Source organism: Triticum aestivum, chromosome 5B, assembly GCF_018294505.1.
Source record: "Triticum aestivum cultivar Chinese Spring chromosome 5B, IWGSC CS RefSeq v2.1, whole genome shotgun sequence".
In the NCBI taxonomy this organism is placed as follows: Eukaryota; Viridiplantae; Streptophyta; class Magnoliopsida; order Poales; family Poaceae; genus Triticum; species Triticum aestivum.
The window spans coordinates 365,168,013-365,240,101 of NC_057807.1; the positions used below are offsets into that span (position 1 = coordinate 365,168,013).

The 72,089-nt window shown below is 45.5% G+C and overlaps 2 protein-coding genes and 1 long non-coding RNA gene across 8 annotated transcripts; 2 read left to right on the plus strand and 1 right to left on the minus strand.

Annotated features, from left to right (window-relative positions):
- The first annotated feature begins 30,988 nt into the window (after positions 1-30,988).
- LOC123111881 (chromatin remodeling protein EBS) lies at positions 30,989-34,310 on the plus strand. Its single transcript, XM_044532757.1, has 5 exons — positions 30,989-31,220; positions 31,306-31,648; positions 31,752-31,820; positions 33,157-33,295; positions 33,885-34,310. Exons 1-5 carry the CDS (start codon positions 31,148-31,150, stop codon positions 33,909-33,911), a joined length of 651 nt encoding a protein of 216 aa, XP_044388692.1. The 5' UTR covers positions 30,989-31,147; the 3' UTR covers positions 33,912-34,310.
- Positions 34,311-43,318: 9,008 nt separating this feature from the next.
- On the minus strand, positions 43,319-51,089 carry LOC123111882 (AUGMIN subunit 5). The gene is made up of 10 exons (XM_044532758.1): positions 50,393-51,089; positions 47,984-48,532; positions 47,422-47,563; positions 46,913-47,089; positions 46,304-46,513; positions 45,642-45,827; positions 45,374-45,533; positions 44,757-44,961; positions 43,872-44,004; positions 43,319-43,689 (listed from the first exon to the last, which is right to left on the minus strand). Exons 1-10 carry the CDS (start codon positions 50,839-50,841, stop codon positions 43,537-43,539), a joined length of 2,364 nt encoding a protein of 787 aa, XP_044388693.1. The 5' UTR covers positions 50,842-51,089; the 3' UTR covers positions 43,319-43,536.
- A 143-nt stretch (positions 51,090-51,232) lies between these two features.
- LOC123111883 (uncharacterized) lies at positions 51,233-55,855 on the plus strand. 6 transcript variants are annotated; one of them, XR_006454859.1, is made up of 6 exons: positions 51,239-51,826; positions 52,863-53,077; positions 53,197-53,293; positions 53,462-53,558; positions 54,202-54,692; positions 55,079-55,855. It is a non-coding gene; the product is annotated as an uncharacterized lncRNA (long non-coding RNA). The 6 variants fall into 6 exon arrangements; XR_006454856.1 differs by having other exon boundaries at positions 51,240-51,826; positions 54,180-54,692; positions 55,079-55,854; XR_006454860.1 differs by having other exon boundaries at positions 51,240-51,826; positions 52,863-53,065; positions 54,173-54,692; positions 55,079-55,854.
- Positions 55,856-72,089: the final 16,234 nt, after the last annotated feature.

Genomic DNA, 72,089 nt, shown 5'->3' on the forward strand with positions numbered 1-72,089 from the left:
GCGGAGTCCGGGAAGTGAACACGGTTTCTTGGTTATGCTTGACGTAAGTAGGAGTTCAGGATCACTTCTTGATCACTACTAGCTTCACGATCGTTCCTTTGCTCTCTTCTCGCTCTTATTTGCGTATGTTAGCCACCATATCATGCTTAGTCGCTGTTGCAACCTCACCACTTTACCCCTTCCTTTCCCATTAAGCTTTGCTAGTATTGATACCCATGGTAATGGGATTGCTGAGTCCTCGTGGCTCACAGATTACTACAACAACAGTTGCAGGTACAGGTTCTGCGATGATCATGACGCGAGAGCGATGTTACTTGTTTTGGAGTTCTTCTTCTGCTTCTTCTTCGATCAAGGGATAGGTTCCAGGTCGGCAGCCTGGCTAGCAGGGTGGATGTCGTTTGAGTTTCTGTTTGTGTTTCATCCGTAGTCGGATGGTGATCTTATGTTTTGTGATGTTGTATTCGTGTGGCATTCTATGCCTCTTGTATGTATCTCCGTCTATTATGTAATGTTGATGTAATGATATCCACCTTGCAAAAGCGTTTCAATATGCGGGTCTATCCTTGGTGGGACCTTCAAGTTCCTTTTGGATAGGGTCGCATATTGGACGTGACAAGTTGGTATCAGAGCCTCGACCGACCTTAGGAGCCCCCTTGTTTGATCGTGTAGTTTGGCCGTTGTTGAGTCTAGAAGAAAACTGTTTTCGGAGTCTAGTTATACCGGAGAGTAGGAATTCTTTTACTCCTCATCCCCTTCGTCGCTCTGGTAAGGGATCTTGACGTAGGTGTTTTGGATTACTCCTCTTCCCTTTCAAACTTTCTTTAGGATCACCGCAGTTGGTTTTTCGTTCGTTGTTCCTCAGCTCTTTTCATCCGGTGCTTTTCTCGTCAAGTTAACTCGAGCCTCTACATCATTGAGTTCAATCCTCAGTTGTTTTCTTTCCCACCCCCCCTCCCCTTTCTTCTTCTCAGAACCGGAGTCCGTAATCGAGTATCCGTCCTACTCGTGCGAAGTCTTTGCTTTCTTTCCTCAATGATCTCAACCGATGTTTTCTCTTCAAGTTATTTGTCGATTTTCCCCTTCCAAGTTGCCTTAGTTTTCCCGCCCTTCCACCCTTTTTCTTCCCGGAGTCTGACTCTCTTTCGACCATCAATTTCACTCGTGCGAAGCCTCTTCAGTCTTCCCTCAATTATTTCAACCGGTGAATTCTCGTTTCGTTCGACATTCTTCATCTCTTTTCCGGTGGACTCAATTCAAGTTTTTCGGGTTTATCATATTCTTTTCCTCAGATCAAGTGTTCTCCTTGTTCGTTCGCCTCTCGCCAGTTTATCATTCCAGAGTTCGGAAGACATCTCAGGAGATTCATCTGTGTTCCAATTAATTGAGGTTGTCACCTCATTCAAATATTTCAATTATTCCGGTGCATCATCTATCTGTTCATCATCCCTTTCCAACGGTGTTTTCTCTTTAGTGGGCCCTAACCCACAGGTCTTTTCCCAGGATCTTACCTGACTCTTCTAATTCCCCCGAAGTTATTCTAAATTCTTTTCGGAGTTTGACGTAAGAATGCATTTCATTAGTCAGATGTCTTTCCAAGATTTCGTTCATATTCTTTTAATTGTTAGCTCTCCCTCCCCCTTCGCTTTTCATTCTCCCGGAGTATCTCAGTTATTTTGGTGGTGTTTCTCGTCATCATTTGAAGATCGAAGAAGAGTTTTCCCTCTCAATCTTGTCTGTTCTCCCGAAGATTCGTGGTTCTAGCTTCATATCATCCTCTCGAATTATTTCAGTTTGTCAGATATTCTTTCTTACCATCCGGAGTATGTCAGGAGTTGTTTTCCCATTTCTTTTCACCGAAGGCCATCGTTCCAGAAGAATTCTTCGCCCTCATCATAACAGCTATCGTCCTCTAATTATCCCGGTGCTTCGTTCAAGTGTTCTTTAATCAGCTCATGATCTCTTTGTTCTTTTGCATCTAAATCCCCTCGAGCATATTTGTTCTTCTAAATCTTCCCAGTGATTCATTCTCTTTCGTCAGTCATTTCCGACTTCTTACGGTGGTTCGTTCAAGATTCTTTTCCTTGATTATCATTCAATCCATTCGTTTCTTTCCAATCATACCGGTGGTTCAAGAAGACTCTCTCAAGTTTGGTGCTATCCCTTCTCAAGTTTGCGATATGTCACTTCTCAATCCTTTCCAAGAAGAATAAGTAGTATGTAAAATCCATTGCTTGTCATCAATTTAATTTGATGAAGGATAAGCATACAATAAATCTTATTCTTATTTCATCCAAGTGATTAATCCCTTCCTTCGGAGTTTGTTCTTGATGAATAAATTCTAGTTCCAAGTGTTTTCATCTTTTCTTTTCCAGAGTTCAATTTCCTCAGCTATTTTGTCGGATCCTCCATCTAAATCATCGCAAGGCTCATCTTATTCTTCCATCCTTGAATTCTATGTCATCATCATTTTGTCACCGGAGTTCTTCATGGTGGTTCTTCATGACTTATTTCATTCTTCAAGTTTTCATCAAGATTTAGTTGCTGGAGTTCAAGTATCTTTTCTTCTCATCTCCAAGTGCAATTAATTCTCCGTGTTCTTGTGAAGTGGAGTTTTGCGTTTCTTAGTTTTTTTTCTCAGCTATCCAATCATTTCCATTTGTGGTCGGTTATCACCTCATAATCTTGAGATGTTATCTATAAAACCACAACAAGCTTATTCTTTCGTTGTTGATTTTCTCAACAATGCCATTTAAACCTTCCTTCTAAAGATGCTTTCTATGTCATTCGTGGCACAAGCTGTCATTTTCTTCTCCGTTCTTTCATTCAACTCTTTCAATCTTTTCCTGAGGTTTTGTGTCATGTATTCATCAAGTATCATTCCATCCTCTCAAGTTCTTGTTCTATTCCTTCCATTTTCAGCCGGAGTGCTGCCTAAATCCTTTTAGTCTTATTCGTTTTTTCATCTCGTTCTAACCGGAGTGCTTTCATAGTCTATCTGATTCCGTGAGCTTTCGATTCTCGTCATTCTCGTCGTCCCTCTCTTCTTCTCGAGTGCTCTCGATTCTTTGCTTCTTCTCTTGAGTTCTTTTTTCTCCTCATCCCTTTTCCCTTCCGTCTCGGTCCTAAGATCTCGGGACGAGATCTCTTGTTAGTGGAGGAGTGTTGTAACGCCCCGGATTCAATGCGCCAGGTGTCTGCCAGTTATTCATCGTCGTTGCCATGTCATTTGCTTGCGTGTTGCATTTGGCCATGTCATCATCTGCATTTCATCTTCATGTTTTTCAAAACTTGCATCCGTTCGGGTTCTGCCAGTTCTCTCTGTTGTCCGTTCTGAGCCCGACCACACTCGCACGCGCCCGCGGCACCTCCGAAATATTATTTTATAAGTGGCATTAAAATGTTCTCAGAATGGGTTGCAACTTGTCGTGCGGTCTTATTATAGTGTAGACAGGCCGCCTGCCAAGTTTCGTCGCATTCGGAGTTCGTTTGGTAGCCCAACCGTCATCTGTAGTGGCACCCTTGCCGGTTTATTCGTCGGGTGTTTTCGGTCTCCGAAAACCCGTGCCGGGCTGCTATCTCTTCTCTCCTTATAGCCTAGCCCATCTACACAGCCCACCAACCCCTCTCCTAGTCGCTCTCCAATCCGGAGCCATCCGATGGCGATCCGAGGCTCCGAAACGGCCTCAAACCCCCTAACCCTAGGCCCCTGCCTATTTAAACACCCTCACATGCCAATTTTGGCCTCCTCCACCTCCCCCACATTGTTTTCCGCGCCCTAATCATCAGCCGTCGCCGCCCTCTTCGTGTTCCGCGCCGGCCACCTCCTTAGCGCCACTTGGCGCCATGCCATTGGTCGCGCAGCCGCAGCCGCCGGCCACAGCCAACCGCGCGCGACCACGTCGCCCTTGCCTCCTCCCACCTCCCCACGCGGCCCGCCGGGCCCGAAGCAGGCCCGCCCGAGCCCATCGGGGCCCGGGGCAGCCCGCACCACGCCGCCGTCTCCGATCTGGATCGGGAGCCCGTTCCTCCCGAGCTCCACCCCGCGCATCTCCGCCGCCTCGCTATCCGCCGTGCCGGCGTCCACCGTCGTCGCTGTCCTCGCCGCACCAACCCCGCCGGATCTAGGTCGCGCCGCCGCCAGCCATCTCTCCTCTCTCCTCGTCGCCTCCTTCCGCTAACCTTGCTCTCTCTCTCTCTCTTCTCCCCGCAGGTCGCCGCAACCATGGCCTTCATCGCCGCCCGAGGTTCCCCTGCGCCGCCGCCTCCGGGAATGGACTCCCCGGGGCCAGATCCGTCCGGATCCGGCTGGGACCACCGCCCCATGGCCTCCTCCGCCCTTACCGGCCTTGCCGGATCCCGCCGCCGCCATGGGTTAGCTCGGGAGCGAGCAGAGGAGCCGCTCGCTCCCCGTGCCCGTTGACTGCGCCCCAGTCGCCTGCGTGGGCCCCAGCCCAGCAGCGCCAGGCCCCGGCCCAGCCCCCCAGCCGGCCTGCCTCCTCCGTCCTGGGCCGAAGCCCGCTAGGTGATCCCCGCCTAAATCCCGCCCCGGTCGTCGTATAGTTACTCTGCGCTCACCTGTTTTTTTCCTGAAAATGACAAAGTCCCTATATTTTTGCATAATCATGCCATGTTCATCGCATCGTATCCCTGTATCTGTAGCTCTGTTTTGTGCATGTAATATGTTAAATTGTTCGACTCAATGAGTACTTCATTTCATTCCATTGCATCATATTCATTTGAGCTCATCTTGATGCCTGAATCATCGTTGCAAGAGTGCTTCGTGATTTTGTCTGCTGTCTGTTAACAGAACATGCTCATTTTTCATTTTTGCCATGATTGATGTGTGCATCCTATGAGGTTGATGTCTACATGTGTTTTGATCTATGTTATGTCTTCTTTACAGAGGTGCTTGCCATGTATTTTTGTGATCAATGTGGTGACTAGCACAAGCATGCAAACTAGGCTTTGTGATATTGCTGATTTCAGTCCCTGTTCTGCTGTTATTTTGATGCCATGTAAACATGATGCTATAGAGAGATCCATGCTTATTTTGAGATACTTCAGTAAGGGTGTTTTGAACATATGGTTATTGTCTATCCATTAATGCCCTTGGTTGAAATTATGGAGTAGTCTAGCATGTCATTTTCGTGCTCTACTTTTGCTTCAAAATGTTTCCTGGCAGATTGTTTACATGTTATTCAATTTTGCCAAAGTTGTTGTAGTTGATCCTTGCACCCTATGAACTTGCTATTGCCATGCTTAGCTTCACAAACATGCCTTCTTACTGTTGGTTTCCTTGCCATGCCATGTTTTGCTCTGTAGTGAGTTGCACAAGCTCATTAACATGCCTTCATAATTCTGTTTCTGCCATGTTTGAATCTATAATATAACTTGCTATGTTTACATGGGTGCCATCATATTTTCTGATCCTTTTTGGCTCATGGTCACTAAAGGACATTTGATCTATGCATTTAGTAGATTCATGCCATGCCTTTGTTTGCCATGATAAGTTCCTGTAACATGTTGTTTGATGGCTCTAAACATTGCAACCTGATGTTATTTTCTGCAAAATCTGAAACTGTTCTAACTTGCAATCTTGCCATGTGTGTTTGAGCATGTTCTAGTGATTTCTGGAGATAGATCAGTGTTCATGTTTTGTTATGCTTTACCTGTACATAATGCCCATGCCTTTTGTTTTCTTCTTGAGGTCCTGTAGCATGTTATTTTGATGCTTGCAATATGCCTAGTTGCTGTTTTGGACGGCTTGTCCTTTAAACTTGTTTCATGTGTGTGTGTGTGTTGAACCGTTGCTCCGTTTTGAGTGTGCTCTATATGAAACTTGCTTAGAATTGCATGTAGTTTCATATTATCATGTTGCATCCTTGTTTTGAGGTGTTTGCTTGATGTTTGGATGCATTTTGCATCAATGCCGTGTTTAACTTGTTTTGCTCATATCTTCTAGGCCGTAGCCCCGAACTAAATGAACTTTATATGTAACTTGACTAGAATCTCGTGTAGATCATCTTGATGCATCTTAACTTGATGTTTGACAACTTGAACATAAGGTTTATTCAGATCTGGACCAACTTCGAAATATGCATATGAGGACTTACGGGAATTGTTATATGTTGTTCCCGGCCTCATTTAAACTTGCCTTAGTATGTTGCTCTTGTTTGCATCATCTCTTGCCATGAGTAGCTTCATGTAGTCTTGTCTTGCATCATACTTGTTTGTGCATCATGCCTTGTTCATGTGTGGTGTGTTTACCTTGTTGTGTGCTTCTTTTCAATAGTTCTCGTATCGTTGCGATCGTGAGGATTCGTTCGTCTACGCTTGGTTCGGCTTCATCCGTTCGTCTTCTTCATGGACTCGTTCTTCTTCCTTGCGGGATTTCAGGCAAGATGACCGCTACCCTGGATCTCACTACTATCATTGCTATGCTAGTTGCTTCATTTTATCGCTATGTTGCGCTACCTATCACTTGTTTATCAAGCCATCCCAAATTGCCATGAACCTCTAACCTTTGACACCTTTCCTATGCAAACCGTTGCTTGGCTATGTTACCGCTTTGCTCAGCCCTCTTATAGCATTGCTAGTTGCAGGTGAAGTTGAAGATTCCTCCATGGTGGACAGGATTTTGGTTGGGATATCACAATATCTCTTATATTATTAATGCATCTATATATTTGGTAAAGGGTGGAAGGCTCGGCCTTATGCCTGATGTTTTGTTCCACTCTTGCCACCCTAGTTTTCCATCATACCGGTGTTATGTTCTCGGATTTTGCGTTCGTTATGCGGTCGGGTGATTTATGGGACCCCCTTGATAGTTCGCTTTGAATAAAACTCCTCCAGCAAGGCCCAACCTTGGTTTTACCATTTGCCTCACCACCACCTACATTTCCCTTGGGAGTAATTAACCCAAGGGTCATCTTTATTATAGCCCCCCCCCCCCGGGCCAGTGCTTGTCTAAGTGTTGGTCCGAACCAGAGCCACTTGCAGCGCCACCTCGGGGAAACTCGAGGTCTGGTTTTAGTTGTACGTAGTGTTCATCTGGTGTTGCCCTGAGAACGAGATATGTGCAGCTCCTATCGGGATTGTCGGCGCATCGGGCGGTCTTGCTGGTCTTGTTTTACCATTGTCGAAATGTCTTGTAAACCGGGATTCCGAGTCTGATTGGGTCTTCCTGGGAGAAGGTATATCCTTCGTTGATCGCGAGAGCTTATCATGGGCTAAGTTGGGACACCCCTGCAGGGTATAATCTTTCGAAAGCCGTGTCTGCAGTTATAGGCAGATGGGAATTTGTTAATGTCCGGTTGTAGATAACTTGACACCAGATCCGAATTAAAACGCATCAACTGTGTGTGTAGCCGTGATGGTCTCTTTTCGGCGGAGTCCGGGAAGTGAACACGGTTTCTGGGTTATGCTTGACGTAAGTAGGAGTTCAGGATCACTTCTTGATCATTGCTAGCTTCACGACCGTTCCTTTGCTCTCTTCTCGCTCTTATTTGCGTATGTAAGCCACCATATCATGCTTAGTCGCTGCTGCAACCTCACCACTTTACCCCTACTTTCCCATTAAGCTTTGCTAGTCTTGATACCCATGGTAATGGGATTGCTGAGTCCTCGTGGCTCACAGATTACTACAACAACAGTTGTAGGTACAGGTTATGCGATGATCATGACGCGAGAGCGATGTTACTTGTTTTGGAGTTCTTCTTCTGCTTCTTCTTCGATCAGGGGATAGGTTCCAGGTCGGCAGCCTGGGCTAGCAGGGTGGATGTCGTTTGAGTTTCTGTTTGTGTTTCATCCGTAGTCGGATGGTGATCTTATGTTTTGTGATGTTGTATTCGTGTGGCATTCTATGCCTCTTGTATGTATCTCCGTCTATTATGTAATGTTGATGTAATGATATCCACCTTGCAAAAGCGTTTCAATATGCGGGTCTATCCTTGGTGGGACCTTCGAGTTCCTTTTGGATAGGGTCGCATATTGGGCGTGACAGAAGGGGAATCCGGAATTAACAATCCGGACCAGGCCGCATCACCTGACGTCGAACACCCTGACACAACGGAAGACTCCATCAATGAAGTCACACCTTTAGCCCACGTAATAATGGCAGTAATTGCCCCATGGACAGAACCATTCTTAGCCTACTTAACTAGGCAGGAACTCCCCGAGGACCAAAATGAGGCACGCTGCATAGTGCGGCGATCTAAAGCCTATAAAGTCCAAGAATGAGAGCTTTATAAGAAAAGCACCATCGGAGTCCTTCAAAGGTGTATCTCCGAAGAAGAAGGGCGGAACCTTCTGGCGGAAATTCACGCCGGACTCGGCGGACACCATGCCACAGCCCGAGCACTTGTAAGCAACGCCTTCCATACCGGATTTTATTGGCCGACGGCCCGGGCAGACGCTCAGGACTTAGTGCAGTGATGCGTCGGTTGCCAATTATTCGCTAATCAAAGCCACATGCCGCCTACTGCCCTACAAACCATACCCATTACCTGGCCTTTTGCGGTCTGGGGGCTTGACATGGTTGGACCCCTTAAAGGAGGAACCCACAAGCAAAAATATCTACTGGTCATGGTGGAAAAATTCACCAAATGGATAGAGGCCAAGCCTGTAAAGACGGTCGAATCCGGACCGGTGATAGACTTCATATCCGGGGTTGTACACCGTTACGGCGTCCCCCACAGCATCATAACTGACAACGGCACAAACTTTACAGCCGACGAAGTTAAACTCTGGTGCAAAAACATGGGCATCAAGCTCGACTACGCTTCAGTCTATCACCCACAAACTAACGGTCAAGTCGAGCGAGCCAATGGTCTCATCATGAGCGGCATCAAACCCATACTAGTGCGATCCCTCAAGGAATCTAACACGCACTGGGTAGAGGAGCTTGACTCTGTACTCTGGGGGCTGCGGACCACGCCGAATCGCACTACCAGATTCACACCATTTTTTATGGTATACGGCACAGAGGCAGTCCTGCCCTGCGACATAATTCATGACTCACCTCGCGTGTGCATGTACGAAGAAAGAGAAGCCGAGCTCGATCGGCAGGACAGCTTGGATGCATTGGAGGAGGAGCACGACGTGGCAAAAGCCCATTCCGCATTCTATCAACAGCAGGCTCGAAGATATCAAAGCAGAGAAGTACGGGCCAAAACTTATAACGTTGGCGAACTAGTTCTACGCCTACCAGACAAGAAAAAGGACAAACTAAAGCCCAAATGGGAGGGTCCCTTCATAATCGACCAAGTCCTGACTGGTGGAGCGTACCGTCTGCGAAACGCATCGGACAACCGACTCGAGCCGAACCCATGGAACGCAGCACGCCTACGAAGATTCTACGCATAGCGCCTGACTCTGTGTTCATCTCCTTCCTCTGTCCCTTTTTTTATTATTTATTTCAAATTAGCTGCCTGGTATTTCTCTCCTTCTCCCTCCCTTCTTTCTCCCAAGCCTTTAGGGGCTTGCCTGCGCGTTGTTCGCACATACTTGACGCGCCACCCGCGCTCATTATACCTAGGGGCTTCTTTATCAGAAGTTTATATAAACGGGCCTCATGCCCAAAACATGTGTGACACTTCCGCATGAACCTTTTATACACCATTATATGCATCGATATGACTTAAGTTTTGGCCCAGTTGGGTTGCCTGGCTCCTGTGCTTACCCCTACATTCTCGTTTGTTCGGCTAGGTGGTAAAGGGAGCACCTCTGCAATTATTACTGCCGGGTCAGCCGGATGTGTACCTCAGACTGGGTGAAGCCGAAAGCTAGCGTTCTCAAGGGAATATTCGATCGGTGAACTAAAAGATAATTTTTTTTCATTTGTCTATTTATCTGCCCCCAGATGCTTTTCTGCTTTCTTTTCGCAGTCCGGACATGCACTTTAGGGCATGCCTACCAGGGAAAGGAACCCCTAACGGAACTATTCTCCCTGGAAGATGTTTCTTACTAACCATGTAATATAACATAACTAGTTGGGCACTTGTCTGCTAAAGCACTTATGACCCCTACGCCTGGTCTCCATGCATGCCCCGGTTCTTACATAACCGAGAGGGTATTCGGACACACTCCGGACTATTGGGTCCAGAGGTTGAAGCGAAAAGGTCCGCAATGACAAACGATCTACAATCAGGCTAGAAGGCATTTTACATGTCATTTTAAATTACATAGTCAATTTGACTAGGTATACTCTTCTTCGATACCGTCCAACAGGCTGTCTAATTTACAGTCCTGTTAAGAATACTTGGCAGCCAGCTCTACCTGGCCATAGACCAAACTGACAGGGATCTCCTTCCCATCGGGCCCCACAGGGCCGACCTTGGCCATGTGGTTCAGGTCAGCCTTCGTGCACCGAGTCTTCACCATGGCCCAGGCCTCCCTGGCACCTTGACGGCAGGCCGATATCTTCCATAACCGGAAGCGCTGCCGCACTCCCTTCAGCTTCTCTGCAAGCTCTCCAAGGCCTTCAGGCATGGAGAGGGATGGCCACATAGCCTGGACGATGCCTTGCATCGCCTGCCGAACTCGTTCGTGCAGTTGCAACAGCTCGGGAAGAAGGTCCCCCGCTGAACCGGGCATTTCCTCCGCTGGACGACCTGTCAGCATATCTATAGACATAGCTCTGTCAATCGACTTCCTCGCCGAACTCTTTTTTCGAAGATTCGTTCAAGCATTTACTAAAAATGACGCGTCGAAGTCGCCGATTCTCCTTTACGGAATCAGACAGCTGAGGACGAACATCCTTTAGTTCCTCGCCCAGCTGCGTATTGGCGTCTTGAAGTTTGTTCTTCTCTTGCCTCACCCTCATCAGCACGCTCTCGCCGGCCTTTAGTTGGCGTAGGAGTTGTTGCTTGTCCGGATTCACTCCGGCCCCATCTGCACTGTTATTGTCAGAATTGCACACATGCCGCACTTCACAATGGAATTATCTTTCGAAGCATATATTACCTGAGGGGGTCCCCTAGGCACTCTCTGAAGCGGCCAGTGCGGCCTCGAGTTGGGCCTTGCACTCTTCCAGCTCCTGGGACAGTTGCGTGTTCTTTTTTTAAGATCCTGCATAACATATGATCCTTAAATCAGTTATCTTAACTGTTTCAAGTCTCGGGGGCTACTGACATATATAACCATCAGATTTACTCACCCGTATGTCTTTCACATACTGCTCTGTGGCTCTGGCTAGACCATTTTGAGCGGCACGGAGGTACGCATCTCCCGTATTAAAGGCGTCCAACGCCTCTTGGGAAAAACATGTGTCACGAAGAACAGTCCGGCGACGCCTGTGGTTCATGGCACTCTCCACCTCTAAATTGGTGGCAGATAGCCCGTCTGCATCCTCTGTCGGAGGAACGTCCGATGCGCGCCCCGTGTTCGCCTCCGCTTCCGGACCCGGCCTTGAAGCCTGGCTGGTGGATATAGTCCGGCGGGCGCTCTTCTTCCTGAGGAGAGCATGAGCGTTAGTGTGACTTGAGGGCATAAACCCTAGGCATTAAAATTGCACGCCCTACCGTTGTGCCGGAATCTCGATCTGGTCCGCACTTCTTTTTAGCCCGCCTGGCTTCAGCGGCCCTTGTTGGCTACCCACTGCGGGCCCGGCCCTCCGCCTCAAGGATTCCCCCTGCAAAAAGAAACACTATCGGTTTACGGCATTCAAAATAAGGCATGGATGGATCCTCTTGAAGGCACTGAGACTTCGGTCTCGGTTACCTTTGAGGCCGGAAGCAGTCCTGGATAGTCGGCCGTAATGGCCACTAAGGTATTGTCCTTACTCAATTGATGAAACACCCCATCAATTAGCTCCACACATAAGTCCGGGTCCTCTTGGGAGTCCGGATCGAGGGACCGCTCCGGGTCCTCGGGTTGTGGAGGAGGGTTGCTTATCTCCTTCACAGTCTGGCGCAGCTCCTGCGTTAGAATTACTAGACTAAGTACTCAATTATGGGAATTTGAAAACAGGTAAGCAGGTGAAAATGTTCGCTCACCCAGCTTGGAGGACTGTACATGGAGAATCCGCCCCGTGGGTTGACCCGGAGGAATTCCTCTTCTTCTCCCTTGTACAAAGCGGATAAGATCTTCGTTAGAGTGGCAGCAGAATCCGGCCCCTTGCGACCGCACCGGGTGGCGTAGTCCTCCCCGTTGAAATCCCACATGGGGTAGCCTCTGTACTGAAGTGGCTGCACCCCCAGCGTAATGCATGTGGCCATGACCTTGATCATGGTCAATCCGGAATGAGCCAACAATCTTATCCGGCTCATCAGGTAAAGAACGTCCCTGTCAGTTTCCCTCTGAGGGTTCCGTGGGCGCCAGCTCAGGCGTTTCTTCAACGGAGCGTTATTGAACTCAGGGAGGCCGATCCGTACAGGGTCCGGCAGGGGGACGTCATCCATATAAAACCATTCCGAAGGCCAGTCCTCGGACGCCTTCTTTGGGGTACCGGATAGATATCCGGTCCCGGCGATGCGCCATAGTTCGGCTCCGCCCACTTGATAAATTGACCCCTCCTGAGAGCGGGGCACAAGGCAGAACAACCTCTTACACAGCGTGAAATGGGCCTCGATGCCCAAGAACAGCTCGCAGAGGGCCACGAAGCCTGCAACATGCAGTATGGAGGTGGGCGTGAGGTTGTGTAGCTGGAGGCCGTAGAACTCCAGTAGACCTCGGAGAAACGGATGAATTGGAAATCCGAGTCCTCTTATTAAATAAGGAACTAGGCATACCCGCTCTCCTTGAGAGGGATTGGGGACGCTCTCCGCCTGCTCTCCGTCGCTATAGGTGGCAATCCCGGATCGAACTGGGACCATATATGCTGGGGGAGGAGCCCCTTGGATTGAAGCACTACTAGCTTGCTATACGGGACGGAACACCGCTCCCAGTCTCCGGGCCGAGGGCTGGAGAGGCGAGAGGAGGAGCCGCTTCGGCCGGCCATGGTGGAATGGATCTCTGTCGAAAGCGCTCTGATGAATACTCGCGGAGGGAAGGTGGTGTGAATTGGATCTAAATCCCCGTCTCTTTTATGAGCAGCTCATTTACGCAGCCGGGGGGGGAGGGTAAACCAAAAAAAACTGGCTTTTCGCATTCGTTTGACACGTGGAAGATGGTCATTATTAGGCACAGAAGCCGAGGAGAGCAGCACGCACTAGAAGCCGAACACTATCCGACAGGTACATGGAATTTGGAGAAGAACCCGCCTTGCAATGCCAAAGATAAAATTGCGCGCCGGACTTACCGTCATTGAAGCCTGGTTCGGGGGCTACTGAGGGAGTCCTGGATTAGGGGGTGTCCGGATGGCCGGACTATGACCTTTGGCCGGACTCCCGGACTATGAAGATAAAAGATTGAAGACTACGTCCCGTGTCCGGATAGGACTTTCCTTGGCGTGGAAGGCAAGCTTGGCAATATGATATGAAGATCTCCTCCCATTGTAACCAACTCTACGTAACCCTAGCCCTCTCCGGTGTCTATATAAACCGGAGAGTTTTAGTCCGTAGGACGAACAACAATCATACCATAGGCTAGCTTCTAGGGTTTAGCCTCTCTGATCTCATGGTAGATCAACTCTTGTACTACCCATATCATCAATATTAATCAAGCAGGAGTATGGTTTTACCTCCATCGAGAGGGCCCGAGCCTGGGTAAAAACATCGTGTCCCTTGTCTCTTGTTAACATCCGCCTAGACACACAGTTCAGGACCCCCTACTCAAGATCCGCCGGTTTTGACACCAATAGAGACCTTCTCTCCATGCTGGAAGCAGAGCTGCACATCATAGTAGAGCTTGTCTTGAGTGGGGGATATGAGCATTGCGCCAGCCCCCGCGCCCTGTCATGAGAACGCTCCATCGAAGTACATGACCCAGCCATCCGGCGCTTCACTCCACGGGGAAATCGACCGGTCCTCGCCCGCTTTGAGCCCCGGTGCCTCTGCCCATTCCGTCACAAAATCAGCAAGTGCGGCTCCCTTGATGACCCTGGTCATGCTGAATTCTACCTGAAACACTTGTAGTTTGATGTTCCATTCAGTAACCCTCCCAGCTGAGTTGGGGCTCCTGAGTACCCTTTCCAAGGGGTATGCTGAGACGACCTTGATGGGATGGCCTTGAAAGTAGTGTCGTAGCTTGCGCGAGGCCACCAACAGTGCGAGGAGGAGTTTTTGGGGCATGGGGTACCGCGCCCTCGCGTCCCGTAGCACCGTGCTGATGAAGTAGACAGGGTGCTCGACGAGGTTGAGGGTGCCGGCGCAGCCCGCGTCATCCGGAGGTTGAGGCGCCTCCTGAGACGACGGAGCCCCCAGCGCCTGGTCGCTTGGAGAGGCCTCCTCCGCTCTGGGTGCGCTCCCCTGCTGAGGTTGATCCTTTTCTACTGCGGTCATGGTCTTTGCGAGGCCTTCTTGGCCTTGCTCTGCTTCAGCTGGGACGGCATCTGCGGCCTTGGCCCGGCACTCCTCTCTAACCGCCACAAGGGCTGCGCTGGCGGAATAGGGGGTGGCTGCGAGGTAAAGCACCAGGGGCTCCCCAGGCCGCGAAGCTACCATCATCGGAGGGCTGGTAAGGTAGTTCTTGAGATCTTGGAATGCCTTGTCGGCCTCTTCAGTCCACTCGAACGGGCCCTTCTTCTTCATCAGCTTGAAGAAGGGCAGTGCCCGCTCCCCCAGCTTGGAGATGAAGCATCCTAGCACGGTTACACGCCCGGTGAGCTTCTGCATTTCTTTGAGGGTCTTCGATGGGCTCATGTCTTCGACTGCCTTGACCTTCTCTGGGTTGGCCTCGATGCCCCTGTGGGACACAAGGAAGCCCAAGAGCTTGCCCGAAGGGACTCCAAATATGCACTTCTCCGAATTGAGCCGCGGATCTACTTCACGGAGGCTCGCAAAGGTTTCTTCCAGGTCTTGTATTAGGGTTTTCACCTCCTGAGACTTCACCACAATGTCATCGACGTAAGCTTCAGCGTTTCTCCCGAGCTGCCGGCCCAAGGCAATGTGCATCAGCCGCTGAAAGGTCACTCCTGTGTTGCGTAGCCCAAACGGCATGCAGGTATAGCAGTACACTCCGCACGGGGTCAGGAAAGCCGTTTTCTCCACGTCTTCTACCACCATCTTGATCTGTTGATAGCCCGAGAAGGCATCCAAGAAGCACAATAGATCACACTCAGCGGTAGAGTCGATGATCTGGTCGATGCGAGGGAGCGGAAATGGATCCTGCGGGCAGGCTTTGTTGAGGTTGGTGAAGTCGACACACATGTGTTCCTTTCCTCCCTTTTTTGGCACGACAACAGGGTTGGCTAGCCAATCAGGGTAGCAGACCTCGCGAATGACCCCTGCTACCTCTAACTTGCAGGTCTCTTGGACGATGAAGGCCTGCTTTTTAGTGGACTGCCGCCTTGCCTTTTGCTTCACGGGGCGCACGTTGGGGCACACGTTGAGATGATGTTCAATCACATTCCTTGGGACTCCTGCCAGCTGATTAGGCTCCCATGCAAACACCTTCTTGTTAGCGCGCAGGAACCTGACCAAGGCCTCCTCCTACGCAGGCTCGAGGTTGATGCCTATGGTGAAGGTGGCACCAGTGGATCCATCCTCGTCGACCAGTACCTGCTTGGTCTCCGCCTTGTCTTGGCTGAATAGTTGTTTCTTCTTAGCCGGCGCAGCCCCCTTGGGCTCGAGGACGTCTGCGCTGGCAGGCTGCGCCACCGTGGCTGTCTTGAAAGCAAGCTTGAGCGCCTGCAACACATCCCCGGTGTCTCCAGACACGGTAAGGACGCCGCTGCTCCCGGGCATCTTCATGAGGTTGTACGCCGGGTGAGTCGCTGCCATGAACTAGGTCAAGGCTGGGTAGCCAAGGATGGCGTTGTATGGGAGGCTGATGGGGGCGACGTCGAAGTCGATAAGCTCCGTGTGGAAGTTGTCGTGAGTGCCAAAGGTCACCGGGAGGCGGATCTGCCCCAAGGAGCCGGTGGAACCGCCTCCGACGCCCGAGAAGGGCCTGCTGGGTTGAAGCCGTTCTAGCGGCACGTGGGGGAGGCTAAAGGCCTCCACCGAGAGCACGTTGAGGCCAGCACCACCGTCGATGAGGGTCCTGGTGACGGCCACTTGGCAGACGGTGGGGGTGCATAGCATCGGGAGCGCGCCCGAACAGGCGGTGTTGGAGGGGTGATCATTCGAGCTGAAGGTCAGATCGGCCTTGGGTGCCACCCAGCCCGGGGGGGTTTCTCGGCGCTTGAGGGTGGCTCCGATCTGGCGGACAAACGGCTTGACGCGGCGGCTCGAAGGTGGTGCCTACGATCCGCCCAGGATGGCTACAACGACTGGGGGTGTCGGTGCAGCATGATGGGCGAGGAAGAGGTTGCACAACTCCTCCCAGGAGGCCACAGAAGCCGCTGGCAGGTGGAGCAGCCACATGCGCGAGACGCCGGTGAGGGCCATGGGCAGCCAGTTCGCCATGACCTTGTCGTCGCCCCCGGCCTTGAGGACGGCTTCTTCATACGCCAGCGGGAAGGCTTGCGGGTCGGCCATGCCGTTGTAGCACGGTGGCATGTCCGGCTTGAACTTGCGCGGCCACTTCACCTGTCGCAAGGCGGGGACCAGGGCTCGGAGCCCCCTGGTCTCTGCTCCAGCGTCGACAGCTGGAGGGGGCGGTGCGTTGGCCGCCATGAGGGCAGAGCGTGGTGTTGGTGGGGAACGGGTCAACGGAAGGGAGAGCTCCGGCGCACCCCTACCCGGCGCACCAAATGTCGGATGTTGGGTTCCGGCAGACCCTTGAGGTTCGAACTCTGGGGTGTGCACGAAGATCTCTCCCCTATCTATCTACGTCCGATCATCTCGCGAGATCTAAGCTGAAAACGACGAACAACACAAGGGACAACATATTTATACTGGTTCGAGCCACCATTGTGGTGTAATACCCTACTCCAGTGTGTGGTGTGGTGGATTGCCTCGGGGCTGATAATGAACAATACAGGGGAAGAACGGCCTCGCGAGAGGTGTTCTTGAGCTGGTGCGATGAACTGCTTGGGTGAGTTCGATCGCCTCTCTCTCTCTTTCTAGCCTTCCCAAAGTCTGTACCCCCCTACTCTGTGGTGGCTAGCTCTATTTGTAGAGGCCCTGGGCCTCTTCCCAAATATTGAGTGGGAAGGGCGCCAACAACGGCCATTTCAAAGGGAACATCTAGTACAAGTTATCCTGACTAAAGTTGGTCTTCGGCTGCCAAAAGCACTGGTGATGACGCCGTCTTGGGCTCCACGGTGACCTCCGTCCTGCCGCTCCGTTGGTCTTGGTCTTGTTGCACTGGAATGGCAACCTTTGCCTGATGCCTCGGTACTCCACGTCTGTGCTTGCCCCTTTGCACCAAAGAGGAAACAAGGACACTGCGCAGGCCGGCGCCCGCCTGGTGCCCGCCTGGTCTTGATCGTCATGGCTTGCGTCACGAGCACCTCGCGAGGTACCCTGCCTTGATCTCTCCGCCTCCTCGTGAGCCTGCCTGGCGAGGCCGTCCCTTAGGAAGCCTTGCATCGTCCGCCCCGTGAGGCTTGGCCCCTCGCGAGGGTCTTGAGTCTTGTACTGATGAAGACGGGCCGTACTGGGCCACCACTTGAGCCACGTCGCAGGCCGCGGGTAGGCAAGTCTAGGGACCCCCGTTCCCAGAATGCCGACAATTATCTTGAGAAAATAGAAAGAATAACACAGTTCATATTGATCTTATGGATAGTAATGACTTCACACATAAAGAGTATGAGGCATAAAAGTTGTTGAGAGTTGACAAACATAGTAATGGCCATCGTTGCAATTAATAGGAAGTAATAAAGAAAGAGAGGTTTTCACATATAAATATACTATCTTGGACATCTTTTATAATTGTGAGCACTCATAAAAGTATGACATGCTAGAGAGTTGATGTTGGACAAGGAAGACAACATAATGGGTTATGTTTTCTCACATCTCAGTTAAAGTATATTGTCATGGATCGTCCAACATGTTGAGCTTGCCTTTCCCCCTCATGCTAGCCAAATTCCTTGCACCAAGTAGAGATACTACTTAACTCGGTTTTGCCATGAGATTCCACCATACCTACCTATGGATTGAGTAAGATCCTTCAAGTAAGTTGTCATGTTGCAAGCAATAAAAATTGTTCTCTAGATATGTATGACTTATTAGTGCGGAGAAAATAGGCTTTATACGATCGTGTGATATGGAAGTAATAAAAGCGACGGACTGCATAATAAAGGTTCATATCACAAGTGGCAATATAAAGTGACGTTCTTTTGCATTAAGATTTTGTGCATCCAACCCTAAAAGCACATGACAGCCTCTGCTTCCCTCTGCGAAGGGCCTATCTTTTACTTTATGTCTTTTACTTTATGCAAGAGTCAAGGTGATCTTCACCTTTCCTTTTTTTCATTTTATCCTTTGGCAAGCACCTCGTGTTGGAAAGATCCTGATATATATATCCAATTGCATGTAAGTTAGCATGAACTATTATTGTTGACATCACCCAAAGGTGAATACGTTGGGAGGCGAAATTATAAGCCCCTATCTTTCTCAGTGTCCGATTAAAACTCCATAACCATAAGTATGGCGTGAGTGTTAGCAATTGTAGACGACTAGATGATAGTTGAGTATGTGGACTTGCTGAAAAGCTTTATTCTTGACTCTTTCCAATGTTATGATAAATTGCAATTGCTCAATGGCTGAGATTATAGTTTTTTAGTTCTCAATGAAGTTTATGATCCATACTTGACATTGTGAATAGATTGTTACTTGAGCATGAGAAATCATATGACAAAATCTATATATGTTGCTGTTATAAGAATGATCAAGATGCCCTCATGTCCGTAATTTATTTTTATCGACACCTCTATCTCTAAACATGTGGACATATTTCTCGATATCGGCTTCCGCTTGAGGACAAGTGAGGTCTAAGCTTGGGGAGTTGATACGTCCATTTTGCATCATGCTTTTATATCGATATTTATTGCATTATGGGCTGTTATTACATGTTATGTCACAATACTTATGGCTATTCTCTCTTATTTTACAAGGTTTATCATGAAGAGGGAGAATGTCGGCAGCTAGGATTCTGGCTGGAAAAGGAGCAAATATTGGAAACATATTCTGCACAGCTCCAAAAGTCCTGAAACTCCATGAAAGTCATTTTTGGAATTAATAAGAATTATTGAGCAAAGAAAGTACTAGAGGGGGCCCACAACCTGGACACGAGGGTTCCCCCCCCCCCTACTAGGCGTGCCCCCCTGTCTCGTGGGCCCCCTGGTGGCCCTCCGGTGCCCATCTTCTGCTATATGAAGGCTTTTACCCTGGAAAAAATCATAAGCAAGCTTACGGGACGAAACTCCTCCGCCACGAGGCGGAACCTTGGCGGAACCAATCTAGGGCTCCTGCGGAGCTGTTCTGCCGGGGAAACTTCCCTCTGGGAGGGGGAAATCATCTCCATCGTCATCACCAACGATCCTCTCATAGGGAGGGGGTCAATCTCCATCAACATCTTCACCACCACCATCTCCTCTCAAAACCCTAGTTCATCTCTTGTATCCAATCTTGCATCAAAACCACAAATTGGTACCTGTGGGTTGCTAGTAGTGTTGATTACTCCTTGTAGTTGATGCTAATTGGTTTACTTGGTGGAAGATCATATGTTCAAATCCTTAATGCATATTAATACTCCTCTGATCATCAACATGAATATGCTTTGTGAGTAGTTACGTTTGTTCCTTGGGACATGGGTGAAGTCTTGCTATTAGTAGTCATGTGAATTTGGTATTCGTTCGATATTTTGATGAGATGTATGTTGTCTCTCCTCTAGTGGTGTTATGTGAACATCGACTACATGACACTTCACCATTATTTGGGCCTAGAGGAAGACATTGGGAAGTAATAAGTAGATGATGGGTTGCTAGAGTGACATAAGCTTAAACCCTAGTTTATGCGTTGCTTCGTAAGGGGCTGATTTGGATCCACTAGTTTCATGCTATGGTTAGGTTTACCTTAATACTTCTTTTGTAGTTGCGGATGCTTGCAATAGGGGTTAATCATAAGTGGGATGCTTGTCCATGAAAGGGCAGTACCCAAGCACCGGTCCACCCACATATCAAATTATCAAAGTAACGAACGCGAATCATATGAGTGTGATGAAAACTAGCTTGACGGTAATTCCCATGTGTCCTCGGGAGCGCTTTTCTCATTATAAGAAATTGTCCAGGCTTGTCCTTTGCTACAAAAAGGATTGGGCCACCTTGTTGTACGTTATTTACTTTCATTGCTTGTTACTCGTTACAAATTATCTTATCACAAAACTATCTGATACCTACAATTTCAGTGCTTGCAGAGAATACCTTACTGAAAATTGCTTGTCATTTCCTTCTGCTCCTTGTTGGGTTCGACACTCTTACTTATCGAAAGGACTACGATAGATCCCCTATACTTGTGGGTCATCACACGACGGTGTAGTGAGGTGGTGATGCAACTATCTCCACGGGGCTTCGCCGAGCACTACGGAAATATGACCGAGGACGAACTAGAGGGAAAGCGGCGCCACACACGGCTAGGGAATCGTGGTGTATTTTGCTCCTCTCTCTCCATGCATATATATAGGTGGAGGGGGAGAGGAGGCTTCCCTAGGGCGCCCCCAAGTGGCTGTCGGCTGCCCTAGGGCGCTTGCCCTGGCCGCACCCCCTTCCTTATTTGAACATGAGGGGAAAAGAAAGGGGCGTTGTTGCCTTAGGGTGCCTCCCCCTTCCTTTCCCACCCTCCTTGGCCCATAAGGCCCACCGCTTGCCGATGGCCTCCCGAAACCCCTTCCGGCACCCCGATAAAATACCCGGTACTTCCGAAACCTTTCCTGTGACCAAATACTATCATCCTATATATCAATCTTTACCTCTGTATCATTCTGGAGCTCCTGTCATGTCCGTGATCTCATCCGGGACTCCGAACAACATTCGGTCATCAACTCACATAACTCATACAATACTATATCGTCAACGAACTTTAAGTGTGCGGATCCTATGGGTTCGAGAATGATGTAGACAAGACCGAGATGCCTCTTCGGTCAATAACCAATAGCAGGACCTGGATGCCCATATTGGTTCCTACATATTCTACGAATATCTTTATCAGTCAAACCTTTATGACAACATACGTAATTCCCTTGTCTATCGGTATGTTAGTTGTCCGAGATTCGATCGTTGGTATCTTCATACCTAGTTCAATCTCGTTACCAGCAAGTCTGTTTACTCGTTCTGTAATACATCATCTTGTAACTAACTCCTTAGTCACTTTGCTTGCAAGCTTCTTATGATGTGTATTACCGAGAGGACACAAAGATACCTCTCTGATACTCGGAGTGACAAATCCCAATCTCAATCCATGCCAACTCAACAGATACCTTCAAAGATACATGTAGAGCATATTTATAACCACCCAGTTACGTTGTGATGTTTGATAGCACACAAGACATTCCTCTGGTATCCGGGAGTTGCATGATCTCATGGTCGAAGGAACATGTATTTGACATCTAAGAAAGCAGTAACAATAAACTGAACGATCATATGCTAAGCTAACAGATGGGTCTTGTCCATCACATCATTCTCCTAATGATGTGATCCTGTTATCAAATGACAACTCATGTCTATGGTTAGGAACCCTTAACCATATTTTGATCAACGAGCTGGTCTAGTAGAGGCTCACTAGGGACACGGTATTTGTTTATGTATCCACACATGTATTGAAGTTTCCGGTCAATACAATTCTAGCATGAATAATAAACCTTTATCATGAATAAGGAAATATAATAATAACAACTTTATTATTGCCTCTAGGGAAAATTTCCATCAGTTTCACAGGCTGATAGTTGGACACAACACGTCGGGACTGGGCTGTGGCACACCAAGCCTAGCTGCAAATTGTTAAAAGAGAGGAACGATGGATTTGGGCCTTCAAGAAGAGTTAAGTGTCGGGATCTCGATCGTGTGAAGCGCCTCCCATGGACTCAAAAAAGGCCTAGTCGGTTATTATTAGTTGAAATATGTAAAATTTTCCATATAATAAAAAGAAATATGTAAAATGCAATGAATTTAGTCCGGTCTCAATGAAAAGCATCCGATTTGCTTGAAATTCGTCTGTGGAACCACAAGACCTATCCATACTTAGCCTAACCGTACGGATCCAGCAGGTCCATGGGCGTTTGCAAAGCAAGTGCATGCATTTATTATCATGATGGAAAAATAATGCTGACGTCTATGACGGTGATACCCATGAAATTTTCACCGTGGTCAATAAATGAGAGAATCTACAAGTACATACTGACAACTGGGATCCAGTAGGTATATTGTTTTTTGAGGTCGAGCAACTAACAATCGGGCTGTAGACTGCCCAAGCTAGGTTTTGTTTATAATAGGCCCAACCCATGATGACAATGGGGCACCAAGATCTAGCAGATATCAACTGGCCTCTGGCCCGCCAGCCTTAGTTATATTTTCTCTTAGAACATCCGCATGCCAGTTTTTTTACTAAAGAAAACGCATAGCCAGTTCCATTCTCAAAAAAAAACTTCCGATTTCTGGTCTTTACCTATAGTTTTATTAGTTCATATACATATATTATTATATTGAAAACATGCAAAGTTCCCTTTTTCACCTTTACTTCCTTATTTTTTGTTGTTGTTTTCACTTCCAGGGATGATTTTTTTACCACTGGTTTTCCCTAAAACAAACTCAAATGTCCAAGTCTTATTACCTTACAAAAAAAAAACAATATTTTATTTGGCAAACCAATAAGCTCTTACAAAAAATGTTTATCGTTATAAGTTGGCAGGTTAATCATGCTAATTACGTTCAAAAATCATTAAAAAACGTGTTAAGATTTTACGGACAGTTGTAATCATAGACGTGCAATGACGTCTAAATGTACTAGAATGTTTATGCTCCGGCTGCAACTCACGCGCAAATTATCAACCTTCACAATAAATTGCCCAGACCAAGCTTATTTTAACATTACTCGGTCTAGCCATGCTGGGCTACAAATCGATTTTTTTATTTGCAAATTGTTGGGCTGCAAATCTTTCAAGACAAGGATAGATCCATTCGGCTCGCCCAGAAAATGGGCTCTAATAAGTAATATGAAATGAGCTGTAATAAGTATTAACAAATGGGTTGGAAATATAAAAACCACCAAACTGGCAATTGACCCTTAAAAAGCAATCTGGCAATTATTTTTGAATTTTGGTTTTGTCTTCCAAATTTTAGATTTTAAATATCATTAGATTTTAAGATAATTGTTTTTCAATTTGTTTGTTTCAGACTCGAAATTTCTGGATTAAAAAAGTTCAGACTCCACCGAAATATGCAAAATTAGGTTGAACTTTTTGACGGTGGTCCTAGGCAGAAACTGGGTTGTAATAAATTCCTTAGGAATTAGCAAATGGGTTGCAGATTATTTAAAAAATAGCAAATGAGATGTATGTTGTCTGCCATAGATTTGGAGGCTGACTTATGGGCCTACTAAGTTGATGCATACACAAGTTTTCTCAACAAAAAAACTTAGTCAACAATCGACTCTACCACCGTGAGACCGTTAGATGTCAATCCAACGGCAGTCATGCTTCCTCAATCGTTGATGTTCTTACTCCAGCTGCCCAAACCAGTGTCGGCCGTACTGCCTACTCATGCCTCCCATGGTCGGTTATGCTGCCGTGTAGGCCTCACCGCCCCACTCTACTCCCATTGTTGGCCTGGCCATCCCTCTACTCACCCACACCTCCTATTATTCTTCGGCGATAGTAGACGAACTAGTAAACTCTCGTACTCCCTTCCGTGTGGGAAACAACTGCCAAGTCTTTCCCAACTCCGTGTCGTTCCCTTCCTAGGCCTCGCCGTCGTCCACCGCCTTGGTGCTCTCGGTGCGGCGTGGTCAACGAACGTCATCCATTGGAAGATGATTGTATGTGGACAGGCTGACAGTTGGGTCCACGGCCACACGCAATGAAGTGCCACCTTATTACGCGTAAAATATTGACTCCTCCACCTGACAGCAGCACCCACCGGAAGGGCCTCTGTATTTCGCAAAAAAATGTTCCCCCCGCTGACAGCTGGGACCCACTAGCTATATCTTCGCACGTAAGGAAGTGCCTCCTTATTACGCGCAAAAAATGATTCCTCCCCCTGCTTGCTGGTACCCACCAGATTTGTAGGCTAACTTGTGGGCCTACTAAGTTGACGCGGATGCAAGGCTTTGTCAACTTAGTAAATATAAACGATTCTAGCTGCAGTGAACGTAGGATATTAATACAACGGCCATATTGCTTCTTCAACCTCTGGTCTTCTTACTCTAGCTACCCAAACCAGCACCGGTCGTACCGGTTGCTCCTACCTTCTGTGGCCGGCTATGCTGTCGTGCAGGCCTCACCGCCCTACCCTACTCCCATCGCTGGCCTGGCCATCCCTCCACTCACCACACCTCCTATTATTCTCCGGCGATGGCATATGAACCAGCAAACCCTCGTACTCCCCTCCATGTGGGAAAAAACTGCCGAGTCTTCCCCGCGTCCGTGTTGTTCCCTTCCCAGGCCTCGCCGTCCTCCACTGCTACTGTTCATCCACCGTCGACTTCCTCCAGCCTCCACCAGCCGTTGTTCATCCACGGGCTACTGTTCATCCAGCCTCCACCGCCTACTGTTCAACCAGCCTCCACGGGGTCCTGTTCATCCACCCCCAACCGGTTGGGGGGTGTGGCGGCCTCCTCGAGGTCCTGCTCATCCAGCGGCAACTGCCTACTACCACGGGGTCCTATTCATCCAGCGGTAACCACCTACACACACCCGGGGTCATGTTCATCCAGCCCCCACCGGGTACTGTTCATCCACAGCCAACTAACCGGCTGGACTCACCACGTCTCGACTCCTTCTACGTATCACGTGCGCGGCAGCAACATGCATTGTTCATCCAGAGACAACCCAACCGGCTAGCTATGTCCCGCACATGGGTTCGATCGGCTTCAGTAAGCAGCAACAACGACTGATCGGGTTTAGTTAGCAGTGAAGGGACCGATCAATTGGCTTTGGTACCTAGGAGTGCGATCGCTCGGGTTAACACCTCGCTCAGGTTCAGTTATAGCGAACACAGCTGACACCATGTGCGCGTATGAGAGAGAAACGTGCAAACCACACTGCATCGCTCAACCCCGACCACCTAGCGTAACCAGGAACTCCGTGAAAATTTCCTCGCCCTTACTTCTACTATGATTTTTTATGTCATGGACGGCCCAAAGAATGCCATGCAGGTGTGTCCCCGGCCCGCCCAGGACGAGAAGCCCATTTTCTGTCATGACTTTTTATCATAGAAGTAGGAGCCCACCACATCTATGATGATACGTGTTTTTGTCACAATTATCATCATAGAAGTGTTATAACCATGACAGAAACATTTGTTCGGGCCATAATGTCACGAATGTGTCTTTTTTTGTAGTGCAAATTCAACACATGATGCTGCCTTGGCCGCACTCGCGGTCCACCAGTCATGGACCCTTGAGTCAAGCCGCCCGGGTCACCTGGGTGCGCCGTCCAATCCTATCAGATGACATGGAGAGCCCCAGGGATGCAGCCATGGGGCCAGCGCGAAACAGACGGCGCGAAGGGACTCCACGCATAGCTAGTCTCTGGCACCAGCTAGTTAGCATGGCGCATTCCCCGCCTGTCATGATCGAGCCAACCCGACGGGGCTGAACACCCCAACAGACAAGTCCAGCCGGCACACTACGCGCCGGCCGGTGGCCTCAGGCACACCCACGATCCACCTATTATGGACCGCCCGAGCACGCGTCGTTTGTGCAGATAAAACGACACAGAGAGCCCCCGAGAGGCCTCCGCGGCACGTCACCGAACGGTGCAGAGGCCCTCTTTGTTCTCGAAGACCCCGGGAGGTGAGTACTACAACATCCTTTATAAGGGCATCTCCAACGTCGACCCTCAAATCGAATGCATATGTCCGGACCGCAGAAGCCATTGATAACCCACAAGTATAGGGGATCAACTGTAGCCTTTCTCGATAAATAAGAGAATTAAACTCAACGAGGAGCTAAAGGTAGAATCAATATTGCCTTCAAGTTCTATCGACCACCGATACAACTCTACGCACACTTTAACATTCGCTTTACCTAGAACAAGTATGAAACAATTTTGTAGGTGATGGGATAGGTTTGCAAGAATAAAACTAGAGGTACTTAGAGAGAATAAAACTATGAATAGTTTGCTAGCTAATAAAAGTTAGTTGTTTAGTAGAAAGGTTTTTGTTACACAAGAAAGTTATTTGTCCCTAGGCAATCGATAACTAGATCGGTAATCATTATTGCAATTTTATATGAGGGAGAGGCATGAGCTAACATACTTTCCATACTTGGATCATATGCACTTATGATTGGAATTGTAGCAAGCATCCGCAACTAACAAAGATCATTAAGATAAAACCCAACCATAGCATTAAGTATCAAGTCCTCTTTACTCCCATACGCAACAACCCACTTACTCGGGTATAAGCTTTTGTCACTCTCACCACGAATCATGAACGTATTGCAACACCCTACAGCGGGAATCCCTCACGCTTGCGTGACACGGAGGGCACCAAAATAAAACATACAACTCAAACCAATCACGATCATCAATCAACCCATAGGACAAAACAAATCTACTCAAACATCATAGGATGGCCATACATCATTGGGAAATAATATATAGCATGAAGCACCATGTTTAAGTAGAGATTATAGCGGGGAGAAGAGGTGTTACACCGCTGCGTAGAGAGGAAGAGAGTTGGTGATGATGACGGTGAAGTTGTTGATGTAGATCACTATCACGATGATTGCCTAGGCTGCGTTCCGGCTCCACCAGGAGAGAGGAGGAGGGAGCCCCCTCCTTCTTCTTATTCCTTGGCCTCCCCCTAGATGGGAGGATAGTTCCCCCTCTGATCCATGGTCTCCATGGCAGTGGAGGGGCGGGAGCCCCTTTGAGATTGGATATCTCTCTCTCCCTATCTCTGTTCTCTTCTGTTTCACGTTCCTGTTTTCTGGCCCTTCACCATTTCTTAAATTCTCGGAGATCCATAACTCCGATCGGGCTGGAAGCACCGGGCTCCCCTTGGCGCGCCCTGATAAGTAGTGGGCTCCTCGAGCACCGTCTTGCGTTGATTCTTCTTCCAAAAATTCACATATATTCCAAAATAAATCTCCGTAAAGTTTTATCGCATTTGGACTTTGTTTGATATGGATATTCTGCGAAACAAAAAATGCAACAACCACGAACTGACACTGGGCATTGGATCAATATGTTAGTCCAATAAATCATATAAATTGTTGCCAAAAGTATGTGAAGGTTGTATAATATTGGCATGAAACAATCAAAAACTATAGATACGACGGAGACATATCCATCCCCAAGCTTAATTCCTGCTCGTCCTCGAGTAGGTAAATGATAAAAAAATATGTTTTTTAATGTGGAATGCTACCTAGCATAATCTTGATCATATAATCTAATTATGGCATGAATATTAAGACACGAGTGATTCAAAGCAATAGTCTATAATTTGACATAAATACATCAATACTCAGGCATCCCAACAAACAGTCATGTCTTTCAAAATATCAATGCTAAAGAATGTTATCCCTACAAAATCATATAGTCTTGTCATGCTCCATCTTCTTAACATAAAGTATTTATCATGCACAACCCCGATGACAAGTCGAGCAATTGGTTCATACTTTTTAACGCGCTTCAACCTTTTCAACCCCCACGCAATACACGAACGCAAGCCATGGACATAGCACTATGGGTGGAATAGAGTATGATGATAGGGGTAAACATAGAGAAGACAAAAAAGTAAGGAAGTCTCACATCGACATGGCTAATCAACGGGCTATGGAGATGCCCATCAATTGATATCAATGCGAGGAGTAGGGATTGCCATGCAACGGATGCACTAAGAGCTATAAGTGTATGAAAGTTCAACATGAAAACTAAGTGGGTGTGCATCCAATTTGCTTGCTCGAAAACCTCGCGCATTTGAGGAAGCCCATCATAGGAATATACAAGCCAAGTTCTATAATGAAAATTCCCACTAGTATATGAAAGTGACAACATAGGAGACTCTCTGCATGAAAAATATGGTGCTAATTTGAAGCACAAGTGTGGTAAAGGATAGTAACATTGCCCCTTCTCTCTTTTTCTTTCATTTTTTTTACTTTTTCTTCTTTTTTTCTTGGACTCTTTTTGGTCTCTTTTCTCTCTTTTTTTATTCCTTCCGGAGTCTCATCCCGACTCATGGGGGAATCATAGTCTCTATCATCCATTCCTCGCTGGGACAATGCTCTAATAATAAATAATGATGATCATCAGACTTCTATTTACTTACAACTCAAAAGAAATAAAAATTACAACTTGATACCTAGAACAATATGACTCTGTATGCATGCCTATGGCAATGTACCGGGATGTGCAATGATCTGGCATGGCAAATATATAAAAAAACGGACAAGCCATGAAAATACCATGCTAGCTGTCTTACGATCATGCAAAGCAATATAACAATGAATGCTCAAGTCATAAAAACGGAACGGTGGAAGTTGCATGGCAATATATCTCGGAATGGCTGTGGAAATGCTATAATAGGTAGGTATGGTGACTGTTTTGAGGAAGATATAATGAGGCTTATGTGTGATAGAGTGTATCATATCACAGGGTTTGGATGCACCGGCGAAGTTTGCACCACATCTCGAGGTGAGAAAAGGGCAATGCACGGTACCGAAGAGGCAAGCAAATTGCGGAAAGGTAAAAGTGCGTATAATCCATGGACTCACATTAGTCATAAAGAACTCACATACTTATTGCAAAAGTTTATTAGCCCTCGAAGCAAAGTACTACTACGCATGCCCATAAAGTTTTATCACGTTTGGACTTTGTTTGATATGGATATTTTGCAAAACAATAAAATATGCAACAAATAGGAATTGACACTGGGCACTGGATCAGTATGTTAGCCCAATAAATCATATAAATTGTTGCCAAAAGTATATGAAAGTTGTATAATATTGACATGAATCAATAAAAAATTATAGATATGACGGAGACGTATGAGTCATCCAACGCGGACCTGTATCGGTCCGCAAGACGGTCCGGACGTACATTATCCCACAAACTGGAGACAAACGTGAGAGGGCTTTGCGAGCGTCTAGACAACACCCACGCCCGCTTCTGACCACCTAGGCCCACCCAAACCCCCTCCTCCCTCGCCCGCGCGCGCTCTTGCCCGTCATCAGCTGCCCGCATTCATACCACCATAGAGCGGCCACTCCACATTAAGCCCGCGCAGAGTGGGTGCGACCTCTCACTGGTCCTGCCATTGAAGCGATGTGCCGGCCGAGACTGTCGCCCGTTGCATACCTAGCTGAACACGCCTCCTCGTCGCATTCAAACGCCTTCATTAAACCCATGCGGAAGATGAGAAACCTACTTCAGCCACACGTCTGTTCATGAGCGAGTTGACATTAAACACAACACTGAGCAAGCTCTTTCCTCGCCCGCTATTTAAAGTAGGCCAGATGCCGGGCAAGAATCACACCACTCCCCATCTCCTCCTTGCACCATTTTCTCCACCCTTTTGATGGCATCCGACGAGCAGGAAGAGTAGTTCTCCGGCGTAAACTCCGGTTGCGTGACCCGCCGAGCCCGCCAGATACGAGCGAGGCAGCTCGCTGCTCCACCTCCCTCGCCTATCCTGACGGAGCAAGTTGCCGTCCGAAGCTGGCGCATGGTTCAGTAACTCGCCGCTCCAAGCCAGCTCATGGAGGAGTAACGAGTTGCTCCAGGCCAATACGGACAGGGAGGGGGGAGCACAGCGACACGGGCATCGTGGCTGCCATGGAAGACGCCGCGTCGTACCATGCCTCACGTGCATGCGACCGCGCATGCTGACATCAACGCACGCGTAACCGCGCCCTGCCGACAGAGAAAGAAGCCGGCTATGCGAAGATCGATGAGTCGGTAGCCAGCACGCCCGCGCATGTCACCTTCATCAAGGAGAAGTAGAACAAGGGAGGCCGCCGCTGCTTGGGTCCCAGGAAGGCCACCGTTAGCGTGTCGCCGACTTGTACAACCCATGACTTGGTCGGTTCTTTATCTTAGACCATCGTCGAATCCCGCCTGGGCTCCACGGAAGCGGAGGCGCCCCCTTCCCCTCCAGCTGAAGCACCCCCTTTGCCACTTCGATGATCTGCGTGGCCGAACATATGAAAGATGCGGGGGGGGGGGGGTATACCTTAGGGGCTCCCGACAGTCTGATGAGCGGGCCGTCGGACATGAGGAAAACAAATGAATCCGCCGCGGCAGGCCGTAGACTACTGTAGTGTATTCGTGTCGTGGGAATGGAGTTCCGCACGGTGCACATAGTTTTACCTTTTTCAATTAAAATATGTCTAAAATGTAAATGTTTTTCGTCCGGTTTGTATAAAATCCGTCGTGCTTGCATGAATTCCATCCGGCTGTTGAAAAAGCAATTGAAATGTATGCATGCAGCGTTGGATGGCCGGCTCCGGCATCCATGTCTGCCGACTGGTGCCCCTGTCTGCGGACAGATGCGGGAAAAAATTTACAGGTCGCCGTTGGAGATGCCCTAATAAGAGTATAATTAAATCATCATTGCCATAAAATCAACCTACATTTTGTGCTATTGTCCCTACTGGTCACCCACGAACCCCACGTAAGGGTCACGCGCGGCGTGGACTAAGCGCGACACACGGTGTGACTAGAACCAGGGCGAGAAAAATAGACCGTGTTTCGCGGGTGCTCTTTGCCTCTGTCTATAGTTTTGAGAAATGGGAAAGGCAAAATTCACCGTCCAAATGGCGGAGAAGACGCCAAACCTGCTCCCATCGGACGGCGGACGATGCCAGGACGCCACTTGGATTCAAACCTCCATTTCACATTTTCAGTTTTTCACTGCTCCCCCACGAAATCCCGAGACTACCCCTCCCCTCCCCGGTCTCTCCTCCTCCCTGGGCGGAACGGAGCTGTGGCCAACCACACCCCTCCCCCCTTCCCGTCCTTCCCCCAGCTCAGCTTCCTAGGGTTTCCTCCCGATCCAACCCCGACCTCCATGGCCAAGACCAAGCAGGGCAAGAGGGACATCGACTCCTACACCATCAGGGGCACCACCAAGGTCGTCCGAGGTACGTGCTCTCCTTGATGCTGCTGCATCGCCATTTCCGCCAAGATTTGGTCTTTGTTTGATGACCCTGCTTTCCTGATGCGAAGTCGGGGACTGCGTGCTGATGCGGCCGTCGGACACGGACAACGCGCCCTACGTGGCCCGGGTGGAGAGCCTGGAGTCGGACGGTCGGGGGAGCGTGCGGGTGCGGGTCCGCTGGTACTACCGGCCGGAGGAGTCCAAGGGCGGCCGCCGGCAGTTCCACGGGGCCAAAGAGCTCTTCCTCTCCGACCACTTCGACACGCAGAGCGCACACACCATCGAGGGCAAGTGCATCGTCCACTCCTTCAAGAACTACACCAAGCTCGACAACGTCGGCCCGGAAGACTTCTTCTGCCGATTCGAGTACAAGGCGGCCACCGGAGCGTTCACCCCCGACCGTGTGGCCGTGTATGTGCTGCGTGCCCTGCCTTCTGCTAGCTGTCGCCCGATTTGCAATGCATTGTGGGGCTGGCTGTCGTATGGTGGTCTCATTTGGGATTTTTGTGTTTAGGTACTGCAAGTGCGAGATGCCGTACAACCCAGATGACCTCATGGTGCAATGCGAGGGATGCAAAGACTGGTAAATCTCTGAGAAAAATGAATTCTTCTTATCAGAGTTTACCCAGCTGGTGTTGTCGGTTTGGTGGTTATATGGCCAAGAGATAGCATCAGCAACTAGCTGCCTTGCATTCACATGCTGCATTCAGCTTATCCAGCTTATATCTTTTTTTTTTGCCGTGCATCACAAATTAGTTTACCTTGCGTTCGGGTATTTTCATTGGGAAGCCTAGTTAAATTGTGGTATGACATCTTTTGGTTAGGACTGAAGATAGTCAAGTGCAATTGATGAACTTCTAAGGTTTCTTACAGCCTGATGCTCCACATTCTTATGCTTTGCAGTTCTCAAAGATATGTAGTTTACACTGATGTCACATTCATAGTTTTCATAAGATATATGATTCCAAAGAACAGTTTTGTCTCATGTCTGTGAAAGGGCCGTCTCTCTTAGAAAATTCAGCAAGCTCTTTGTTCTGTGTCTCATGCTCTGTTTCAGCATGTGCATTGTGCTTTTGCTTGGTTGTTTGAGAAATAGCTGCCTTGAAAGCATTGAGCTGGCTCTGATACGGTGATGCCATTGCCACCTCCCTGTGGAATACTTGGGAAGTGCATATTGGATGTTTCTTTGGTGTTTATAAATTTGCATACTTTGACCTTTTTCCAACTTCGAAAGATGTTTGAACTACATAAATATGTAAGTGTTTTGGACATACCATGTCAGAGTTTGGAAATCAGTATTTCACACAAGCACAGCATTCATTTGTTTTGATTTTTAGAGCTATCCTTATTTTCAATCCTAAAAATGATTATATCTGCGGTTAAAGCAATTGTATCTCATCCTTATATTTGTTGCAAGGAGCACCTTACCTACAGAAGTACAGAGTATCATCTTAAGGAACACAGTGTTGCATATTTATTAATCTATAAAGATGCAACACAAAAGAGATGTTTGTTGTTTATTACTTCAGAAAAAGATGCAAAGAACAGAACATATGTTTGTCCTTTCCTTCTAGTTTCTGACTTAAAGGTTGCCTGTTTTGGATTAATAATTCCTTGCCTCCTATAAGAGTATTTGCTACAACTAGTTTCGCATTGCAGTTCTCTCTTATCTGACCACCAATCATGTTAAATGTCTCTTAACACTTCTTTCCTACTTTCTATATATAGGCATGGCACGTGCCCTTTATATTTGCATACAGAACATTCAGCAACAAATTGCTACTCCCTCCGCTCCATAATAAGTGTCGTGGTTTTAGTTCAAATGGAGGGAGTATTTAGTACTGTGCTGCTTCATTTCTGCTACTGTTGACCTTCTTTATTCACATGTTTATTCAGTATGTACCTTTGAACCTGTGCAGGTTCCATCCAACCTGTATGGGAATGACCATTGAGCAGGCCAAAAAGTTAGATACTTTCCTGTGCGCGGATTGTGCTAAAGAAAATGGTGCAAAGAGACCTTCAAATTCATACCCGAGTTCACCAAGTTCTGATTCTAAGGTCAGTGATTTTTTGTTCCTTTTTCTTGACAGTATTGTTTATTAATTTTCTGCTTGTAGCTAGCTTTATGCCTTTATCTTATTGAATTTAATTTCCAAAAGTTGGTGGTTCTTGCCTTTGTTCCTTCAATATTCCTAGGAAAATGTTTGGTGTTTGACATGTATAGTTAAAATTTGCTGTCATGAGTTCTTTGAGTCCATGCATGTGTATAGTACTTTGTCAAGAACCTTATTATATTGTGTTTGCAGAACATTAGTTAGTCCCTTGCCAAGCAGCCTTACATATGCTGGCAATCTTACATAGGCTGTTATGGTAAGAATAATTGTTCTTTGGTTAGCAAAACAAGTTAGGACCTTAAAGTGACATTCTGATATTATCTTGGAATAACTGAATGCGCTAAGCTGCTATCAGCAGTGATTAGGATCTTCTTTGTTAGCACAGCTATTGTCACCCATTAGCATGATCTCAGTTCATGTATTTCATGGTGAAGATGAGCTTAATATAAGATATAGCTTTTGTTGAGTAAAAGATATAACTTATTCAGCACATTCTTTTCTATCCCTCTTTAATTTTGGCCCATCAACTGCAGGTTGAGCCGAAAAGGCGGAAGAAGTAATCGCTTCAACAAAAACCATCCCCGGTGAGGAGATGCACTGTTTATGGCGTCAGCCCTCCATTGCTGGTGCAGAAAAAAAACGTGGCGTTGTACAGTGCATGAGATGAGCTAGGCTATTTAACTGTAGGATTAAAATTATGTTTGCTGCTGTATCTCGGGAGCGTTTCCTGCAATCTAGGTATCGGCGAGAAGGAAATCAGGAATTGTACTGTCATTTGCTCTTGTCAAAGTAGCCCTTGTGTGTGATTTAACTTGTTCCCTGCAGGAAACGGAAACGTTTCCTGTGTGAATGATGATGATGAGCTTGACTGTTGTAGTTTCATAATTTAGATGTGTCAGAGTCTTGTGAACTGGCGACCATGACGACATGTTTATGTTGTTTCAATAATTCTGCAATAATCCGTGCTACATACTTTCGTAGGGATTGTTTATTCCCAAGTTGCCTGAGATTTTATTAAATCTTAGGGGCCTTCATAAATCGTTAGATCAACATCTAAATCATCATCGTAAATGTCCCATTTCATATACTCCCTCTATCCATATATGGTCTGGTGCGTTTTTTGAGACTAACCTAATACGTTTTTCGAGACTAACTTTGATCACATGTTAGAGCAATAATATATAACATGCAAGTTACACAAAGCATACCGTCAAATTCATACGTGAAAGGAGCTTCTAATGATATAATTTTCACATTATACATTTCATATCCTATTATTAATCTTATCAATAGTCAAAGGGCATTCTCAAAAAACGGATTAGGCCATATATATATGGATGGAGTATAACATACAAGTGAAATTGCACACATTCAACATTAAACTTTGTGGATCGGAATTGTGTGCGTAATTTTCTATGAGGGAAGGAACTACTACGTTCATGTACACACATAATTCTGGGTTACTGAATAGAATTGCAAGTAGAAGAGTGTCGGTGTGATGAGTTTTTGCTATTATGCCAGGGTGAAGAAGATAATATGCGCACGAGAGAGGTGACATCATGTTATATATGAAGTCTCAATATGGCCAACAAATACATAATCAGGAATTACCCGTCGGATCCTCGGTCTAAGCACACCCACATTGATAAAATATCTAGGCCGTTTACAGGAGTTTTGAAGAAATAAGAGGAGTTTTGAAGAAATAAGAATTTTTTTGAAGTAATTTGGTTTGTAGGGATAGGTTCCTATTCCTACGTAGGAGAGTAACCAATCTTCATGTTTCAAAGAAAAAAAATATTAGCCTAGACCCAGTGAAAAATTTCCTATCCTATGAATCAAATGTCATCTCTTTTTCTATAGGATTTGACATGCGTGTCATCTCACTTTCTATGTTTTTTCAATTCTCATTATATTTCTATCATATGAACGAAAGGACGCCTTAAAAGTTAATAAAAAAAGTTAAACAATTCTGAAACTATTTTCGAATAAACATGGTCTAGTGTTATACTCACATATAAAGTTTCGCGAAGAAATGACTTACCTGGTTTTCTGTGCCAAAAAAAAGGGTTCTATGTACAACTTACTATTCAAGTATTTTGAAGTTATAATTTTGTTTATTTTCTCACACAGGAACACAAAAGTCATTTCTCCGAGCAAACTTCATACGAGTAGAACACTCGACCATGCTCACCACAAAAATGTTCCAGAATTTTTTGATTTTTTTAAAAAGTTTTTAGAGGTTAGAATGCTTTAGTAGTGCGCCTAGAACAATATGTCCCAAAAATGTGCGTCCCATATGCGATATTGCAATAAAGAAGCAAAATTACATTTATATCGTATTTAAATTTGGCTCTATGGCTACAAAGCTCATCAAACAAGTTGACAATCTCATTGAAGGTAACTTTGTAGCTATTTTCTTCACCCTTGAGGCATAGCAAACTGAAAAGACAACAAATATAGGTACTAAATAAAACCATTACCTTGTATATAACTGTAATGATACCATCATAGGTTCTAAATTTGGGTGCTTCGTCAGGTATAACTACAGTGAATGATGGGCTCTGGTATGACACAACGTCAACCGACAAGATCCAACTTCGCAACACACGTATTATCATCTGGGAAAAAAATCATCATTCAAGTTTAGAAAGGCAATATCAATCAAATGAAAAAAATAATATAATTTACTAACATAAGAGGGGCGATAGAGATGTTTAACAATGTTGTAATACAAAAAGTATTACTTGGACTAAAAATCTAGTGAACATATTGGTTATCAATCAAGAGTGAACCGACTATGTTCGAAAGATATTTAAAGGAAGTCTAAACTGGTTCTTTTGACCAAACCATGCAGAACTTGTGGAATGTTGGCTACACATTCGTTAGCAAATGTACCGACACCTAATTTCGTAGGTCGTAATCATCTTACACATGCATTATATTTGACCATCATGGAGGGCTCGTATCTAAAAGTACACATGAATATGAACGTACACACCAGGATAACTGGTAGTCCGTGCTCGTTATCATGCCACATCGCATAAGCATTTAAACCAAAAATACAAACAAAATTGCTGTATAGGGGTACGAATTGTTGGCAATGTGGAACATGAAAGGGTGGCCACAGAATTGTAATTGTAATTTGTTTGGGTTTTTGGAACTCCACCTTGTATGATGGGACACCATCTAAAAAAATCATCATTCCAGCCGAGAATTGCGGCTTGTAAAGCAATTTCCAGGTGGTACAAAATACTTCTAATTTTTAATACGTCCTTCTGGAATGGATTTTTTCCCAAACATTCGACAAGGGAAGAGGATCGAATGTAGTGATTGTTCTATCAAGTAGATAAACAATGAAGAGAGTGAAGGGGTCGACCGTACAGTATGGCAACAAAATTTTCACCAAGTAGGCTTTGGAAATACAAAAAAACGAATGGCATAAACGAACATAAGAAGCATTCTTACCAACTTGCACCCTGTGATGTTAAAGCACATCTCAGGCTAACAACTAAGAAGTTCTGCAATGATGTAGTGTTGAACATCAAATGCTAAACGGAGTTTCGGGTCTTGCATGGAGTCATTCAATATCATCTTATAGGGAAGTAAAACATCATTAACATCTTTGGTAGTAATGACATGTGGTTGCCACCTTATGAGATATAATTAAAAAAATTACAAGTAAAACAGTTGTTATGAGATTGTAATAACTTATAGAAAACATAAGGTTCATATAGTGATACATAGAGTCTTTGGTGAAAGAACACACGGGCTATAGATTCACCGCTATGGATATTAACATTTTTAGCATGGCGGATTAAATGGTACAGACGGGCTTCAGTTTGTCAAAGACACTCTATATCACTATATGGATAACACTTTTCTATAAGTTGTTACAATTTCACAACACTTACTTTACTTGTAATTTTTACTTATACTTCAGAAGGCGACAACCACATGTCATTGCTATCGTAAATTCTAATAATGTTTAACTTCTCTCTCAGATGATACTAGATGACTCCATCTGAGATCCAAAACTCCGTTTAGCATTTTATGTCCAGCACTACATAATTGCAAAATTGTTTCATTGTTAGCCTAGGATGTGTTGTAGTGTCTCAGCTTGGAAGTTGGTAAGAATGATTCCCATGTCCTTTTATGTCATTTGTTTTCGTATTTCTAAATCCTACTTGGTATAGATTTTGTTCCCATATTGCACGACTGACCGCTTCATTCTCTTCGTGTTCGACCTACTTGAGAGAACAATCACTATACTCAATCATCTTCCCTTACCGAATGTGTGGGAGAAAATCCATTCTAGAAGGACGTATTAAAAATCTAAATTAATTTGTTCCACCTTAACATTGCTTTACAAGCCATAATACCTGGCTGGAATGATGATGTTTTTAGATGGCGTCCAATCATATCAGATGGAGTTCCAAGAAACCCAAACTAGCTAAAACCTTAACATTACAATTGTTTGGCCATCATTTAATGTTCCACATAGTTAACAATTCAACCTCTACACACAATTATGTCTGTTTTTTGGGTTTAAAGTTTATGCGCATGTGGCATGGTAATGAATATGGACTAAGGCGACTAGCGGTTGTCCCGGTGTTGTACTCTCCATTCACCATTCATGTGTACTTTTAGATGAGTCCTTCATGATAGTCATATACAATGCACACGCAGGATGATGACGACCTACAGAATCCGGTGTTGGTACACTTGCTGACGTACAAGGAAAATGGTTGCGTAGCCAACATTTCTCAAGTCGTGCATGGTCAAGAAAACTGGATATACTTTTTAAAAAAGTACTAGGACAATGCCCACGCCTTGGAAAGGGATATAAATATTCTAGTATGTTAGTTCACGATCTACCTATCTATATTGATGTGATTGTGTAAATAAATATTTATCAATCCTGTCCGTGATTGTGTAAATAAATGCTTATAAAATCTGATCCATAATTGTGTAAATAAATGTTTATCAAATCATGCCTGTGATTGTGCAAATAAATGTTTGGTAAGTAAATTTAAGATGATAATTGGTGCGGCTGTGCAGAAGGTAAGTAAGTTAAGGTGACTGATTAGCGTATGAAGAAGGTTTGAGAAAAGGGTGTGGTGAGACTAAAAAAAATAATTGGACGAAAAAAATCAATGAAGGGACGTAATGGCAGGGCGGAGAATCAGTTGACGAAAATAAACACTATCTTTTTAAGTAGTATATATATATAGTATAGATGATTGCCCGTGCGTTGCAACCAGAATATAAACACTATAGTTGATTAGCCATGTATGTATGCATGTATGTATGTGCAAATGAACAGACATTGTTTATTATCTAAGATCTAAGGACAAATGCAAAATTCTATATGCACACGTTTTTTTATTGATATGCATAAGTGTTCACAGCTGATTTTGTCTGGGATTTGAAAGCATTACCAATTACAATAATATTTGGTATCAATATCTCCGTGTCTAAGTTTTTTGTTCGGTTGTAATGGACGGGCATTCAACTAGTAACACACACACACACACACACACACACACACGCACACACACACACACACACACACATATATATATATATATATATATGTAGTGTTACTATTCATTACCCAGGGTGCAGAATAAGTTATTCTTCACCCGAGGTAATCTTACGATCGCTTCCTAAATAAATTATGTTTCAAATTCAAAAAATTACATTCTTATTGATTCACTACGTCAAATTTGGCATAAGAAAATAAAAATGTAGGTCATAAGACAAAAAAAATTGTAGTTTATGTATATTTTACACTATGTTTTTACGTTTGTAAATTTACATAACATAAAATATTTTTTACGGTGACTATATGTTTTCTTACAATCTCTTTTTACACCAGAAATAAGAAAAAAATTACGGAACGTAAAATTACGGTGCATTGATGGTAAAATAGAGGGGGTGAAGAATAACTATTCCTCACCCAGGGTGACGAATAGTCAATCCCTATATATATATATATATATATATATATATATATATATATATATATTAGAAAAGGAGGAGGATCCCCAGCCTCTGCATCTGTGCGATGCATACGACCACTTTATTAATTATTCTCACAAGACTTTACAAAGTCATACAACGGTAAGATTAAAACCACCGTTTAACCAACAACTGTCGCTAATCCTATCCAATTGATGAAGGGGCGCTGATAGTCTGGGCCTAATACCAAGCAAACATCGCAGCCAAACTTAAACATCTACGACCTGAGGCCCCAACCAAGACGCTTGCCGGGTATGGGACACCTACCAGTCCGGCGCACTCCTCAACCAGGACGTCTGCCGGGTATGAGGCTGCCGCAGCCACCTGCCACCAATCCATCTTCAGTGTTGTACTGATGCACCACCTTGCTCGGCCTCTCTGCCATCGACGCCACCACGACGCCTGATGATGTCACCCTCCTGCGCGAGTCCCTCGCCACACATCGGGCGCCGAGTCTCCACTGTGCCACGCCGCCGAGAAACTCCACCATTAATGTGCAGGATGACACACCACTCCACCAATTATTTCGTCCACTGGTCCCTCGAGCCCCTGTACACCTCCAAGAATGACGCCACAAGAGGGAAACGACACAATAATGCCGCCATCATCCAATCTACTGATCTAGGGTTTCTCTTGGAGGTAGCATATAGTGGCCTGGAACTTCTCAACGGCGATGCCTTCAACAAGGGAACGACACCAAATAGTGCCGCGAGCAGGTCTTCACCCAGATCTGTTCCAATGGCCTCCATCAAGCGTCTTGCGCACGGATCGTCCACCACCGCAACCGCCGTGTCGCCCGTCGCGAGACCACAGCCGCCGACACATCCTCCGCTGTCCGGGGCCGCCACCCCGGGATCCAGCCCTCGCTGGCCGCCGGAACGAAGCCACCAAGCCCCATCGAGGGCGGCCAACGGGGGCGGAGAAGCTAGATCTGGCCAAGCCCGGCCATGATCCGGCCACTCCCGCGGCCTTGCATCTCGCCCGTGCCCGAGGCGACGCAGGTAGCGCATGCGCGCACAACGCCGCGGGGAGGGGAAACGCCCCACCGCCACCTTCCCTGGGGCGCGCGCGGACTTCGCCGACGGCCCCTCCAGCGGCGGCGAAGCGAGGGAGGGGGCGAGGGGGACCTGGCGGCGGCGGCGCTAGGGTTCCCCCGTGTCGCCCGGGGGCGAGAGGGGGGGGGGGCAACATACAAGTTTGCCATACAAAAGCAAAACCTATTATATATAAAATTTAGTTGTACTGCTACGAAGCTTGTCTTATAAGTTGATAATCTCGTTAAATGTAACCTTTGTAGCTATTTTCTCTTCATGCTTGAGGCATAGCAAAATTGAAAAGCCAAGAAATATAAGTGATAAATTAATCCATTACCTTGTACGTATATAACTGTACTGATTACTTCTAAATTTGGGTGCCTCGTCAGGTATGATTACAGTGAACGACAGGCTCTAGTACGGCACAGCGGCAGCAAGCAGGATTCCAACGGAGCAGCTGCCGGCGGTGGACGGTGGCGCCTGGCGATGTGGTTTGGGAAAGGAAAACGCTTAGAGACGGCGCACCGGCCGAATCTTCGGCTGGTCCTCTCGTTGGCTAACATGCTTATGTCCTCCCGCATACGGGCCACGTAGCTTTGGGCCCAACTCACCCCGGTTTCTCTCTTGTATCATTCGTCTTATCCCAACACCGACGCAACACAGCCACTCATTTGCCATCCGTCTCTCTCGTCACAATCTTCCAGACCATGGTCAGCCCATGCACTGCAGCTTTTTCCGGCGAGATGCTCCCCGACGCCATGCTCGTGCGGCTCCTGCCTCCCAACGGCTGCGGCGCTCGCATGCCACCTCCCTCTCCCATGGATACGGCGAGGTAGTGTGGTGGGGCGGTGCTACAATGGGAACAACGGAGGCCATGGACGAGGCTTGCCATTGGGTGATGGAGAAAACACTTTCGGTGCTACAACCGGTTAGTTTTTTGCTGGAACCGACTGGACAAAAAGCTGCAACCACCTGCTTCTGGTGGTGGAGATGGCGGTCTCCGATGCTGCAACCAATGTTTGTTTTTGCTGGAACCAGCCGGCAAAAAAGTTGCATCCACACATGCCCGGTGCTGGACCTGGACGACGATAAGGGTCGTTTTGCTGGCACCCGCTTTTTGTTTTGCTACAAGCGACAATTTTTATTGCTGGATTCGGTGTGGTTCATTTGGTGTGACCATCGGTGGAGATGCATATTTTGCTGAAAGCATTGTTGATTTTTGCTGTGACTGCTTTCATTGTTTGCTTCCACCGTTTAACACCGCTTTCCTACCGAGTTTTTGTTGATGAACACGGTGGCGTGACGGCCACAAAAGCAGAGGCGGCAACGTCAAGAATGCTACAACCATGAAGGCCACCTGCTGGAACCCGCAACACCATTTATTACAACCATTTTTTTTTTGAACCAGAGAAGATCGAGGCTACGACTGGCCCACGGCGAGCTACAACCAGCCACATAAAATGCTACGACCAGTGCAATTTTTTGCTGGAACCATACGTAGTGGTTTTCGCGAGTTACTTTGTTGCCTCCATCAACGTTGCAACCAGGGGGCGCCACCGGGCAGGTGCTGTAACCGGCGAGCAGCGGTGCCGTGGCCGGCGACGGCTGCCCACGGCCGCAAAGCTCAAGGAGAAAGTGTGGGAGAGCCGCTACCGGCGTGCAGCGGAGCTGCAACCAACAGCTCAAAAAGGCGACTAGCGACGGCGGCGACCGCTGACGGCGAGGCAAGTCGGCGGGAGGCGACCAGCCATGATGCGGAAGGCGGCTGGCTTCGAGGTTGGTTGTTCGCTCGTTCATGACGAGCGCCGGCGGCGCCGCTGCTCCTTCTCCGGTTGGCTCCGCCGGATTTGGTTTTTGGAGAGAAAACGACACAAGAAGCCCCATCGAACGGCAATACTTGCTCGCATCGAACGGCTGGGGCGTGACCGGTCCAACTGTTGGGCCGGCACGCCGGCGCCCAGCACTGCCCTTTGCGAAAACCCTAGCAGCGAGCAGATCAATTGGTCGATATGAGCGCGGCGCTCGCAAACGGGACGGCCATACCAAAATATTTCCAGCCTCGGGCTTCCAGTCTTCCGTAATGGGTAATACCTGAATGGGCCGCTCTTCTGGGCTTCAAGTGCTAATGATATAAATTCTCAAAAAAAAACTGCTAATGAGATACTCCCTCCAAATTACTCTAAATTTGACCCTAGAAAAAATAGTGTAGTCACTGCATGTTCTCACTGTCACGGCTGAAGAAACTGCACGTCGAAATTCAGGTCGTTGGAGGCACCTACGTGCGCGTACCGTAATTTTTTTTTGAGTGTCATACCGTGTATTTATGCGAGCGAATTGTGCCCAGGCCGACCTGCTGCTTGGCGAAAGGGCAGAGATTTTTTTTTACCTAAGATAAGAAAGGGCAGGAGCTCTGTTGTACGGGCGAGAGCCAAGCCGGCTTTTGCTAACGTTGAGGTTTTCATGACGGTAGAGGCTATTGACCCGCATGCACTTTACTTTATTAATGTCCTCCCACATGTTGCTGCATCACAGGTTTTAATTAATTTGCTTATCTTACACTTGTTCCTCGTCACAACGTGTTGTATCAAAGGTTTGTCCTAATTATGATCTCACCCCCTTAAGGTGAAAGTTTAGTTTGCAAGAAATGGATCCTCGCATAAACTTTGCAAGCTAGACCGTGGTTTCGTCATATTAGACGGTGAGTACAAGCGAGAAACAAATACTGCTAGTATGATGATATGATCCTCATGCTCAGCTTAGCAGAGAGCACACATTTGGCTTCGAACATTTTCTGAAGTCCAACATCTTTGTTTTATCTTCATGAGTCAGACACACTTATTCAATGAAGTTACCCACAGGAGTGCAAAAATGAGGTGCGAATCTCCAAATCGGCATGCAGCTAGAACAATAGCAAAGCACGTAACAAATCGACATTTAACGCATGATAAAACATACAAAAACACATACTACATGACAAACAAATTAATTACAAACCAAACCAAAAAAGATGCGTACATATAACAATTACAAAACAGCATATGGCACAAAAGCTATCGAGTAGATACACCCGGCCGGAGACCCAACGGCCTCCAAAGAATGAAAATAAAGCGCAGTAGCAGCTGCAGCTGCCCTATTCTTCACCTGCCGAAGACATGGCAAGTGTTCGCCTGGAGATCTCCATGTGGAGTTGCTTCACGAGGTTGATCCAGGCACCAACGCTTTGCCCATCAATCGTCACCCAGTCTACTATTGTTGCTGCTGGTTGCTCGTACCATTCGTCGACCTGGGGGTTACCAAGGCATCATCAGTAAGACGAAATGAAGTTGATGGATGAGAGTACGCATGCAGGCATTGGCACTATTGGCACTTCTCATCTAATCAAAATGAGTCTGCGTTGCTCTGGCTCCCTTGGAAGTAACAACCTAGCGAATCAGAAGGTTGCGCATGCAAGTCAGCATTACTTACCAGGCCCCTAACACGCCTGCAATCTTCGAAACACCTTTGCGCCTCTTGAACCGCATTTCTCAGTTCGGGCAACCACCGTTCTGCCACGACCTTTTCTTGTTCACCAGCTAATTTGAGACAATAGTTGGCCACCCTACATAAAGGAAGGGCAACCCGGTAAGCATTCTTTGAAAATGCAGAAAGATATAATGCACTAGCTACTAAATAACATGAAAGATATGAATAGTAACTTTGGCATACATAGACAAGTCAATATTTAAGTTTATGCTAAGTATCGACACAATTATGCCACATGAGTTCAAGGTTAGAGTATGTCTTTGTAATAAATCCTATAGAATGTCACTGACTTCACAAATGCTAGAGTTGCTGTCACTGAATTCCTATAAAACCTGCGTACTCGCCACTTTATAAACAGTGAAAATATATCATTTGCACTCCAAAGTTGAAGAACAACCTATGATGAAATTCAGCATGACATGGCATAGCATGCACCTATAATTCTATATCGAGTACGTTAGCTAAAGAACGCAGCATACTGTTATTTGTAGTATGGGGAGTAGGATTACCAGGAACAAGCAACAGAGAAATGAGGGTACAAACAATATTCACTCTCACATGCCTACAAACTGTAGCCGAACAACGACAGCAATGATACAAAGTATACCTTCTCTAATACTCCCTCCGTTCCTAAATATTTGTCTTTCTAGATATTTCAAATGACTACTACATACGGATGTATGTAGACATATTTTAGAGTGTAGATTCACTCATTTTGCTTCGTATATAGTCACTTGTTGAAATGCCTAGAAAGACAAGTATTTAGGAACGGAGGGAGTAGTATAATGCATGTATTCAGAAAATATCTACCACCGCAGGAAATCATACCTTTCATATTCTTGTTGAGCACGATGTGCACGATTTAGCAAAACACGATCGTTCTCAGCAAGATTTCTTCGTGTGTGCACCAAATTAATAGCTTTTGATAGATCCTCTAGTATACTAGCTTCAGAACCACAAGGTTTTAGGCAAAACTCCAATGCACTCAAAACTGATGCTAAGCCAGAATCCGTGCCTTCTGTACCTGGTGAAACTGTTAAACAAGAAACAAGAGACACCTGAGTACTCTCTAGCATAAGAGAAGAATGACGAAGTAGTTCATAAATCAAGTGGAAGGGCACATGGGAAAGGGGAGCACTCTTTGTTGCAAACAGTTGGGTCCAAGCATACATAGACAAGAAAACATTTAAGTTTTAATAGAGTTAGCGCTAAAAGTGTCCTAACTGTATTGATCCTATTGGCTAACTGCAACAGAAGGTGACCAATTTTAGGATGAAAGAACTATTTTTATCCCTGCTTAACCCAGCTTCAAATCAGGGCAAGCATGGAGAATCCCATGGCTGCACCACTAGGGAGGGAAGGACACATTCTGCCTTAACATGATTTATAACATACAAGATCATTACGGGAGAAAAATAGAGAGAGAACTCCCAACACAGCCGTACCAGAATTATACTGAAGAGCAGTAGAAATGCGGCATATAGATGGTATGGCAGAAGGATCTCTAGCACCAGCTCTTGCAGTTAACATAGCAGCCTGTTTTTCTGCAGATGCAAGTGCTTCTGACCCTGTAGCACCATTAGAACCTACAGCCTCCAAAAGGGCCTACAAAGGGAAAACATCAGCAAATGTAATGGAAAGATCAATCAGGCAAATCATAGGGTGCTCGATTTTCAGATGAATAAACTAGCAAAAACTCAATATGTTACCAACCTGAGGAGTTGCCGGTAACCTGCATAGGCTATTCTCCAGACTTTGACCAAACGCGGCTAATTCTCGCTCAATAAGATCTCTCGAATTAGTTGACATATCTACCACAGCATTGCATGCAGGGATGATTGTCTTTGATGCATATCCTCTAGCAGATAACGGTTGTTGCTCCCAAAATGCTGACGCTTCCTACATATGACAATTCAGTATCATCTTTCAAGAAAAAATCATATTTATTGCATTTCAACGAGGAAATGCAAATAGAGATATGACCTAGCCATAAAGCTGCCAGCAATTATAGCCCACAAATCAGATAGATAAAATAAATCTTAGACCCTGTTTGGATTCTCGTTTTCCTTCTAAATACAGTTGTAAAATATACAGGTCTCCGCCGGTCGTTTTGGTTTCCGACTGAAAATAGCTATTGGCCGGTAAGTTACACCCGGAAGTTAAATACACCTGTATTGACTTACAACAATACCAAGCGCGGCCTTAGTTGAAGTGAGTAATATATTTTTAGCTCATTGCACAGCTGATGTTGATGCTATCCTGCTAATCACGCTGGTAACAGTGAACGCTTAGAATTGTCTTTCATTTATACATTCACGTCATATCAAAATAATTCTAGTGTTAAAAGAAAAGAAAAAAAAGCATTCCAGACTAACCATGTTGGCCCGTAGAAGAGCACTGTAAATGCACTCCAGTTCTGACCGACGAGCGTCAAACTCTTCGATTTTCTTCCACTTCTTTTTCAGAGAATCTTCCGCTTCTTTCCACTCGGCGCATAACTTATACAGACGTTGTACCTCGGATGTTAATGTATTCAAACTTGCCTTTAATCCAGCAACTTCTCTTTCTTTGGCCCAAACATCCAGCTAAAATGAGGTAGCCAACACTATCAGGAAAAGATTATGGCTTATACAACATTTTTTATTTTCTATAATGATATAGTAGCAAAAGGACAGTGCACAACTGGTTAGCTTACGAGCAGCAAGTGCATGCAGCTTCCAAATTGAAAGTTTTAAAGCAATTTTTCAGAAGGAATCCCAACTGGCGGTGTCTTGAATGGTGTGAGTATGTCCAAGTAAAGTATAAGCACCTACATAAAGCATGGCCTCAAGCTATAAACACTTCCTACTGCTAACAGGTTGTTTCATGACAGTGTCGTGCTTAGCTGAACTTAATATGAAACTCGGATGTTATAAGCATAAAAGTTTGGAGTACTTTGCAAAGAGAATCCCTCCATCATTCATAATGACATTTTGAACATGTACCTCCAGGTGCCTGCTGTTGGTGACGTTCTGTGAGGTGTTCCCGGTAGGCAGCTTCTTATTTCCTGTCGCATCAACAGTTCCATGAAGGCGCTGCAAGAGCTTCTGACTTAGAGCTTTAGCTTCTGCAGCTTTATTCAAAGCATCTTCAGTGGCTAAGAACTGCTGAACATGTTCTTTCTGCAAGGCCAAGTGCAATACATTAGTTAACTTCGGTGTAATGTCCCGTGTTTGGAGAAAGAAGAGCTAGACATAATCATAGAACTTTTTCAGTAACAGAACATGAGGCCACTCTAAAATAACAAAGTCCTGAATGATAACTTGACATTTGTTTCTGAGAGCAAACAAAAGAGGTAATGGAAGACAGAAAATGCAAATATGACAATTTGCATTCATGAAAAGAGGTGTAGAACTGGAAGAAAAAGTACATGTATCCAAAAGAATGGTATCAGCTTATTCTCTTCCTATACATGTAGTGGACATAACCCTTCAAGTGGCTCCGAAGGGAGTACCTGTCGTTCTAGTAGCTGGTCATGTGTTCCTCGGGTCGACAGCTCTGATCCAATCTTTCCATTGCCATACACCTGATATGGTAAGGGTGAGCTTGCATCAGTTGAAGCAGCATCAATGACCTGCTCATTTTCATATTTATACCTAGGAACAAGAATTTGTATATCTGGTTAACATCTAACCCCAAAGAAATATAAGCTTAGCAAGATACTTTGTTTAGCAAAGCAGTTCAGTACAAAGATCAACTAACAAAAAACCAATAGAAGATTAGAAAGATTTTTTCATTAAATGTGTAATATAGTATTTCCTTCAACAATGAATATCTACTTGTTTGTTTGGCAAGGTAAATAAAATCCCCAATTAGAATATAATTCAATCTTAAAGATGCAAAGCTACAACCACGGGATTAAATTCATGAGAATGTAACCAGATCACAAAAATGATCAGAAGTCATTTAAGAATATTGTTCACCGAATCTTCATTGTGTGGCAGGAACATTTAACTCTTACATGTCTGTCATTGGAATTGGAAAGAACAGATGGAGGGAAAAAAACAGGATAGTACCTCAAGAGTTCTGCATCAGCACGTATGTCAATCTTATCTGTTTCTTTGTGTACAAGCATTTTCATGCGTGATGTATAACTATTGATCGATTGCAGTAACAAGGAAGGATTTTTTAGGGAATCTAATGCCACAGCTTTCACATCTGCTGGTATTTCACCATCCAAATCAGTGCCCAGCTTTGCCACATCTATCTGGCAACTCGAATTAATACCATTCCCTTCAAATGCTGGAAATGAACTCCGAATCATTTCCACCATATCCGCAGCAAGAGTTTCACATGCCTTCCGAATACTCCTTTCACGTGAGGTCTCTACAAGTACAAGATCTTCTGATAACCTGTTATTTTTGACAGTTGAGTACAGGTCCTCTCGCTCACTCTGCAACTGCATCTCCTCAACAGCATCCACAGATCCAGCAACACCTATACTTGACCTTCGCACATCTCTTGCTTGGTTAACAAAGTGATGCAGACGTCGCTGGTACTCAGCAAATATTTTGCAAGCTTCGTCACACTGCTGATCATACGCCTCGAGCATAACTTGTTTGTGCCTAAAGTTAAAAACATGGAATTGTTATTTTACTCTTTGTCAGTCGAGCTAAAGTTGTGGAAGATCATTTGGAAACATCAAAGCAGTGAAGCAAAAAGCAGTTCCGCATGAAAATTCGGCACTGATATCTTCTGAACAAATATTAGAAGAGTGTGGCAAAATGAATTTTAGAAATTCTTCACATTTGCAGGTTTATACCAGATCTAACCTAGAAAGCGTTTATATCATACATAAATGACATTGATGCAGTTGCTTGTATAAAAGTGTGGCTCCAAGGAGCCTGCACCGGTGCACCCTACCTGGTAGGGCACAATCAATGTTTAGACCACATACATTTATAAACACTAAAAGACGAGTAGTTGAATAAATATGTTTTCTGCGCATAAAAAAAATGCAAATACCATTTATGATCTGCAATACATCACTATTATGCTAATCAAGAGAAACTGAAATGTCAACTATCACACAGTTACACTAATATTACAATATGGTCAAAGGACCAATGAAGATATCCACAACTCATGAATTCTGTATTGCAATTGAAATTAGAAATTCGGCATCTACCAGGAATAGTGGAAGAAACAAAAAGGTAGCTACAATATAACCATACGTAAGTATAAACAGCAGTGTAGCAATAAGGGTATGTTTGTATGCTCCTATACTTGAACATGTAGAATTTTTCGCAAGCTTATTAAGTTATATTTAAATAGAGCAGGAAGGCCTTCTGATCTCACAATCAACCAATCAGGTATTAATTTATAACTGTAATGCAAATCATAGCCTGTTCCTTCCATGATTTGTGCATTTTCAATCACCAGATCTACTAGGGTGAGTTTGGTTCTGAGGCTAGCAATCTCCTACCAATGATGGGCAAGGGTGGCTATTTGGTAACATCAGAGAAGGCCTGCTTTGCTTGGCTAGATTCCTAGTAACCAAAATAAAAATATTTGTAGTCGAAAACTAGCTTGAATTGGCTCTCTCACATGACCAAGGTAACAGAGTGCTGTTGCATCAGCCTCCAATCGCCATGCACATCGTGGTTTGCCAGTCACTAACCAAAACAAAGTGGCCTTGCTTTTCTTGGCTATGCCCAGATGAGCCAGTTCTATTTAGCCTAGCTAAGCAAGAGAACCTAGGGATACAAACACACCCTAAACTGCAACACGATATACCTATTAGCATTCAAACTCTCAAACAGATTGGTCGCTAGTCTTTGTAGCACGTGAGGAAGCTTTAGAAGCTGATGGAAAATAGAGCTAATGGCATTTTATTGATGGAACAGCATTTAGAGTGGCCATAAACTCTATCGATGCTTTACTGGCTCTACTATATGTTAGTCTTCTGTGTGGCATTCCTTCAAATAAATCAATCCTTGATCCCATTAAACTCAGCTCAAGATTCAAGAGTGACACTTCCAAGTAAAGTAGTGACAGTAGTAAATTTAAAAGTCCTATATTTTCAGGCAAGTTTACCAATAAACTTAGCAAGGTGCAAAAGCGAAAATCACAATGTAGCGTGAATATAATCCCCAAGTCTACTACGTGTAGATCTTCTGGGCGGCATCAACCTGAACATCCCCTCTGATATATCAAACCTTGTTCCCATCAAAATCCGATAGGGAGTGACACTTTCAAGCAATTCTATCGGGAGTATTTTTCATGTATTTCTACTAGCGACAGTAAAGTATAGACAGTCAGTTGGTACTAAGTCAGACGATTTTCAGGCATCCCTATCAGTAAATAGCAAGCAGCAAAAGTGAAAACCAAAATGTAGCGTCAATTAAATCCCCATATCTCCAATAGGATCGTCAAATCAAATCGTAAATAGTTCGTGCCCCCTGATTCCACCGGTATATGGGTACCTGGCATTGGAGCGCTCGCCCAGCACACGCTTGCGTTCGGCCTCCTCGCGCGCGACCTCCGCGATGCGGGCGCGCAGCTCCTTGCGCTGCCTCCGCACGACCCCGCGCAGCCGCTCCGCCTCCTCGGCGGCGAGGTCGCGCTCCCTGGCCTCGGCCTCCCTGGCAGCCGCGTCGCCTCCTCCCGCCCCGACGCCCCCCTCCCGCGCCCGCCTGGCCGCGACGCCGTGGACGAGGATGTTCCGGCGCGCCGTGGCGACCGTGCGCTCGGAGCGGACCCGGCGGAGGAGGAAGGACCAGACCGGGAGCATGTTGCCGCGGCAGATCTTGCGCAGCTGCTCGGGCGCGGGCGGCGCGGAGGGGTAGCCCATCTCGTCCTGCAGCCACTCGATGATGGCGTCGGGCGACACGCCGCCGGGGCCGGTGCTGCCGGAGACGGAGGAGGCGGGCATCGCCGGCCGGCGGGTGGGGAAACCCTAGGCGCCCGATCTGACGACGAGGGGTTGGGTCGGCGGTGGGTAGTGGAGGGAGGGAGTGGGAGTGGTTTTTTTGAAACTTTCTCCTGGGCTCTTGTTTGGATCTTTGTGGTGGGGAGGGACGGCGTCACGGCGCCGGCGCGGGACGGCTGTGTTTGGTCGTCGCGGACAGCAAATGGACGAGGCTCCCCGTGACGGCCGTCCGAACTCCGAACAGGGGAGAGGAGAGGGTGGTCCAGTGTTTCGAAATGTTATTCAGACGGACCGTGTTCATAGCGCAAGCAAACTAAGACGGAATAGTCGTTGTCAAAAAAAAAAACTAAGACGGAATAGTCTCTACTCCTAATGTTTCACTTGATGTAGGATTGCCTTCACGGTTTTTTTCGTCTACCATTTTTGTCCGGGTTTTTTTCGTCTCGCCTCCCATCACCACTAGCGCACTGGTTTTTCGGCATCCCACTAAAAATCACCCCGTGCGCTCGATCCTTTTCTTAGGGTTGCCCGCCTCCACCGCCAATGTCTTCCTCCTCCGCCGCCATCTACCGCCTCCGCCGAGATTCGAGCTCCCCCACTTGTGGGCCGGGGCCGCCGCCGCGGAACCCCGGGGCAAGGCAGGGTGTGGCCACGTTGCGAGCAGCGAGGAGCGGCGCAAGGTCGTGCCCTGCATCGAGGAGGAGCTCAGGTATTTTCAACCTCATGTGCGTGCTAGCCTCAGACGCCGATGCCCAGCTAGGGTTCTCACCCGCCGTCGCTTCCCTGTTGCTACCTCGCCACCCGATGCCCTCCACGGACACCACCACCATGATGGCGGAAGGAAGAGCAAGAGGGGGTCGTCGAGGCTGGGTGCCGCTGTGAGGATGTTGGCGCCTGTGCGCGGTGATGGCATTGTGGCGGATGATCATCTTCCCGGGGAGCCACGTGATGGCCGTCGTCTCCACCCACGGTCGCGCCAACAAGACAAGTACGCCGCCGTGCCCTCGACATATTCCCTACTCCTGTGCACGTATGGTCAAGCATGTATAGCTTATCTTGCGCCACACGGCCTTGGCAGATCTCAGTGAGATGGACTCTAGAAATTCCTCTATGAATTTGGAACCTATAAAGGGGATTTAACTTTTAAGAAGCATAGAACGTTGTGCTATTATGCATTGTCGTGATTTGGTCTGGGTGAAGTAATATATTGGGATCTTTGTGGAGGAGAATATATTGCTTCTTCTTATATTGGAACAACTGAGAGGAGCAAGGGTTGTAATATCAACAGCTGATCACGCTCTAGGCTGTGGCGAGAGTTTGTGTATATCTCTTTAGTGTCAACCTCATGTGCGTGCTAGCCACGTTCTGCCGCCGCGGGCACCCTATTTGCTTTGGTATGATCCATGGAAGCACTTAGGTGATGTTCTGGTGATAAAAATGCTACTTAAAATGTTGAAGGTTTGTGATTTCTTACCAAGTTATATGCGGTTCTAACCCAACTGGCATGGTGATGATTTCTTCTCTTTGCTTTTCAGTTTTATACCGGCCGATACATCTATCTATTGGGAGGTTGTTTTGCTATCAATTGAGATCTTGGGTTTAGGGTCTTTTCATGCTTGGTAAAAATGTTTGAACTGTTTGAACCATTTAGGCGTTAACATTTCAGGAGAATAATGATTCTTCCAGTTCTCTATTCTTCACGAATTCACTGTTTGTTAACAGTTCAGGAGAAAGTCGTAAACAGATTACTTGGTTTTTTAACCTAGCTAACATGTTCCTACTTTATATAATGGATTATACTTATAGAGGAGATTTCATAGACCATTTCAGTCATAGATATAGCAACTATGTTGAATTGGTATTCCAGTGTCACATGTTAGAGAAAGTGGAAGAAAAGAAAGAACAATAAATACACTAACTTACAAATCGTGTCACCAAACTGAGTGCAAGATGTTAGTGTTGATTACTATTAGTGAGCCATACCTGTGTGTAACATATTTATACGTTTTTCTGTTTCCTTCCAGGATAAATGCAAGTGTTCTATTTGCGCATTGTGACGACAATTTTCTTGGATAACAGACGAAGCGAGCTCGGACGAGTACGCGGGTGGGATGACAGATGATAAACTTGATACAGGCATGTTGTTGACTGTCATCCAACCGACGTGCCCAGACAGGCTACATATTGGCATGATGGGCTTCTATGATAAAAGGACATTAGGCAACATGTAAATGCGCATGTAAATGCGACTTCTTCATCTTTGTTGTCCTTGCAAACAACTTACTTGGTGACATGTTTATTTTGCCTGATAAAGAGCACGAAGGTGATTATTTTGTTCTTCCCTCGTTTGTATTGCAGGGTTTGCTTCGAAACATAATTCAGTGTCCGCTGATGTACTGGAAAAAAGCATATTAAGCTACAGGAAGATGGATTCTTCTTAGTTGTCACCAAGCAGGTATTCTTACGTGGCTCTGATCAAATCACCGATGTATGGATTCACTTGAATCACTTGTATTATCTGTAGGTTACCCTGTAATTAACCATATAAAAGTTCTTGCTGATTATAAAATATATGCTTCTTTTTACTACAATATAAAACATGTATTTTTCCGTGTTATTGTAGGGCACCATCTATAAGTGTATGTAAACATTTCTATGAACTCAAGTTAATTGATGTGGACTCAAGTGTCCTGATAGAAGGAACAACCTCTCCAAATTAGGTAAAGAAGATGGCTGGTCATCTGTTTGCAAAATATTTGCAAAATTTAGTTGTTGCATGCTACTTGCGTGTATGAAATAGATAATGCAATTCGCAATATGTTAATACTCCATTGTCGAGTACATATAATCATTTCGCGGGCATGACTAACCATGCCCATGACAATATCTGAAACTTACTGGTGTCATTTCTCCTCCTGAAATTAACATTTTGTTTTGAGATGTAGGAGTTTCCATAAGGATCCTCATCAGCGAGCAGGATATTGAACAAATTAATTATTTGAATGCCATGGGCCAACATTGCATGACCATAATACACATAACGTTGTAGTGTGGGCTCAGATGTTGAATAGCAGTCTCTCTACAGTCACTTGTCTTCATTTTTTGTTCCGCAACATGATTACCTGGAGCCCCCACTTGATTTCCTCGTGAGCATGACACTAGCTTCCACGTTTATGTCGTGTTGATTTATCTACAGGCACCTGTCTTTGATTTAATAGCAACAACCCCCTTTTAATAGTGTTGGTTTCTACTGTTATATGATATCTAGGGTCTTCACGAATGCATGCCTATAACGTCTGAAATAAGAATTATGTTGTGTGTTGATCTTGTGGAGGTTTCAGATGTCGTTCCGGTGGTGTGTAGGGCAACTGAAGATGCTGGCATTCGCTCTGTCCGTGTCACAAATTTCAAGCGAGTTCCTTCGTTTGTTGTGTTCCAGGTGTTGCATGATTGTACAAAGAACAATATCATTCCACTCTTAGGTTGTATAAGTACAAGGGAACCAGTTTGCAGTTATTTACTATAGCAAACTCAACTAATTCATGTCTGTTTTGTGCATGACGTGACACAAAGATTCTGATGTATTCTGTAACTTGGGCATGGTGCTCTGATAAATTGTTATCTGTTGTATTTGAGCCCCAAAATTCTGCAGTAATGCTAACAATGCCTTAGAAATTTGTTAGCTTTTATGTGAAGCTGATTGGCAGTATACAGAAATAGTTTTTATGTGTTATCTTATTTGAGTTTCCTAACATACAGAAATGCCCTGGTCTATTATCTCCAATCTGCAGTTGGTACTCCATTGATGCAGAGTATGTTACAGCAGCTGGGCATCATCCTCCCTCAATTGTGTGGTAGGTGCCTTCGCCTACTTAGTTCCTTGTTGTAGCACTTGCTTACATTTAAACTTTTCTACCTTTAGGAAAATCTTGGATATGAGCTTATGTTCTGTAGAATTGGTATCCTTCTGAGAAAGTTATCTGGAAGTACTACCCTCATATCTATCATTATTGTATCTTTGTGAAATATTTCGATTATGTGCCAAACTAACATGATAACATGTTCTACTTATATAGTTCTATTTTTAATTTGGGTTGTATGGATCCTATATCTGCGGCTTTAAGTTTCAGCTACTTAAAAACAATACTACAATTTTTTTCTTTATATTTTGCTATTTTGCCTTTCTGCCATTTCTTAATAGTTGTTGAGAATTCTTTCTTACACACTTCACACATTTCAGGGAAACAAAGACTTAAGTGATGTTACTCATGTTATAGTAGATGAAGTACATGAACACACTATTTTGGTATGTACTTGCTCGTGTATGTTTTTTTCTTTGTGTGCTATGAAATGTATTGTTTCTCCTTATATGATAGATGAAGCACATGGTTAATCCTAATTTGCCCCTTTCAGAGCAACTTTTTGCTGATTGTTCTTAAGGTTCTTGTTGAAAACACTCTAATCAACCAGGAAGAAAGTTGAAAGTGATTCTCATGTAGTGTCCATTATCTTATATATTATTTCTTTTCTTTTCATATTTGCATTTTCTTATTGCACCGATTATTATGAGATCTGTCAATTTATTTCTTGTTGCTTTAACTTCATGTCCGCAACTATTGATTCAAGCCTATTTGCACGATACTTTGGAGATTACCATGTGATTAGTGTTGAAGTAAGAACACACCCAGTTTCAATTCACTTCTTTGAAGATGTTTATGAGAAAGTGGAGTATTGTTTTGCTTTGGATTCTCGTGCATCAGGAGCATACTTCATACAACATGGAGAAAAGGTTCCCTTTGTTCAATTTTCATTCTCAGTGAGTACACATTGGTCAACCGTGGGAAACCCTTTTTTAGAACCTTACTGTTGGAGCAGCTATTGTTGCTTTATCTTGTTCATTACATCTTGTAAATATCCCATATTTTAAAACTATATATTATATCTTGTAAATATCCCATGTTTTCAAGTTAAATACTCCAGTTTTCCATCATATGAGATTATTACTACAGAACACATCTTAGGATTTTGAGAGTGTTTGTTTTCCTTGATCCTTGTTTGATCACAGTTGTTTATCTGTTGGTTTTGTCCAACTTTGTTTATTTTTTAGTTTTGTATGCGGGGATCATACACTGGCACAATGAGGTGCTATACAAATGGTTTTTAACTGCTTTCCGCGATGGCATTCTGAACCGTTGCCAAGTGAGTGTGCGATACGGGGTCCTTCCCACACGACCCAGAAACCGTCGATGATAGGGAGCCATGATGCATATAGTTGTCCCTATAAAACTGTTTTTGATATCTTGAATATCCCAAACGCTTCATCCTTGCTACTCGTGTGTGCTGGCATTACCATTGCAGTTGGACTTATGTGGTTTTACCTAAAACCAGGCGCGGTCTAGGCACATTCCAGGCATGGGATTTTTCAAGGCACGTACCAAACTGGCTCTACGTTTACGATGCCAGGCACATCACAAACAGTTCATGATTGTAAACCGTGTACGATAGGTCGACAATCACACACATTTAGTTTTCCTGCACCGTTTGTGATATTGTCTGACATCACACACGTTTTCCTCTTCGTGCATGGTTACACACGTTTCCTTTCTGTGAACCATGTCGGATTATGATGCATATCACACACGCTGTGCTTTATAGACCGTGTGAATTGTAATGACCTGCAGAGCGTAATTTCACCCTAATTTAAATTGTTGCTATTTAAAATTGTACCTAATTTGAATTTTAAAGTAGGATATTGTAGCGACCAGACCTCAAACAGTCTGATCTCTGTGCTCATTGTCATCCCTGGATCAGTAATGCTGACACCACACAGTACTTGGAAGATTTATAACAGAGTAGCAATCACACACTTATTACATCGAATGTCTCAAAAGAGAACTTATTGACATAAATATGGCTTAAGGCCATCTAAAATCGATAACAGCGGAAGACTTGGAAGATAAGCGAGTCCATCAACTCCAACAGCATCACTGAGTATAGAACCACGACCTAAAAGCACCTTACTCGTCGTCTGAAAAGTCTGCAACATGAAACGTTGCAGCCCGAAAATGGGTCAGCACATGAAATATGCTGGCAATGTAACACATAGAGAATAACAATGGATTAAGCTACACTACATGCAATTTGGCTGGTGTAAAAGCTCTATGGTTACAGTTTTGCATAAAGCCAATTTTCCTCTACTGCAAAGGAATAAATTTATTTAACTATCATGGTGGTTGTTAAACATTGAGAATGGTTGACAGCATTCTCAATCCCAATTGAAAGTACTCATTAAACCAAACAATATTAAATTAGAGTAACATGTTGAGATTCACATGATATCCAGATACTAGATACTCAAAATGTCCATAACGGGGACACGACTAACCATGATTAGTTTATACACTCTGCAGAGGTTTGCGCACTTTTCCCCACAAGACTCGATCTCCTTCGTTGGATTTCTCGCACTACATGATGTTTGAGAAACGAATGACCGAGACATAGTCTTTCAGAAGCACTAGCACCTTACATGTGGGTAGACCGGTACGCCTACTTTCCCCTACATCTGCTAGTCTACCCGTAAGAGTTCGCACAACTTAGTCAACTATGCCAGAGCCCATAATGGCTTGTGGCTGCACACATAAGTTTATAGTTTGAATAATCTCATGATCCCTTTGAGCCTGGGTGGCGGTCCGAAGAAATACAGGAAAGTCCTGATAGAAACCAGGTGCCTCAGTCCACCCAGATGTGTGTTTAAGTCGCCACCTTAAATAATCCTCATCTACTTCCCATCCCACAATTTAATTAGATCCTAATCATGCAATTGTTTGAGGATTGATCTAATGCATAAAATCTGGGTAGTAGAAAAAATATGATCAAAGTGTTACTTGCCTTGCTGATGATCCGCAAAACCTAGAGACTCGAAGTAACAGGCGGCGCACTCCGGGTATTCTATCGCAGACAAACAAACAAACAAACATACAATAAGTACTCATCTAATGCACAGGTAAAATTTGAATAGAAGATCTAACCAGAAAGTTCAACTTAAGAACTCCGGTTTGCAAAAAGAACCAAATCAAACAAAGCAACGAAAGTCAAACGGCGAAAGAAAATAGCTTCGTTTTACTAATCTGCATCTAAGTCAAATTTTACAGAAGCAAAAACTTGTTTAAGTTGATTATTCGGAAAGAGGGTTTCGAGACAAAACTCCAGGCGCTTGAATCGCCTGATTCCGATAAACGAGCGAAAAGTTATACTAAAACGAAAATCGGATCAGGAATCGCGATCAGAAAAATCGCGGATTAAATCTGAGAAAAAGAAAAACGACGAATGGGCTGAGGAACGAACGTTCGTTGACTAAACAGATCTGACGAACACGTTCGTTAAAACGAACGAACGAGCGAACGCTCGCTAATTAACTAAACCGAAGAATAAAATAAAAACCGGTCTAACGAAGAAAAAAACAAAAAAAATGAAGAAAAACCGCTCGATTTTATAAAAAAATCAGCGCAGATTACGAGGTGCGGCGAACCTCGGGCGGCGGGGTCGGCAAGGCGGCGACGGCTCCGGCGAAGTCGGCTGGCGGCGGCGCGGCGCTCGAGGTGGCTAGGGTTAGGGTTTCGGGCGCGGGGTGGGCCGGCGGCGGGATCTAGTGGGCTGGGGCGCCGGGGGTGGCGCTTTATATAAGCTGCCCCCGAGGGGAGTCCCGCTCGGGCACGGCCCAGAGGCGGTGCGCGTTTTTTTAAATAATTCCGCGCAGAAGAAAAATAAAAAGAAATACTAAACGGACTCCAAAAATCCCGAAATAAATTTTCCCCGGCTTCTAAAATCAAGCCGGACAAGAAGAACATTTATTTGGGGCCTAAATGCAATTTTGAAAAACACACATTTTTCCTAAATTCAAATAAAAGGCGAAAAACTCCAAAATAAATCTTATTTGATTTTTTTATTAAATCTTCATTATTTCTTTATTTTGGGAATGTCATTTTATTCCCTCTCTGAATTTTTGGTAGTAGAAGTAATTGAGGATAAAGTAAATAAAATCAATGATCCTATTTTCAAAATATGAGAAGAACTCAAATAAGAATATAACGAAATCCCCAACTCTTTCCGTGGGTCCTTGAGTTGCATAGAATTTCTAGGATCGAGCCAACAATGCAACAAAAATATGATATGCAATGATGATCTATGTATAACATTCCAAATTGAAAATTTGGGATGTTACAAACCTACCCCCCTTAAGATGAATCTCGCCCTCGAGATTCGGGTTGGCTAGCAAATAGGTGAGGGTGGTCCTTGAGCAGATCTTCCTCTCGCTCCCAGGTGGCTTCCTCCTCGGTGTGGTGGCTCCACTAAACTTTGTAAAACTTGATAACCTTACTGCGGGTAACTCGACTGGCATAATCCAGAATTCTAACTGGTTTCTCTTCATAGGTCAAATCATCCTTCAACTGAATTGCTTCCAGTGGCACTGTATCTCTCAGTGGTATATCAACCATCTCTGCGTGATACTTCTTCAACTGAGAAACATGGGACACATCATGAACTCCTGACAATCCCTCAGGTAATTCCAACTTGTACGCTACTTCTCCCATGCGTTCCAATACTTTGTATGGCCCCACAAAACATGGTGCTAACTTCCCTTTAACTCCGAAACGCTTAACTCCTCGAAGTGGAGATACTCGAAGATAAACTCTGTCTCCGACTTCGTGTTCTGTCTCCTTGCGTTTCGAATCTGCATAACTCTTCTGTCTTGACTGAGCTACCTTGAGCCTGTCGCGGATCAGTTTTACCTTCTGTTCAGACTCCTTAATCAAATCCGGTCCAAACAACTGGCGGTCTCCCACCTCATCCCACAACAACGGGGTTCTGCACCTCCTTCCGTACAAGGCTTTGAAAGGGGCCATCTTCAAACTGGATTGATAACTGTTGTTGTAAGAAAACTCCGCGTATGGCAAGTTGTCATCCCAACTTGATCCATAATCCAAAACACAAGCTCTAAGCATATCCTCCAAAATCTGATTGACTCTCTCAGTCTGTCCATCTGTCTGTGGATGGAATGCTGTGCTAAACTCCAGCCTGGTTCCCAGTGTTTCGTGCAACTGCTTCCAGAACTTTGAGGTGAATTGGGTTCCTCTATCTGATACGATACTCCTCGGAACTCCATGCAAACATACAATCCTTGTCATGTATATCTTAGCCAATTTGGCACCGCTGTAGGTAGTCTTTACTGGGATGAAATGAGCTACCTTCGTCAAACGATCGACTACAACCCAAATTGAGTCATAGCCTGAACGAGTCCTGGGCAATCCCGTGATGAAATCCATGCCTAGTTTGTCCCACTTCCATTCGGGTATAGGCAATGGCTGCAACAATCCGGCTGGCTTCTGGTGTTCTGCTTTCACCCTCCGACATACATCACAAACTGCTACATACTCTGCAATATCCTTCTTCATTCCGGTCCACCAGAAAGTTTCCTTCAAATCCAAATACATCTTGGTATTCCCGGGGTGAATCGAATATGGTGAATCATGTGCCTCTTGCAGAATCAACTTCCTGATCTCCAGGTCATTGGGCACATAAACACGGTCCTCAAATCGTAGGGTATCGTACTCATCCTCACGAAATCCCTTAGCCTTTCCTTCGCTCATTTTCTCCTTTATAGAGGCAACTTCCTTATCTGTCTTTTGAGCTTCTCTGATTTTATCCATCAACGTAGACTGAATCTCCATTGCTGCTACATAGCCTCTCGGAACTATTTCCAAACATAGATCATGAAGATCCTCAGCTAACTCCTTGGGTATTCCTCCCATCATTAGTGTATTGACGTGGCTCTTACGGCTCAACGCGTCTGCTACAACGTTAGCCTTCCCGGGGTGATAATGCAGTCTCATATCATAATCCTTAATAAGCTCCAACCATCTCCTCTGCCTGAGATTTAACTCCTTCTGCGTGAAGATGTACTTCAAACTCTTGTGATCCGTGTACACCTCACAATGATTCCCAATGAGAAAATGTCGCCACGTTTTTAGTGCGTGCACCACGGCTGCTAACTCCAAATCATGAGTAGCATAATTCAACTCATGAGGCTTAAGCTGTCGTGAAGCATACGAAACAACTCTTCCCTCCTGCATAAGCACTGCTCCAAGTCCTCGACGTGAAGCGTCACAATACACTTCATAATCCTTAGTCTGATCTGGCAGAATAAACACTGGTGAGGTAACCAAACATTTCTTCAATTCCTGGAAACTAGCCTCACACTCCTCAGTCCAAATGAACTTAGTATCCTTCTTCAACAACTCTGTCATAGGCTTCGCAATCTTCGAGAAATTTTCAATAAATCTCCGGTAGTATCCTGCGAGTCCAAGGAAACTCCGGATTTCTCCAACTGTTGCTGGTGCTTCCCAGTTTGTCACAGTGACAACTTTAGTGGGGTCTACTGTGATACCTTCTCCGGATATAACATGTCTGAGAAATCCAACTTCTTTCAACCAAAACTCACACTTGCTGAACTTGGCGTATAGCTGATGTTCTCTGAGCTTCTCGAGTACCATACGCAAGTGTTCCTTATGTTCCTCTTCATTCTTCGAGTAAACCAAAATATCATCAATGAACACCACGACGAACTTATCCAAAAACTCCATAAACACCTTGTTCATCATGTTCATAAAATATGCTGGGGCGTTAGTCAGACCAAATGACATAACGGTATACTCATACAGCCCATACCTGGTGGTAAAAGCCGTCTTCGGTATATCTTGCTCCCGAATCTTCAACTGATGGTATCCTGATCGCAAATCGATCTTGGAAAACACCTTAGCTCCTTGCAACCGATCAAACAGATCATTGATCATTGGTAGTGGGTACTTGTTATTGATTGTTACTTCATTCAATCCGCGATAATCAACGACCATTCTTAACGATCCATCCTTCTTCTCCACCAGAAGTACTGGCGATCCCCAAGGCGAAGAACTTGGGCGAATAAAACCTTTGTCCAACAGCTCCTTAATCTACTTCTTAATTTCCTCCAAATCTTGGGCTGGCATCCTGTACGGTCTCTTGGATATCGGCCCCGTGCCTGGCAGTAGTTCAATTAAGAACTCAATGTCTCTATCCGGTGGCATGCCTGGCAACTCTTCTGGAAATACATCGGGGAAATCCTTTACCACTGGTACTTCCTCCTGCACAACTCCTGGTAAGGAATTTACGTGTGCTCTCCTCGGCTCATGCCGTGATACATACTTGATTCTTATTCCTTCTGGTGTCGTAAGCAAAATCGTCTTGCTGGCGCAATCAATGTTTCCTCCATACATCGGCAGCCAACCATACCAAGAATTACATCCAAACCTTGGGATTCCAATATAATTAAATCCATTCGGAAAACATGCCTTCCTATTCTTAATGGCACCTGAAAGCATCCTTGACTGACCATAAACTCAGCCCCCGGTGAACTTACTAGCATGGGTGTCTTAAGAGTCTTAGTGGGCAGGCTAAACTTATCCACAAATCCCCTTGATATGTATGAATGCGATGCACCAGTATCGAAAAGAACAACTGCAGTAAATGCCTTAACCAAAAACTTACCTATTACTGCATCTGGCTGAGCTTCAACCTCCTCCACGATAACGTGGTTCACTTGCCCCCTGTTGAAAGGGTTCGGCTTCTTTCCTGAGCTTCCATTGCCATTTCCATTTTGGGCTTCTGGGCAGTCATTTGCATAATGCCCCGTCTTACGGCACTTATAACAAGTGATATGACTCAGGTCTGCCTTGGATGGTGTTGACGGGTTGGTGCGGCTTTGTCCATTGTTTCCTCCATTCCCGTTTCCATTCTTTGTGCCATTATGATTGTGTGAGCTGACTCCTCCATGAGTATGCTGAAAGTGTCCTCCTGACTTTGGGGTAAAACGTGGCTTCTGCTGAGCTCCAGAATTGTTCTTCCCCTGTGCATACTTTCTCTTACGATTGTCAATCTGCTGCTGCTTCCCTTCAATCATAAGAGCACGATCTACTAACTCCTGGTAGTTATTGAAAGTGGCTACCATCAACTGCATGCTCATCTCATCATTCAGTCCTTCTAGAAACTACTCCTGCTTAGCTGCATCCGTAGCAACGTCATCTGGGGCATAACATGCTAGATTACTAAAATCATCCACATACTGGCCAACTGTCCGTCCTCCTTGGCGTAAGTTGTGAAACTCACGCTTTTTCATGGCCATAGCTCCTGCTGAAACATGGGCAGTACGAAAAGCTTGCTGAAACTGATTCCATGTGACAGTGTCTATAGAGTAAGTGGCTGTAAAATTCTCCCACCATGCCGCTGCGGGTCCGTCAAGCTGATGTGCGGCAAACTTCACCTTTTCTCCATCCGTGCATCCTGCAGTGGTCAACTCCCTCCCTATCTTACGGAGCCAATCATCTGCTACTATCGGCTCGGTGCTACTAGAAAACACCGGCGGATTCAACCTTAAGAAACGTGCCAGATGGTCAACAGGTGGTGGTGGTGGTGGGTTGTTGTTGTTGTTGCCTTGGTTCTGTACCAATGTTTGAATCAAGGTATTCTGCTGCTGAATCAACTGAGTGATCTCTGGCGGAAAAACAAACTCGGGGTCGCGTCTCGGAGGCATCTGAGGGTTTAAAGGGGAGAGTTAAGAATAGAATGAGGTCTAGCGAGATAACACTACCCATATGCACATGAGACAAAACACACAATATCATTCCAATCAATTCAAACAAGAGCTTACAATGGTCTAACTATCGTTACAAAAGTGGTTGGACTAAAACTAATTAAATGGTGGAAAATTCTACTACTGTTATGGTGGTCAACTAGAAAAACTGCTCCGATGCAGATTCCACGATATCTGCTCCAGCTTCATCAACATAGTCATCATCGCTGTCGTCGGGATCCGAGTCAGTGTCGTCGATGATGATATAATTATCTGGGCAAGTAGGTTCATCCTCTTCTCCTCTGGGTGCTGATCTTCCCATGAATACTCCAATCTTCTCCTTAAGGTCGCCGTCCTGTCTCATTAGAGCGACGATTTCTTCCATATAGTCTTTACATGTAGCTTTGAGTTCTTCTTCTAGCTCCTTGATCTTGGTCATAGCCTTCTGCAGATCCTCCATATCTGCGCACATCTGATTTTCCTGGCGTCGGATGTGTTGGTTTAACTCCTGAATATAAGCTGCGATTGATCTGTCCTTCCGGGTAGTGATCATCTCCCAATGCTCATCTAGGCGCCCACAAATCTGGTACATAGTATTCTTGAGATCGTTGTAGTAAACTTCTCCAATTCGTCCCATGGCGATGTGAGATGCCATGCTTTTTCCTAGGCTCCATGTTGGTACATCAAAGGTAAACTCTATTGGCTCCGTGACTGGTGCAAATGTCCTTCCTGGAATGTAGACTTGAATCCTCCAGCGCTCCTCTTCGGGTAAAGTGGTGTTGAAAGTCCCAGTGAGGCTTGGTACTCCTATGTTCAGGTATCTAGTGGCTTCCTTCAAGTGACATCCAAAAGGTGAATTCTCATCTGGTTGTGCGAACTTGATCCTTGCATCCGCCATCCTAAAGAATAGAAAAGATGAGGAGTCAGAAAGGGAAAGAAAGAGTAGTGATCTAAGGCTTAAGCTTAGTGGCCGTGTCCTACAGTTAGCGTGTGCTCTGATACCACCTTGTAGCGACCAGACCTCAAACAGTCTGTTCTCTGTGCTCAGTGTCATCCCTGGATCAGTAATGCTGACACCACACAATACTTGGAGGATTTATAACAGAGTAGCAATCACACACTTATTACATCGAATGTCTCAAAAGAGAACTTATTGACATAAATATGGCTTAAGGCCATCTAAAATCGATAACAACGGAAGACTTGGAAGATAAGCAAGTCCATCAACTCCAACGGCATCACTGAGTATAGAACCACGACCTAAAAGCACCTTACTCGTCGTCAAAATAGTCTGCAACATGAAACGTTGCAGCCCGAAAACGGGTCAGCACATGGAATATGCTGGCAATGTAACACATAGAGAATAACAATGGATTAAGCTACACTACATGCAATTTAGCTAGTGTAAAAGCTCTATGGTTACAGTTTTGCATGAAGCCAATTTTTCCCTACCGCAAAGGAATAAATTTATTTAACTATCATGGTGGTTGTTAAACATTGAGAATGGTTGACAACATTCTCAATCCCAATTGAAAGTACTCATTAAACCCAACAATATTAAATTAGAGTAACATGTTGAGATTCACATGATATCCAGATACTAGATACTCAAAACGTCCATAACCAGGGACACGGCTAACCATGATTAGTTTATACACTCTGCAGAGGTTTGCGCACTTTTCCCCACAAGACTCGATCTCCTCCGTTGGATTTCTCGCACTACATGATGTTTGAGAAACGAATGACGGAGACATAGTCTTTCAGAAGCACTAGCACCTTACATGTGGGTAGACCGGTACACCTACTTTCCCCTACATCTGCTAGTCTACCCGTAAGAGTTCGCACAACTTAGTCAACTATGCCAGAGCCCATAATGGCTTGTGGCTGCACATGTAAGTTTCTAGTTTGAATAATCTCATGATCCCTTTGAGCCTGGGTGGCGGTCCGAAGAAATACAGGCAAGTCCTGATAGAAACCAGGTGCCTCAATCCACCCAGATGTGTGTTTAAGTTGCCACCTTAAATAAACCTTTGATTAACAATCTCACATCTGTCATGGATACACTCACCCAATCCACGTCTACTAGCATAGCATGGCATAATAAGCAAACATAGAAGTAACTCCCAAAGGTTTGAAAATAAAACAGGTATTAGGTACTACCTCATCTACTTCCCATCCCACAATTTAATTAGATCCTAATCATGCAATTGTTTGAGGATTGATCTAATGCATAAAATCTGGGTAGTAGAAAAAGTATGATCAAAGTGTTACTTGCCTTGCTGATGATCCGCAAAACCTAGAGACTCGAAGTAACAGGCGGCGCACTCCGGGTATTCTATCGCAGACAAACAAACAAACAAACATACAATAAGTACTCATCTAATGCACAGGTAAAATTCGAATAGAAGATCTAACCAGAAAGTTCAACTTAAGAACTCCGGTTTGCAAAAAGAACCAAATCAAACAAAGCAACGAAAGTCAAACGGCGAAAGAAAACAACTTTGTTTTACTAATCTGGATCTAAGTCAAATTTTACAGAAGCAAAAACTTGTTTAAGTTGATTATTCAGAAAGAGGGTTTCGAGACGAAACTCCAGGCGCTTGAATCGCCTGATTCTGATAAACGAGCGAAAAGTTAAACTAAAACGAAAATGGGATCAGGAATCGCGATCAGAAAAATCGCGGATTAAATCCGAGAAAAAGAAAAACGACGAACGGGCTGACGAACGAACGTTCGTTGACTAAACAGATCTGACGAACACGTTCGTTAAAACGAATGAACGAGCGAACGCTCGCTAATTAACTAAACCGAAGAATAAAATAAAAACCGGTCTAACAAAAAAAACGAAAAAAAACCGAAGAAAAACCGCTCAGTTTTATAAAAAAACCGGCGCGGATTATGAGGTGCGGCGAACCTCGGGCAGCGAGGTCGGCGAGGCGGCGGCGGCTCCGGCGAAGTCGGCGGCGGGGGCGGCTGGCGGCGGCGCGGTGCTCGAGGCGGCTAGGGTTAGGGTTTCGGGCGCGGGGTGGGCCGGCGGCGGGATCTGGTGGGCTGGGGCGCCGGGGGTGGCGCTTTATATAAGCTGCCCCGAGCGGAGTCCCGCTCGGGCACGGCCGAGAGGCGGTGCACGTTTTTTAAATAATTCCGCGCAGAAGAAAAATAAAAAGAAATACTAAACGGACTCCAAAAATCCCGAAATAAATTTTCCCCAGCTTCTAAAATCAAGCCGGACAAGAAGAACATTTATTTGGGGGCCTAAATGCAATTTTGAAAAACGCACATTTTTCCTAAATTCAAATAAAAGGCGAAAAACTCCAAAATAAATCTTATTTGATTTTTTTATTAAATCTTCATTATTTCTTTATTTTGGGAAAGTCATTTTATTCCCTCTCTGAATTTTTGGTAGTAGAAATAATTGAGGATAAAATAAATAAAATCAATGATCCTATTTTCAAAAGTTGAGAAGAACTCAAATAAGAAAATAACGAAATCCCCAACTCTCTTCGTGGGTCCTTGAGTTGCATAGAATTTCTAGGATCGAGCCAACAATGCAACAAAAATATGATATGCAATGATGATCTATGTATAACATTCCAAATTGAAAATTTGGGATGTTACAGATATAGCTTTATTCATATCCATCAGGTTCAAACAACCAATGCATTATTTGATTCGCAGGTACACATGTTCAAGAATTACATAAGCACCAAATAAAGAATGATGAACAAGAGTTGTATACTTGTATTATTAAATATGGTAAAGAAAGAGGCGAGAGACATTATGTTTGTTGAACAAGGTGAAGTGGAATGGCCCTATTGTGCTCTCCTCGATGCAGAAGGCATGCACGACTCTAGTCCAACCCCTTGCAATAGCCGGCCGCCAATCATGTAGTTTGAGAGGTAATCTTGAGTAAACTGCTTCAGGATTCAGTTCAAAGGAAAAATATTCAGACATCATCATCTAACACAACTCATTACGGGCAGTATAAAGAAGGCTACAGAGTTCTTACTTACCATCCTGCAGTTCACTGTTTTCTTGCACAAAGTGTAAACAAATAGTTTGATTGACATCTTTTGTCCCATTTTAATAACAAATCTTTATCAGTTTCCTCACTTGATGATGGTTCATAAATATCTCATTGCCCCATACGCAGAAAGGTTCGAAGTGTGGATCTTTGGCAATGACATATGTACCTAAAAGCATCAAGTTAATATTAGAAGCTAAACAACAATTGCAAAATGATGTAGTACAACACTCCCTCCATCCCATTATATAAGATCTTATTACATGTATATCTAGACATCATCAAAGCATTAAGGTAACACTCTTCCTTGTTGCTATGTAGCCTGGGATTGCATATTTAGTCATTCAGTACACACTGGTACAACGAGGTGCTATACAAACTGTTTTTAACCCCTTTTTGCGACGACATTTTGAACCGTCGCCAACTGAGTGTGTGCGATAGGGGGGGTCCTTCCCACATGACCTAGAAACCGTCGGGGATAGTGTTGGGGATATAGCTCCGAGGTTTGACCTGCCCAGGAGGGGTCGGGTTACACTGTTGGCGGTTTAACAGGAAGAGGGTCCAAGGAGGCCCAAGGAGAAGTACGTAGACGATGGCTCTTGGAGGCAGGCCTGGTGAAGGCCCAATACCTGGGCCTGTGAACCGCCGTATGAAGACTTGCTCTGTAAGACTTGATTAGTTAGAAACCGAGCGACCATGTTGTGTGAGCCGACCGGGACTCTGTAAGCCTCTGGGTCTCAACCTGTGTATATAAAGGTGAGACCGACGGCGGGCTAAAAAACAATCAATCGAGAACTAGGTCAAGCGTATTCACTCCCTTGTAATCAAAACTCCAGCAATATTACTAGAAGCAGGAGTAGGCTTTTACCTCCACCGTGAGTGGCTGAACCTGGGTAAACTCCTTGTGTCCTTTGTCCTGTTCAACCCCTTCAAGATAACTATGTTGCGATGGCTCCACACCTAAGACCTTTTGCTAGGACATTTGCCGTGAAAAATCCACGACAATTGGCGCCCATCATGGGGCCAGAGCATGGTGGTTTCAAGTTCTTGAAGGGCAGTTTCTTGGGGATCAAGGGATACACTATGGGCCGGATGACCAAGAGTCGTCGTGGCAAGATGTACATCGACGACGCTGGCTGGGGTCCTGAGGCCGGCTCAATCGAGTACGGGTATCGGGTCCCTTTGGTGGAATTCAAGTCTTCATCGGCATGATCGGCGAATCGGAGTCTGAGCTGGACGCCTGCACCGACACCGTTGAAACAGCTCGATGCGCGAGACCCGCCAGGGTCCAACCCACTCGGAGGTGTGCTTTCGTCGGCTTTGTTCATGGGGCGGATCTTGAGGAAGGTTCCGTGTCTGGTGGATAGACAACCATCTATTCAAGTGACGAGTCTTCAACCGTCAAGACCGAATCAATCTATCAGTTACAAGACGATGAGCTTGGGGGCTATTCTGATGGTAACAGTATTCCGGACCCCTATGAGCCACCGAGCAAGGCTGTTATCTCCATGGCCGATACGCAATAGATGTTGAATTCATCGACTGTCGCGGCTATGACCTCTAGTTCAACGACTGCTGCAATGGCCGGGGCGAGCGGCCCTGTGCGCCCACTGGCTCAGGTCTTATCTGAGCTCTTGGACGCTTTGGCGACTCTGTTAGTCGCAGAGGTAACCCTGGTGACTCAAGTGCAACATAATGCGGAAGTTGCAAATTTGCGAGATGAGGTGGCTAAGGCCCGAGAGGATCTTGAGGCAGAAAATGTCAGGATGGCCATAGAGCGAGCCGCTCTGGATGCTGAGACGCAGCGGATAAGGGCCGAGGCCTTTCGTTTAAGCCTGGACTAGAACGTGTCAAATGATGTTTTAAAAAGGAGATACCAGAGCCATTTACCTTTGCAGTACAAGGGGAGGAATCTTTTCAATACACCTGGAGCAGGACCAAGTAACCTGCCTGGTGTGACCCGGGCCGTCACTACAAAAAAGGACACATCTGTGACATTTTGGGCCGAACGAATTTTTTTGTCATGCTTATGACACTTCTATGACGATAATTGTGACAAAACCCAGTATCATCATAGATGTGGTGGGATCCTACTTCTATGACAAAAAATCATGATAGCAAATGGGATTTTCGTCCTGGGTGGGCCGGGGACGCAGCTGCATGACATTCTTTGGGTTGTCCATGACGGAAAAAACCATGGTAGAAGCGAGGACAAGGAAAATATCGGGGAGTTGCCGGTTACGGTGGGTGGTCGGGGCTGAGCGATGCACTGTGGTTTGCGCATTTCTCTCGTGTACGCGCGTGTGTGTGAGGCATTGGCTAACTGAACCGGAGCGATCACACGTTACTGAACCCGAGCGATCGATCCCTTGGCTGTTAACTGAACCCGAGCGATTCATTCGCTGCTGACTGAACCCAGGCAATTCCTTCGCTGCTGCTGCTAATTGAACCTGAGCGATCGATCACTGCTGCTGCTTACTGAAGCTGATCGAGCGCCCGTGCGCGTGAGATGTAGCCAGCCGGTGTTGGGTTGCCTCTCAATGAATAGTGATCGTTGCTACCGTGTGCGTGGTACGTAGAACGAGTCGAGATGTGGTGAGTCAAGCTGGTTGGTTGGCTGTGGATGAACAGTTCCAGGTGGGGGTTGGATGAACAGGACCCCGTGGTAGTAGGCCATTGCCACTGGATGAACAGGACCCCAAGGAGGCCGCCGCACCCTAGCGGGGTGGGGGTGGATGAATAGGACCCCGTGGAGGCTCTATGAACAGCAGCCGGGGGAGGCTGGATGAATAGTAGCCGTAGAGGCTGGAGGAGGACGACGATGGATGAATAGTAGCCCGTGGAGGCTGGAGCGAGGCACTAGACAGTGGATGAACAGGACCCTGTTTCAACAGTAGGCGCTCCAACACAAGTCCGTTTCCTCTGTTTTGTGGTGCGCCACACCCCTCCCGGTCAACAGGACCCCGGTTCGACCATAGACACTCGAACACAAGTTTGTTTCCTCCATTTTGTGGTATGCCATACCCCTCCCGATGAACAGGATCCCGTTTCTATCGTGTCCGGTCAAGCAGAAGGTCGTTTCCTCCGTTCTGCGGTACGCCATACCCTGTTTCGGCTATTTCGTCCAAGCCGGTTGGCTCCCATTGAACATGACGCATTCTGACCCAGTCGGTTGCCTCCCGATGAACAAGACGTTGTTTCTCCGTTCTGAACCAGCCAGTTCGCTGCCCAATGAACAGGGCACCGTTGCTGTAGTTCGTTGCCTCTCCATGTACACAAGCCCCGGTCGTCCGTATATATGCGCGAGTACGTGCTTGAGACCCTGCCCGTATGTACGTACGTGGCCGTATTTTTTCCCTGTGGCTGTATGTACGTGTACAAGACTTAGATGGGACTGCGTGAACTGCTATGTCGGGTGCTCTACAACGACACGTGCCGCTACTTACTCGGCAACGGTTCATACTTGCAGAGAGACTGATCAACCAGTATGTACGTACACATTCGCGACTAGATAGACAATGCTACATACGCTTTGACCGGGTGGGTCCCAGCGGTCAGGGAGGATAAGGACGCACTTCCTTGCGTGCGAAGATATAGCTAGTCGGTCCCAGCTGTTAGGGGTAGGAATCATTTTTATTTTGCGAGTAATAAGGAGGCACTTACTTGTGTTCAAAGATGTAGCTGGTGGGTCCAGCTGTCAGCCTCACCGCCTAAAGTCCTGTTCCGATGGTTGTCCTTCGTTGACCATGTTGACCATGCCATGCCGAGAGCACCAAGGCGATGGACGACGGTGAGGCCTAGGAAGGGAATGATGCGGAGCCGGGGAAGACGCGAATGTGGATGCCCATGCGGAGGGGAGTACGTGGGTTGACTGCTTCAGCTGCGGTGTGAGGCTACCGTCATCAGAGAATAACAGGAGGTGTGGGTGAGTATAGAGGGATGGCATGGACAGTGATGGCAGCACAGCCGGACATAGGAGGTAGGAGCAGGCGGCACGGCTGGCGCTGGTTTGGGCGGCTGGAGCAAGAAGACCAGAGATTGAAGAATCACGACGGCAGTTGGATGGATATCATATGGTCACTGCAGCTAGAATCGTTTATATTGACTAAGTTGACAAAGCCCTTGGTACACGTTGATACGTCTCCATCATATCTATAATTTTTGATTGTTCCATGCCAATATTATTCAACTTTCATATACTTTTGGCAACTTTTTATACTATTTTTGGGACTAACATATTGATCCAGTGCCCAGTGCCAGTTCCTGTTTGTTGCATGTTTTATGTTTCGCAGAAACCCCATATCAAACGGAGTCCAAACGGGATAAAAACGGACGGAGAATATTTTTGGAATATTTGTGATTTTTGGGAAGAAGAATCAACGCGAGACGGTGCCCGAGGGGGCCATGAGGTAGGGGGGCGCGCCCCTAATCCTCGTGGGCACCCCGTAAGGCGGTTGACACTCTTCTTTTGCCGCAAGAAAGCTAATTTTTGGAGAAAATCTGGGCGAAGGTTTCAATCCAATCGGAGTTACGGATCTCCGGATATATAAGAAACGGTGAAAGGGC

What these genes read in the sequence shown, in the direction of transcription:
- LOC123111882 (XM_044532758.1), bottom strand. Translation starts at nt 50,841, where the DNA reads ATGCCCGCCTCCTCCGTCTCCGGCAGCACCGGCCCCGGCGGCGTGTCG. An exon ending in GCTGATGCAGAACTCTTGAG is followed by an intron (nt 47,564 to 47,983) that starts GTACTATCCTGT and finishes TCTTGTTCCTAG; the next exon opens with GTATAAATATGAAAATGAGC. An exon ending in GGTTACCGGCAACTCCTCAG is followed by an intron (nt 45,534 to 45,641) that starts GTTGGTAACATA and finishes TTCCCTTTGTAG; the next exon opens with GCCCTTTTGGAGGCTGTAGG.
- LOC123111881 (XM_044532757.1), top strand. Translation starts at nt 31,148, where the DNA reads ATGGCCAAGACCAAGCAGGGCAAGAGGGACATCGACTCCTACACCATC. An exon ending in CACCACCAAGGTCGTCCGAG is followed by an intron (nt 31,221 to 31,305) that starts GTACGTGCTCTC and finishes CCTGATGCGAAG; the next exon opens with TCGGGGACTGCGTGCTGATG. An exon ending in ACCCCCGACCGTGTGGCCGT is followed by an intron (nt 31,649 to 31,751) that starts GTATGTGCTGCG and finishes TTTTGTGTTTAG; the next exon opens with GTACTGCAAGTGCGAGATGC.